We start from the raw sequence: 72,089 nt of genomic DNA, 5'->3' as shown, positions 1-72,089 counted from the left end.
CTAACTCGTCCGTGTCTCCATGCACTGTAACAAAGCTCAGTGTTAAAGAATATATATGATTGATAAGACAATATAACCATACAATGAACTCACTGTAAATTACATCTTTATCGTCAGTAGTCCCCCTGCTATCAGAACTGAGAAGTGTCATTTTTATTGTTATTAACAAGCCTTTTGGACACCGATTCTGCCACTGTGCTGACTAGTGATAGACAGTGGGGCAAAAAAGTCAGCCACCAAATGTGCAAGTTCTCCCACTTAAAAAGATGAGAGAGGCCTGTAATTTTCATCATAGGTATAGCTCAACGATGTGAGACCAAATGAGGAAAAAAAATCCAATTTTGCAAAATAAAAGTGATATTTCTAAATGTGGACAAAGTATATTGGCGCTTTGAACGTGGGTTATATTGAAGGTTGTTTTGGGCAGGAGCCTTGTAGCTCCCTTGAAATGTGCTTTGTTGTTTCATGTCTAATGTGGCAGTAATCATTTTGTTCAGAAATGTCTCGGTGTTTCCATGGCGTTTTTGCCACAAACGTCAGAAATTGTTCCTCATGAAAGCATAAAAACTTCATAGCGATATGAGTTTTTTTTAAAAATTCAGGTTGTTTCCATGAGTATTTATTGCGTTATTTAGATTTTACACATTTCCAAGGGTAATGGAAACGTAGCTAGTGTCTAGACAACTGAGGGGGAAACGGGAACACAAACAGTATAAATATTTGAGACGACTTGTTTGTATTTGTTTCCCCTATCGGAATTTTTTTTTTTTTTTTTTTATTTTTTTATTTATTCAGTTTATTTCCGACATGGTTACATTTTTTTTTTGTACATGCCGAAAAAGGAGACGAGAGAAGCAGTTTGCTTATCTGGGTCCCGTCCCCTGTTTACCATCGCAAATTTACATGGGTTTACATGTCTCTCTGGTCAAACATTCTTGAGTTGTTCTGAACAGTCCTTTTTTGTGTATTCTCATCTGTAGTCAGTGTTGTCTTTTTTTTTTTTTTTTTTTTTTTTTTTAATTCCTCCTCCTCTCTATCGTTGTTCGTGTTGGCCTTGTTCCCTGCCAGACGTTGTTAGCATTCCTCCAGTTCAAGAATAGTTCCTCTTTCGAAGGTTTTTCCCTTTTCATCCATAATGTCACCACTCGGGAATGTCTCTTTTGGACACACAAGTTTGCAGCTTGTTTTGTCTCTACATCAAGGTTAATCCAGCTGTTGTTAGTTCTATTGGCAGTGTTGTATTTTCCACTGTTAGATTTAACTTGTATAAACACATTATTATATCTTAGTTCATAAGCAAGGTAGTAATTTCATTGTACAGGAAAACGTGTTTCTAACTGCACATATGACAATAAACACTTTGAATTTAAATTGAATGTAATCCTTAATCACCCCACCGCCTAGCAATTGAAATGAATAAATGACAGACCTTTTTTACTCTTGGTTTCCACATTTAATTCAGTCTCTGTAAAATAATCACAGTGAGTTTTGTTTCCAGTGTTTATATATATCTGGGTCCATATCCATGACTACCATCAGTAATGTTGTTGTTTAGGTGGATCCTTCGTATTTTCCCAAGTCTTCCATCGTTTTGATGAGGATTGGTTTTCCGTTCTCTTCTCCCAGTGGTGTGATGTAAATCTTGCAGTTCCTTGTCCACGTCTTTAGAATCTTTCCTCCTTTTTTTATTTGGCGTGCCTTCCATGCGATGCTTGCATTTTTTTTTGTCAGGCTTTCATTAATAAAAACCTTAGTTTCCTTCAGCTTTCTTCCTTGCTTCAGTAGTTCTCCTTTGATTTTCATATTCGTGAAGGTTATTTTTACAGCTCTGTTATCATTTTTCTTTGGCAGGAGATGGCAGGAGTTGATGTTGTCAGGGTTCAGGACAATGTCCGACTCCAGGTAGTCAATGACCTGTTGTTCAATCGATTTTGTTTCTTCGTCACTCGCGTAACTCCTGGGTTTTATCTTTAGGCTGTGATGATGACATCTTTCTCTCTTTCCTTTTGTTCCAGCTGTTCAACCCTGGCGTTCAACAATTTTATCTCTTCAGCATTTCTTTCATTCTTTTCTTTCAGTACCTTTGCTTCGCTTTGTAGGTTTTCCAGTAAGTTTTCCAGCGTCTTTTCCAACGACTTTATCTCGGCAGATAGGTTTCGTAGACCCTCGCGCATCATCTCCTTGACCTCTTCCAAACCCGAATTGGGTTCTGAAGGGCCTCCCTGCGGTTTTTTCACCATTTTCCTTCAGTCTTGGGCCCAATTCTTCAGACTGTTCAGCTGTAGCCAGCTGTAGCCAAGGTCGTGTTATCGGAGCGAATGAAAACACGTCTGCTCTCTTCAAAGACCAGAGAATGATGTCATGTACAGCATGACAAAATATGTTGTCATGCTGTACAATTAAATACACAGTACCTTTTTCTTTTTTTTTTTGCTGGATTACACATCTGCAAATATTTCTTTGATTAAACCAAATTAAGTAGCATTAATATTATTTTTTATCAGGTAATATACTTCAATAAATGTCATGTATAAACCTAAAATAAACAAGCGTTTGTGGTGATCATACCTTTGTCTACGGTTTTAATTGTGTCAAATCCTTCCTTGATACCTGTGACATTTGAACCTGCTGTTAGAATTCAACTTTTTCTTTTGTTCTGCATGTAACCGAGTAAAGACTGGTTAGAAAATCAATCAAGTTGAACTGACAACACCACCTTGGGATTCTCACCCAAAGATTATTATTTTAACCAGATTTAATACCTGTCCAACATGCAGGTTTCCCCTTTAGAAAACACAGGTAAGAGCACAAATGAATACAGAGGCATGGCTTTTGTAGGAAATATAAAAACAAACAATTTTATTTTAGTGAAAATGTATATAACAAAAAATGTGTTTAATGTATTACCGATAAACAAAATATGTACATCTTTAAAAAAAAAAAAACACACACATTAAAATGACTTTTCAGAACAATTTTTTACCTTCAGGCATAAACTATAGACATAATATACATAGACGCCTCATGTCGTGCTGGAATGCATCAAACGTTGCCGCCATATTGGAAGGGTCTCCTCACTCTATGGTAGTACTAGAGAGCAGCTATGCCATGTGTTTTGTGCAGCTTTTGGTTGCAATAACCGGTGCAGTATTCATGACAGATCCCGTGGGATTACCTTTTACAAGTAAGATTGAAGACCATTTACCATTTTTGATTTTATGTAATCGTAACTAACGTTGAGATTTTCATTGTCTCTTGCTGTTTTTTTCTTCTTCACATTTTGAAGGTTTCCCAGTGATACTAGCCTGGAATCCATTCTAATCTCCTTGTATTATTCATACAGGCGATTAGTCTGGGAGCGCTCACCAGGCGTTTGAGTTCTGGTGGCTGAGCGGGGCGGGACAAACACGCGCAGAGTAACCAATCAAATGATGAGCGGATCTGATGACAATAGTGCAAAAAGCGAAACACATTTAGGGATTTAAAGCCTCTTCTTGTTGTGGTTTCAACAATTTATCCAGGTGTTTTAAGACAAAGCAGAGCGCAGTTTCGAACGTCTTCTCCATGTCGGCCGCCATGTTTGTTTTGATACTGCTTGGCGCAGGGGATTTCTCGTTTTTTTCCTGTTCGGCTTTGCTTGATCTACTCTGGATCGAGGAATTGAGCAGAAACGGCGGTATTACCAGAGCCACTTTCTTACAAAAAATAAGGAAGTGGGTGTGGCTTCGCCAGGCTACAGTGATACAGGCTTGAGGAGGCAATGGGAAGTTGTTTTAAGACGGGAGGGTTTTGTTGCTAGTGATCCATCAAAGCTCTTTAGTGAGCACTTCAAGCCTGACGATACTGACAGGATGGGTCGATTGTCAGGCTTAGAGATGGTGTGACCACATCTGTTTTCAACTTCCCATGTCATCTTCAAAGAGTAGGTGTATTTTAACTCTACATGCTAGCAGAAATATATATGATTCATATATAAAACAAAAGTTAATATTACACTTTGTTAAACATGTTTCCTTTTTTTTACCATTAGTTCTTTGTGCATGTTTAGGAATTAGTGATTTATTTTGTATTGTATTGTGATACTAAAACCTTTCCAAATGTTTTTAATTAAGTTGTTTTTAAATATTGTGGGTTTTTTTTATATTTTAGCCAGTAGTGACAAGGAACACACAGACTTCAAGGAAAGCAGGAGCGTGTGTGTGTGTGTGTGTGTGTGTGTGTGTGTGTGTGAGAGAGAGAGAGAGAGAGAGAGAAAGAAATTCAAATGGACAGTTACACTTGTTTCTTCATTAAAATATCAAATTAATTAATTTATACATTTATCAATATGCCATAGCCTACCAAATATCTTTGTTAAAGTCTTTTAGCATGATAGCACATATTTTTCAATGTTTGACAGCATCCTGCATCATAACTAAATCTCTGCCATTTGTAACAAACTAAACCGTGTGAAAATCGGGTAAAAATTCAAGGAGTTATGATGATTATTGTAATATACCTTCCACCGAAATAAATGCAGGGCGGGTGCATTGGAGACCCCTCAAAGGTGGCAGCCACGATAAGTCAGCTCCAAAAGGCAGCATCAGTCAATGAGGTGTCTACGTATATTTTGTCTATGGCATAAACTATAGAGAGCCGCCTTTTTGGACAGGATATGATGCACTTTTGCTGATCGGCATGGTGCATTGTGGGAAGTAGAGGCATAACAGGTCTGTTTACATTGTGGAAAGCGTAGTTTTTCTGTATAACACCACTCTTAGTGATAAAGTGCAACATCAACGTTACGAGAGGATTAAATATCATCTTTCTCACCACTACCTGTGTTCCTGCCTGCACCCACTTAGCATGCAGAATTAGCCTAAAGAGCTGTTGTTAGAAATGAGACACGGTTGTGCAATTAGGTTTTGGAAGTGCACAAATATGGCGAGCAACTGCAATGAAAGCTGTGTGACACGATATTTGTTCATGGACCTCAACTTTTTATGACTCACGATCGTTAAATACTAAATACTCATCCTTTGGGTCGTCCTGTCTGTTTACAACACTTTGCGTTATGACTCTAGTTGACATTTTACTCTGTAAAATGTCAACTAGTCTCTGGAGATCATTTCAACTGAAAAACCATTCTCCATAAATATAAAAAGTAAACCTTGACAAAAGCTTTCTACCACATGTGATGAGTTTTAATGTGAAGCTTTCAAAGTTAGACCAGGAATTAAATTTTGTGAGTGTCTGACTTTGTGAATGTGACTCCCACAGCTTTTTTGTTTTTTTGTTTTTTTTGCTAAGAGGTTTATTTTCAAAAGTCCATCTGCATGATCTACAGTATTCAACAGCTATGATGCTTATTCATTGGAGATAAATACATTTTTGTCTAAATAAGAGTTATTACAAAGATGGAGGGCTTGTCTCTTGCTTTTAATGTTCACATTTTCCATGACACGTTGAATGTTTAATTCTTTCACCCCTGTGATTATTTTGTCCCTCAAAGGCTTGTGTGTAATGTTATTGTTCAACTTTTTCCATTGCAGCATTTTTAAAATGAAATGTCAACAAATGTTTTCAAATTGGTTGATTCATTATCCCTCCCAGCAGTAACATCTGAATCTTTGGCATTTAACCACACACACACACACACACACACACACACACGCACACACACACACACACACACACACACACACACACACACACACACACACACACACACCATTGTGAAAGCTCTATTTAAAGTTTTCAAACTATTGAGAAACTGCAAATGAACTTTCAGGTCGTGACACAGCCTCTTTCCAAAGCGTTTCTTGAGCCATTATGTGCTGTTGGCTGGAAACGCAGCAGGCGACTTCCCACTGACGTCTTGGATCAGTGTTTTTCAAATGGAGGTAGGTGTATCGCTAGGGCAGGGGTCTGCAACCTTTACTCTCAAAGGAGTCATTTTGCCTAATTTCACCTGGATTAAAGTCCTTCCGGAGCCGCAAAAAATACCTTCTCAATGAAGACAATACAGTGTATAAAATTCTGTACAGTTAAAATCATATGAAATAATTTTATGAATTAATGGATTTGAAAGGCAAGAAAATATACCTTGAACTTGAGAACACGTGATCATGTTGGTCAACACATGCTAATTTCTTGCAACATATCAAGCGTGCACATTAAGCCGGTGTCATGTACTGAGTGCACGTCGTACTACTGAGATTACATATGTGCATATATGCGCACTACCGGAAAATACATTTTTTGCTTCAAAAAAAAAAAAAAAAAAAAAAAAAAAATATTTTTGTTTATTTTTGAATTGACACGTTTTTTATTTGTTTATTGGATTAGGGTTATAATCTCAGTATGGAGGTAAACTCAGTTCATTACACCAGCATGTTGACAGTTAAATAAATCTGTCCACACACAAATAAAATCTCTATTTTCTTCCAGAATAGCCTTTTTGTTAGTTTAGTTATCTTACCAGGGATTTAAAACTTAAGGTTAGCCACAGGTACAAGGAAAGTTGATGGTCTGTAGAGGGTGCAGGAGGTGAATTAAGAAGGTGGTGGAGTCATTGCACAATGTGATTTATTTTCATGTTTTGCCATCATTTTACTTTAAGTTAATGTAAATAAGCATCAATACCATCTGTAAGAAATAACAATTCATTATTTTTAATATTTTTTCAAAGCTATAGGGAGCCTATAATTATGATGGAAATTATATTGATTAGAACATGAACTGAAAATACTAGGGTCAGTCTTGGTCCCACATCAGGCGGGAGAAGACCGGAAATGATAAAAACTATAGAAATAAATCTATTCACTAAATATTGTTTAATTCCACTTTTTTTTTTTACAAAATTAAATTCTTTAAAATGTGTTATCACTCATTCATTCCATAATTATGTTCTGTTATAATACTGTAGTTTTTTCATAGTATTCTGAGCAAAATGTAATCGGACAAAAGGGGTACTTGGATTCAGAAATAAGAGAAAGGGGGAACCACTGTCTTGGACAACTCCCCTTATTGTGAACTAGTAAGCATCTTATCAATGAAACTATTAGCATTTCTACTAATGTTACGAATAAACAATGTCTTTTTTTGGAAAACTTTTTATCTAATCTTCTATTGGTTATTCCTCTGCATGATCTATAACACAATTATAACTCAAAATGAGATAGAACTTAATTTAGTGTGTAGTTTAGAAAAAGACAAAATGAAGTGAATTCAACAGTGAGCATTTTGAAAGAATGAACCTTCCTTGTAAACTCAGTTTAAGCATATTGACAAACCAAACAGTGTGTGCAGATAATAAAGCATATTTTGTAGCTTTGCATTGAAAATATAATTGGCATCAATCCTGACTAAACATATTTCAGTCAATATGCATGTTTTATTCAAAATTGGCTAAGTTCAACTCTTCGCATCTTTAGGAAATCTTTGAATTGATCTTAATACAGTATATATTCTTCCCCACTCAATGCAGCCTAATTTTCTGAAGAAATGAGAAAACATATGTCTAAAATAGACTTGAAGGTAAAATGAAAAAGACACATGACAAGTGCTTTCTCTGTGAAGTTTGTGTCCACGGGTGTTTTGCTAACGCTATCCACGGACAACTTACATTATAATGGCCTAAAGCACTGGACAGCGATCAATATTTGGCCAAGTGACTGTCAGTATGAGTGATTGTTTGCACCTCTGGATGTTCATTGGGGACAGGGGAGAAATGGTTTCTCTAAGAAACAAGTTGTTCTGATTATTGCCTCTACACAAAGAATATAGATAGGGTTCAAATAATCTAATAAGACTGAGGGAAACAAAGGAGCAATGCCATAAACAAACCAGGACCAAAATGACATTAAGAGAATAACTGTTTTCCATGTCTGGCAAAGAAATCACAATAAGAAATTAGTATAAACACTTCTTAAATATCAGAAATGTAACTTCAAACATTGCAGTCTAACTTTGTATCGTAAATGTAGCGTTAGAATGTGGAATATTTCATATACAGTAAGTCATGCGACGAAAGCAGAAGAAATAACCAAATCTACTTCCTCTGTGTCAGCATAAATTTAGCTGTTGTTAATCTGTGGTAGCATGTTTACGCCAATCCTTGATAAATCTGTCATGAGAGGTTTCCGCTTTGGCGCCATCTAAGCATTCTTTTCCTTTTCCAAAGTTCAAGTCACATGAACATTTATTTAAAAACCCAGTGGTTTGACTTTAGCAATAACTGAGGCGCATTGCGCTGGCGGTGTCAAAAAAAAAGGGTGACTTGGGGCGCTCTGGGGGGCTGGGTCGGTGCGCCTGGGGGCTGGCGGTGCGGCGTGCAGCGTCCCGTCGTTGCCCAGGGCGGCCGGGGGTGTGGTCGTTGCTCCCGATGCTGCTATTCCGGGTCCTTCTGGCCTGGGGCCCGGTCCCTGCTGGCTCTGGGCCCACTGACGGGTGCCCGCCGGCTGCCCGTTCGTCGCGGCTCTGGCCGTCTGCTGGGCGTGGGTCTTGGCCCCTCTGCTGGGGTCTCGGGCAAGGGGGCTCTCTGGGCCCTCCCCTCGGGGGTTTGGGTACGGAGGTGGGGGTGGTGGGGTGGATGTCGGTGGGGGCCTTGGGGTTGGGGGTTGGGGGCGGTGGTGGGGTGCACCGGTTCCTCTGCTCCTAAGTGCTTTCTCGGGTGTGTATGTGGGGGGCTGCGTCCTCAAGTCCGGGGCAGCGCTTGGGTTTGCAGTGGCGGTTTCTTGCACATACATCAGTTTACGATGCACTTGCCTTGGACTGTGGGATTAAACTTGTAGTGGGTTTAACTTTAGACACGTTGATCCCAAATACCTGTTTCAGGTATTACCACTCACTCCTTCCCTCTGCCCACAGCCACCACCATTATAGTTAAGCCTCACACCTACAACTTCACATCTCACTCTCACTTTACAGTAATCAACTCTTGCCCACCCTTCCATTTCTACCTTGAATCTCTCCTCCCTGCTCTCCTCCCCCTCCACCTCGACCCCACCCCCTCACCCAGGTGTAACACTGCCCTCTCTTTTTATATTCTTGTTGTATGATTGTGTATTAATCATTCATTCATTATGCTTATTTAGAAATGCTTATTTAACCACTACAGCTATCTGCCTGTCCTGATGAAGTCACACCTATTAAACTGCCATTGTTATAAATAATGTTAGAAAAAATGTGACCTTAATGTGACCGAAACATGACCATCCGGTAGTGATACTTCTGTTTTTTTCTTAGAAGACGTCTGTTTTCGAAAGAAGAACTAACACCTCGAGGTGTTGGTTAAATAGGATACATTAAGTATTAAACACACCAGATGGAAACCACCTTTAAGTAACTTCTTGTACTCCAGTTGGACCATGACATCTGAGTGAACTTTTGTACTTTTGTATTGCCATGACATCTGTATAACCTTTTGTACTTTCGTATGACAGCTGGGTGAGTTAGAGCACCTGCTACTGCTACGCCAGTAAGGCCTTGACATCAGTATGAACTTGTGTTCTCTTTTCCTATTCGCTAAGGTGATTAGGGCATGTATTATGACACGTTATCACGCCATGCTTTGGGCTATAAATATATCACTGATTACTGTATTCGTGGGCCTCCTTTAGACGGACATTCAGTTGTTCATGAGGCCCCCGTCTTTCTCTATCAGCTGATAGTTTAGGACTTTGATACTTTGAAACTTTTTGATTGACTTTTACTTTATTTTTGTAAACCTTTAATAAAAACCATTAAATATTAAGAAGCCTTCTTGATTAAATCAACCTGCAATGTATATACTACCCACATCTGAGATGACTCCTGGGTCGGGAGACACACTTCTAGACCTCTGGTAAGTGAGTCCGCTCTTGGCTCCCTCTTTATCAGGGGAGTCAGGGGGGGCTAACTCATGCTGTTGTAAAAAAGAGTTGTTTCCAGCCTTGACCTACACTCGGTGGGTCTTAATATCAATCCCACAAAATAGCGAGACGACTCTTGGACTTCCTATAAGAGGAGGTACATATAGTCCTTTTCTTTATTAAGATAACATTTAATAGAGGATAGGCAGCCAGCTTCGGTGACAAGGTAGAGGGGGAATTCTTGTGTGAAGTTACGACAGTTTTAGATCCCCTGCCGTTATAAAGTCCCGCGGGCTAACGACATGGCGCCCAACGTGGGGCACGACTAAGTTAACCTATTAGTCCGGGAAAAATAAAACGAGTACCGAGTCTAATTAGAAAACCTACGGAGTGTCCCTAAAAAAGGTGTAGAGAGAGAGTCTCATTTCCCTACCATACTGCTTGGTAGGAGGAGGGTGAATTGATTGGCTTTCACCCTATGAGGAATAAAGGATAACTCAGTACGAAAGTAGTGGAAAAATCTCCAGCTCTTCAGTAATTGTTACTCTGGCAGGCCTGATCACCCTGGACAGAGTGTGCAAAGAAAAAGAGTGAGAGATTAGAAGTGTGAGGTCTAACACTTTGAACACGAAATCAGAAAGGTATCCTTTATTCAAAGAATCAGGTTAAGGTAAGCCTATTCAAACACGCGTGGAATCAGAGGGGAAAAAGGCTATTGAAGCCCTCTTCTCAAGGAGATACCTCAGTCTCCGCTTACGGGGATACTGTGACACAAACGTAAGATAAAGCAATGGCGGAGGGAGTTACCTCCCCATTTTTTTCTCCTGTTCGAAGAGTTTCGACAGGAGGATTGTCAACAGGCTCCACCGGTACTAGGGTACTTAGCAGAGAGATTGAAACCGTGAGATTCAATGACGTGATTACAACAGTAAGAGCAAACCTAGGAGACACATTGGTGGCAGAAATATCAGGGCCAAAATGTACTATTCTAAACCCAAGAAATCCCCGTGGAGAAGATGGTGACGGAGTGGCGAGATGGGTGGCAACGCGATGGCCCATATCAGTCAATAAGGATATAAACAGGAGAGATATTAAAACAGGAAAATATCCAAGAAAAACGGCAAGCGAAGTAAGGATAGAGAAGAAAAAATTAGATTAAGAAAAAAAATAAATAAATAAATAAATAAATAAATAATATATAAAAAGTTCTTGGTAATAGCAGATAACGCAGGAGGAAATACAAGGATATTTCCCCTGATGCCTGAGACACAAGAAGAGGCAGAAAAATGCTCGCTGTCATATCTACAGGGAAACATGACAATAACAGAAGTAAAAAGTGATAATGCCACAATGTTCTCTGAGTCAAAGTTCCAGAAACTGTTGTATGATCTTCAAATAGAATACGTTCTTGCGATCACATACCAATCCAATACAAACGGTGTTGCGGAACGAGCTGTTAGATCAGCGAAAGAAGCAATAGCCGCGATAGGGAAAGACTGGTGGAGCCATGACAATTTATTTTACATCAACCAAATATTAAGCCAGCCTAAACATCAAAAACAGTTACCAGATTGACCCAGAATTATCCTGTGTTACAGGCAAAAGACAGGTGGATAAAAAACGGAAAAGAATTCCGGGTAATCGACCGACAGGAAGGTAACGTAATATACATTACGGATGGAGGAAAAATATCACCCCCAGCAAGTCCGAGTTAAAAGGCGGTTTAAGGAATAATGATGTAAAAGGGATTGATAGGCAGGACACAATTCCAACAGGGCCTCCGAAGTTATGACTTCAAAAACTGTGGTGGAAGAAGCGGTTCTCCCCACTTGGGAGGTTCCGTATCACCCTTCGGAGGTTGATGAGTTTTACCAGGTCTTACCGGACCGAGCCCAATTGACCATGGGATTGGTTATGCTCTGCTCCTTGGGATGAGATGATGATGGTACGTGTACTGTTCCCAGGACATTCTCCTGGCTCTCTTCCCATGGAGAGGGAGTATCAACCGGGGAAGTGTTGTCTGTGTATGGAAGGAGTGTTCTGTCTCAGATGGATGGGAAAAAGGCAGGATAGGAGGACAAGATATGACTATCGGCTGGTAGAGAAGGATGGCAGGAATAGAGTTGGCTGGGGCCTGCCGAGTTTCTAAAACTAAACGGAGGTCTGCTAAAGATAAAGTAGATCTCACAAACATAGGTGAAAAGCTAGGAGAAATGATGATGGCCTCACGGGAGTAGATGAAAAACCAAGGGAGACTTGGGTAGATACTCCTGTGAGTACTCCGGATAATAAGGAAAAGAAGGGACCTAGGAGGAGGCTTGTCTTCAAAAAAGAAAAGATATAAAAAAGCCAGAGGAAGACACTCTGATAGAGAATAGTGTCGTAGAAAAAAAAAAAAAAAAAAAATTTTTTTTATAGATAAATAAATAAAAATGGAAAAATGTAAATAATATAATGAAGCAATTGTGGTGCTATTCTCATTACAGAGAAAAAGGTTATCCCATCGGAAGAATGGAGAGGCTGCACCTAATATGGAATAAAAGGCATTATGATAGGGAGGCTAGGAAAATGTTAAGGGAAAGAGACCAGGCGGCTTAACTGCATTGAGGAAGAATGTGGAAGAAATTATTGCTAATAGATAACACAGCTTTAATGAAGAGTCTTGTGGATAAAGGGAAGGGGGTGTGTAGGAGAATAAGGTTGATAAAGATAGAAATGGTAAAGAGGGGCCTGAGTGAAACGTGACAAGGCCACAAGATAAAAATTCACCCGAATCACCTAATAAATATGTAAAAGCAACAACTTTTCCGGTGACTACATTAAATACTACAATTAGTAATATAACAAAATTAGGGAAGTAAGAAGCGTGTTAAGAGAATGGATATGATGGAACTGAGAGGATGCGAGATAGCATTTGAAGCTTATCAGGGGCCATGCTGTGAGGAAGAACTGATGAAGACTATGGAAAGGCTCTCAAGGGTAGCATATGAGAGTCTATGAGTCTGTGAGGCAGTAAAGGGTGACATGGAAATATGCACAAGGGAGGATTATGAGAAGATTTATGACGATACTGCTGCAGAAGGATTCGCTGTGAGAGGAAGCTGTATTGGAGAGAAAGAAGGGATACTTCAATAGAATGCAGGTATCAATCCTATATTCAGATATTAAGGAAAAAATGGGAAATAACTGAAGAGAAGTTTGGAGTGTATAAAACAAACAGAAATTAGACGAATACTCAGTGTGGAATGTCCCATCTCATGATGAGATCACAGAGGAAGAATATAACATTGTGAAATGTCCTTCCACAGTTAATAAAGAGGTTTTTTTTTTGCAATTTTAAATTTGAATTGTTGGAAAGAAGGGCCCTAGTTCATGATATTAAAACTATGCCATTGGTGACCCCGGGGTTTACGATACAAAAAGATAAGAAGATTTCAAAGAAAATTAGATGGAAACGTGGTATTAGAGATTATAAAGGACAAAAAATGTAGCGTAGACGCCGTAAAATGGTATGTCAACATTTTCCAGAAATGGAAAGACGTAACAGAAAATTGGACTAGAAATTTCACATACGGGAATGGGACGCAATGTAAATCGATAAGGTTACAGGAGACTATTTTGGAAAAAATAATGATGCAGGATTTTTTGAAAAAAAAAAAAAAAAAAAAATTAAATAGGAGCCTGTATCATACAGGGAATGGTAGTCTGCCACGGATTCAAAGGAGGAAATATTGGATTGCACAGAGAAGCGATGACAGAAATCCTTTAAGACACTGTGTTTTTAATACAACCAAATCCCGATGAAAAAAAAAAAAAATGGTTAAATGATGATGAACCAAACAGTGTGGTGGATAAAAGCAAAAAATGTATGTCTATCATACTGGGGGTTGATTTGACGCAGGCCACAAATGCATATAAATTAATACTGGAAGTAGTGTCAAGTAACACCAGCAGGGAAATAGCTGAAGAGCCGTTTAGAAGCGGCTTATGGGAAGAAGCGATGTGGAATTGTAGCGGACATTCCCCACAAAATCTCTCTAAACTAAGAGAAGAAGCAAAGATAAGGCCCTCTGCATTCTTTGAAGCATGGGAATGGAGTCAGTTAGCAGGTTTATTACTCGGTGAAGAAGAAGGATGGAATAGTTTTGATTCGGCTGAAATGGGAGTCTTAGTAATTCCACACCTGATAGCAATCCCTCGGGATGATGGGTCGGTGATACATAAATTTTTGGCTTATCCATTACCTCCCAAAGATCATGACGGTTTGGAATTTTTTTTTTTTTAATGAGAGGAACACCTTTTAATTGGAAAGGAAAGATAGATGTCAGGGAGGATTTGGGTAGTTTCTTTGATGAGGTCAGAGTGGGAAATATGACAGAGCTGGGGGAAAGCGAGAAAGGAGTTTTCGTCGGAGGAGAAGTAGATATTGTTAGAAGATATGCATATACGTTAGCAGATGCAGTTCTTCTATTCCTACCTGACAAAGAATACTTTTAGAAAGCTAACCAGGAAAAACAACAACCTGGAGAAAAACAGATATGGGGACATGTCAAAAATTCCAGCCGTAGCTCGGTTCCTGACACTGGGGTGGAGCATGAGCGATGATAAAGATGTGGATGAAAAACTTTGCATTGAGGACTGGGGGGGGAGTGATTCTTCCTCAGGAGATGAAGGAGTTGGAAGTGGATCCTCCACCACCAAGAGGCGTGGAGAGGATGGAGATGATATGGGTCCGGAGTGGAAAAGGGAGAAAGTGGCCTCGTCCGAGGCCCTGACTGTGTCACCTCCTCGTGCCGTCTCTCAATCCCCTGCGGGTGTGGAAATGAAGCAGGAGAGAGATGATAACACAGGAGAAATCTTCTTTGCCGAGAGGGTAGCCGGAATACCCCCCTGCCCCACAGTGGTGAAAATCGAGTCTGCCAAAGAGGAAGCTGACAACTTTCCTCCATTGGAGGAAGTGCTGGATGATGATATGGTGGAGGCATTGATGGAAAGTGCAGAGACATTCGTGGGTGGAAGGGGGGGGGAGGCACCCAATGAAGACATGGACACAGTGACACCTGCCCCGGCTGATGACAGTTTGGGAAGGCTGGAGAGAGCGTTCTCGCTTCTCAGCGAGGCTCTGGCAGACGTTAGAGGGGTCGTGATGTCGGTTGTAAAGGGGGGCCGTACCCCACCACAAGGGGCCTCGGTTGCCAGCAGGTGCTGAGAAGAAACTCCGAAAGGAGTTGACACCCTAGCCGGGGGCGGCTACTCTGGAAACCTCTGGCGGACGGCAACTCTGGCTGATGCCATCCACATATATTCATGATGATTAATAAGGAGGATGTTGTATGATTGTGTATTAATCATTCATTCATTATGCTTATTTAGAAATGCTTATTTAACCACTACAGCTATCTGCCTGTCCTGATGAAGTCACACCTATTAAACTGCCATTGTTATAAATAATGTTAGAAAAAATGTGACCTTAATGTGACCTAAACATGACCATCCGGTAGTGATACTTCTGTTTTTTTCTTAGAAGACGTCTGTTTTCGAAAGAAGAACTAACACCTCGAGGTGTTGGTTAAATAGGATACATTAAGTATTAAACACACCAGATGGAAACCACCTTTAAGTAACTTCTTGTACTCCAGTTGGACCATGACATCTGAGTGAACTTTTGTACTTTTGTATTGCCATGACATCTGTATAACCTTTTGTACTTTCGTATGACAGCTGGGTGAGTTAGAGCACCTGCTACTGCTACGCCAGTAAGGCCTTGACATCAGTATGAACTTGTGTTCTCTTTTCCTATTCGCTAAGGTGATTAGGGCATGTATTATGACACGTTATCACGCCATGCTTTGGGCTATAAATATATCACTGATTACTGTATTCGTGGGCCTCCTTTAGACGGACATTCAGTTGTTCATGAGGCCCCCGTCTTTCTCTATCAGCTGATAGTTTAGGACTTTGATACTTTGAAACTTTTTGATTGACTTTTACTTTATTTTTGTAAACCTTTAATAAAAACCATTAAATATTAAGAAGCCTTCTTGATTAAATCAACCTGCAATGTATATACTACCCACATCTGAGATGACTCCTGGGTCGGGAGACACACTTCTAGACCTCTGGTAAGTGAGTCCGCTCTTGGCTCCCTCTTTATCAGGGGAGTCAGGGGGGGCTAACTCATGCTGTTGTAAAAAAGAGTTGTTTCCAGCCTTGACCTACACTCGGTGGGTCTTAATATCAATCCCACAAAATAGCGAGACGACTCTTGGACTTCCTATAAGAGGAGGTACATATAGTCCTTTTCTTTATTAAGATAACATTTAATAGAGGATAGGCAGCCAGCTTCGGTGACAAGGTAGAGGGGGAATTCTTGTGTGAAGTTACGACAGTTTTAGATCCCCTGCCGTTATAAAGTCCCGCGGGCTAACGACAATTCTCCCTTTAATAAAGCATTTCTTACCCTTCCTTAGGGAGGGCTGGTGATGGTCACAATTATGCAATAAAATAATGCAATTTATTTAATTGCAATAACAAAAAATGCATTGCTGTGTAAAAAAGATTGCACTTCTTGTAGTGTTGACCTTTGACAGCAGGTGCAGACAAGTAAAAGAAAAGAGAAAAAAAAAAATAAAAAAATAAAAATAAATAAAATAAAAAAAACCCAATGGTTGTGATGGAGTCAAAAACAACCGTTCAAATGGCAATTTCAACCATTTCAATGCGTAGAAGAATGGACGAATAAACTTTTATTACAATTAGATTAGGGGAGTACAGAATAAAATGCACAGGGAACAAAACCATTCCTATACTTTGTCCGTGCATGTCTTTATCTTGAGTAAAGAAAGGACCAAATGAATTAAATCTTTATGCGAACATTAAAAAAGAGGAAAACATTGTTGTCAGAAAAATCTTGTTGAAAAAGATGTTATATACTGTATATATATATAGGAAAAATAGACAAAATGTCTGACAAGATTAAGAAAAGAAGGATTGTTCAATTTAAAAAACAAGCTTTTTCTGTTTTTTTCAGGAGACAAAAAAGAGAAGTTGAATAACTGAGGACTGCCAGGCAGTGCATATTAAATAGCCATTAGTTTAACTTAAACCTCTGAATATTTTTCATTTGAATAGTATAAATAAAAATAAATTAGAAGACCCTGAAAAACAAGGTTTAGGGTACTAGTTCTGATTGGAGGACTACTCTATCAAAAGGAACAGACAAGGACATCACCCTTCTCATGAATCTTACCCTCAATCTTGTTGTTTGAATTTGCAGCAGGAACCTTTATGGTTAGTTAAAAGGTTTTAAGAATAATAAAATAATTCATACTGCTAAACTGTATTTAATTTTCAATTAAAAGAACCAATTGAAAGCACAGGTTTCACCAAATTTTAAACATTTTTATTACCGCTGCCAATGAAGTGATATTATCACTGGCGTTTATTTATTTATTTGTTTGACTGTTAGTAGGATTACATCAATAGAACTTAGTGGATTTTGACAACATTTTAACCATAGACAGACCTTACTCCATGGAAGATTCCATTATATTTTGAAGGGGATCCAGATCAATAAACTGATTCTAGATCAGCTTGAAAAATGGAAAAATCTCTATATTTCATCATTTGTGAAATTTCAAAAATTAATACGTCTGCTCGTAGTTGACTAATCTTTATGAAATGTGACTACATTATGTCGAGTTGGTTCATCAATTATCCCACCGAGTTTGATCTGGATCGGATCTGGATTGTGCATTTCGCCACAATTGTTTTGTAAAAATGGGTGTGTCCACAAATTTGGACCTATTGTATGGTTGTTGATGGAGATAAAAAAAAATCTTCCAAGCCTGTAAAGTGTTAATGATAGCTCAATAAAAAGTTGTAAAGGAAACACCCAAATGAAAAAAAAAAAAACACTCAAATATCGCAAAAATGTTTTTACGCTCCCATAAGGAGGTATTTCAGACATTTTGATATTGAAATGTGTAACAAAAGTGATATGGAAACACTTTTTCCACAAATACACATCACAGGACGCGACGCACCTGGTCACATGACCACTGCTCTCTGAGTAAACATGACGCGGCACGTGTAGACAGAAGAGGAGACCGGGACATTTCTTAGCGTTATACAGTACTTAAAAAGAATACTGCCCCATTAGACATGAAACAACAAAGGAATGCAGAGTTGTTCTGAGCGCCGAAGTCTCGCTGGATAAGATTTCATGGGAGTTGCGAGGCTCCTTCCCAAAACCACGTTCAATGGAAACACATTCAAATCGCAATTACGCTTTGTCGACATTTAGAAATATCGCTTTTATTTTGCGAAAATCTGTAATAGAATCCCAGCTACTGATCCACATAAATGCAAATATCTGGCAAAGAGGGGGTTTGGAGCTTGGCTGAGGTTTGCACTCTGTGGTCCAGGGGACCAACACTGCTATGCTCTGTCTTCAGAACAACTCAAGAATGTTTGACCAGAGAGACATGTAAACCCATGTAAATTTGCGATGGTAAAACAGGGGACGGGACCCAGATAAGCAAACTGCTTCTCTCGTCTCCTTTTTCGGCATGTACAAAAAAATGTAAAAAAAAAATTAAAAAAAAAATGTAAAAAAAAAGTGAATGTAACCATGTCGGAAATAAACTGAATAAATAAATAAATAAATAAATAAATAAATAAATGAAATTTGATGAGCTGATAAAGAAGAACCAGTTAGAATTTGGAGATGATACGGAAGTACCTTCCGTATCATCTCCAAATTCTAACTTCTTCTAGATACAATATCCAGAAGAAGTATTTGAGCAAGGATATTTTAAAAAGATTTTTCCCTATTTGATCTTTCCTAATATGATTGAAACTCAAGCTGAACATAGAAGTGTTTCCATCTTCCTGCTTTGCTTGTTTGGAAAGATGAACGACAAGAAAATGCTGTCACTACATTTTATTGTAAGTCTTCAGGGTAAAATTTAACGACGCATAATATTTATGGATACACAAACTACTTTACATTCACACAGCCAAAACTGTACCCTTTAGGGGCCAGTTCTCAAACTGAGATCCGAGGACACCTCCCCCCCCCAGGGGTCCTGAAGCCGTAGTTGGGGGTCCATCATCTTGTATCATTACAAAAGTGTCTAACTACACATTGGAACCAATTAAACCAACACACTTTACATGTACATTAGATAATACTACACATGGCACAGTGTTGTATCACTGGGAAGAACCATTGATGTAAAATTGTGCAAAAAAAGTACTTTTTTTTTTTTCAAATAAATGTGCATCTGTTTTATTTATTGGTAATATATTGTTATAAACATCAAATAATTTCTACTTCAAAGATGACACGTTTAAAGTTTAAATCCACTGTAAAACCATTGTTTTCTGCTGAATTCATACATGATTAGGTATCAAGTAATGTAGTTTATTAATCTTCACATTATAGTATTTAAATGAAGTTTAGTTATAAAATGTCAGTGACTGCCCTCTATGGGTTGAACGCCAGCTATTGCAAATTAATTTTACCATTGGCTGAGATTATTTCAGTGATGTCACTAATCATCACTGTTGGCCCCGCCTCCTCCTATAAAAGATGGGACAAATTAGATAATAAATATTAATTTTCAGTGGATTCTATAGCTGTTTTATGACCTCTGGGCCACAGGAAGGGCCAGGTCATAAGAGATGCTAACAGAAAGCTAACACAAGAGGAAGGTTAACATTTATTTGGTTATTTATTTCACGCTCAGTAATTGTCATCAACTATAATTGAACTTTAGTAATTGAGAACATAATTGTAATTGACTTTCAGAGGATAAAAAAAAAAATTGTAATTTTATTGTAATTGGAAAAAATGCTGGTCACTGTAATCGTAATTGAGTAGTAATTAAACATGAGTAATTTAATACGTAATTGTAACTGAAAAATGTAACTGACCCCAACCCTGACTTACATGATAAGTTGAAATGTTCAAAGAATAGAGCATATAGTATCTATGACATTTAGGGCGACAAATGGCAGGAAATTGTGTTTATTTGATGTGAGGATGATGAATGTTTTCTCCCTTGATCTAAAAAGTAAAAATGACAAAGAAAACATGAATCGTTGTGTAAATGACCAAATCTTTCAGTTGGAGATATCTCGGCCTCACACAACGTCAAACATTTTAATCTCAAACTGTTGAAAGAACTCTCAATTTCTAAAAAATGTCCTTGTTTTCTGACTTGTTGCCCTTTGTTCCCTCTGCCATCAGACTGTTCAGCATCACTGCTTGACTCAATAACTGTCACCACTCTGATACCCAATATTCCTTCATTTGTCATTGGCACATTTGTTGTGTTTTTTATGCCGCTGTTTTGTTTTTTTAATTTTATGTTTATTGATTTTTATTTTTTTCTAATGTATGCCTGTCCCACAGTCAAATATTTGCACTATTATGCTATGTTAGTATTTATTTATTATGTCTGCTGTTCTATTGTGTAAAAGACACTCCTGGTTTAAGTGCAGTTTATTTCTTGCCTGTTGGAGTGAGTGTGAGTTTGTGTTTGCGCTGCGATGGACCAGGGTTCTGTCCGGGGTGTAACCCCACCTGGCAGTAACGAGAGCTGGACACTGGTGACCCAGTCAGAAAATTAATACATGAACTTGCAGATATCTTCAGCATAAGTAACAAAAGCTACATCTGTAGCCACTGTTGCTTTAGGTCAGAAGCATTATTCATGGTAAATAATTCAAAGCCAGTGCTGAATTTACAGCATCTTCTTTAATCTTTTAAAATAAAGTAAAATTGTGCCTTTGTTGTGGGACATACTGAGACCTTAGTTATAAGAAAAAATTGGCTCTGAGCAGGACAGATGGTTTGACATGTGTAGAAAATAATCCAATTTCTAATTAAACAAGCTGGCCTTCCTCTTCAACAACAATCTGAAATCAAAACACAAGTAAAAAGTCCTTTAATCGCCTGCTTAGGGACATTTATTGTATTTGGCAATTGAAAATTGTCAAATACATTGTTCTCATAGGAGTTCTTATCATTTTTCTTCCACAACTACTTTGTCCTAGGCTATTAATGCAGCACTATAGACACGTATGTCATCTCATAGGGGCAATGTCAAGGATGTGCAGTCAACCTTTTTTGTAGCCAAATAGTCAAGGTCAATGTCATGTCAAGTGAAATTTTCCATATCTACGAATATGTATCGTACAAGTTTGATGTTTACATTTATGAAAAGCTCATCTCAAGTACCAGTAAAAAAATTGGTAGTGGTCAAAGTTAATGATGTCACAAAAAATACTTTTTTCCCTATAACTTGGCCACTGGTACCATTAAACAACACTCAATTTGTGACCTTGACCTACACTCAAGGTCATATTTAAGGTCAAGAACTCAACAGAAAATGAACAAAGTGAGACCTCAACACTTTTGGGGCGACGAAGCTCAGCCAAAACAAAACAATACTTTTCCCCCTATAACTTGGCCACACATTGAGATACAGTGCTCAGATTGGTACCATTGAACAACATTTCCTTTCAATGTGTGACCTTGACTTCACTCAAGGTCGTATTTAAGGTCAAGGTCAGTCTTCTGTTTTTCCTGCATTATTACTTTCAATTTCTTTAGTAAAAACAACAAACTTCCAGATACAGGATGATATTTTTGCCAATTTCCAATAGCCTAATACGTAATTGCTTTGCAAATACAGGTGTTGCCTAGTTAGTTTCTTTTTCCTCCCAACTCACCACTGTTACAAATATTTATCAGGGAGTGAATTCAAAGTAATGAATGGTTGTGTGAAGTGTGACCCCAACGTTTGTAAAGTAGACCGCGAGCCCTAAACAAAGGAGATTAAAGCTGCTGGAGATGCACATTTTTTTATCAGATAAATAGGCCTCAGAAGTCAATACATCAATGATAATTTGCTCAAAAAAAGATGTATAAGGTGGAAGTTGCCCTCTACTCTAAATGCATTGTTTTGTTGGAAAAGTTTGTTGCATTGCATTGTAGGATGTGGAGTCTGGTAGACAGATGCATAAAAGGGCTTTTACTTCATTCTTACTTGGATTTCTTATGTTTGCCCCAACACATTTCTGTTGTTTTCACTGAAAGTTGCGGTAAAACAATGGTGGAAGTTTATTTTGGAGTTTACGCGGAAAGATTCAAATCTGGTTGAAATTCAAGTGAGTGGAATCATGTGTAAGATCACATGATCACATGAGTTGTGATTGGATTTCATCCCAGTTTAGTTTTTATTAGGAAATAAACAATATAAATCTAGTTTAATATAGTTTTTGTTCAGTTATTGTCGCTTAAAAAAATGTAGTTGGAACAAAATGAACACAGGTTCAATATTGGTTGATTAACTTTACTGAACATCTGAAAATATAACAAACACAAACAGATGTTATTGATGGAAACCTGCATACTGTGTTTGTCTGTGTGTGATTAGAAAAGGTGTAAAGGTCTTCTCTAGATAAATCTATATACCAGACTATAAGTCGCTACTTTTTTCTCACGCTTTGAACCCTGCGGCTTAAAGAATCATGTGGCTAAATTGTGGATTTTTCCCGGTTTTACAAGCTTCATGCCGCCACAAAATTGAGCTTCGTCACATTAGACCAGGTAGAACAATGAAACTGCAAACATTAAATTGTTTTTGCTCGCACTGAATCATTCTGATCACTCATTTTGTCATGATGCACACTGCCTCGTCATAGCAACGACGCAGAGAAATGTTGTCAGAGAGAGAGAAAGAAAGAGAGAGAGAGAGAGAGAGAGAGAGAGAGAGAGAGAGAGAGCGCCCGCCCACAGCAGCAGCAGTAGTGGATTCATTTAAAGTCAGCCAGTTTGTAATAGAAAGATAAACAGCATAAAGTTGTTAAATCACCGCGTTAGGTTTGTTCAGGATTGATCGGTGCTCTGGACTCTGAGATCAGAACATTCAGTCTGTTCTGATCTCTGCTCCATCTACAGTAAAAGTAACCCAGTTTGTAATAGTAGCATAACAGCATGAAGCTGCCAAATCACCACATGGATTTGTTCAGAGGCGATCGCGTCTGTATTCTGACTCAGAGTCCGACTTGCTGTGATCACCGCGATAGTTCACGGTAAAAGGAGCTGATGAAGCGTTATCAGTCTGGTTACAGTAAAAAGTGACCATAAAAAGCTGTAAATGGACTGATATGTAGACGTGGGGCAATGAGGAGGAGACTCATGTAAAACCAGATTTTTTGACATAAGTACAGACCCTTTCCAAAAAATTAGAATATCATGGAAAAGTTCCATAATCCCATTCAAAATGTTAAACTTTCATAGATTATAGATTCAAGGTCCACAATTTAAACAATTTCAAGTATTCATTTGTTTATTTTTTTTTTACATAATTTGGGATTCCAGCTCATAAAACCCACAAAAACAGGATTTCAAAAAATTTGAATACTGTGAAGAAATCACCATTTACGTCTCAGTTTTTGCAGAAAAAAAGAGGAGAAGAAGGACTGGATTGTTGACCAGTGGCCCATGGTCCTCTTTTCTGATGAAAGTAAAGTGTGCGTTTCATTCGGGAATCAGGGTCCAAGGGTTTGGAGGAAGACGGGTGAGGAACAGAACAGAACATTGCACCCAAAATCATGAGTGACTGTGGATATTTCACACTGGACCTCAAACAGCTTGGGTTCTGTTTTTGTGTTTTTGTTTTTGAAATGTCTGTTTGTTTTAGTGGTAAGCACCGATTTTATTAACAACATTAGATAAACAAATAAGACACACGCAAGAGATTCATCGGATCTATTTATATTATCTATATATCAAAGATAAAGATAATCCATGTAATTGTGCAGTAAAATGAATGAATGAATGCTCCATTCTCCTTGTCCCACGACTCACAGCTCTCACTGTGCATTCTTCAGAGCTACATCAGCTGTGGCTGCTACTGCACTCACTTCAGACTGCGCGCAAACGTCACTATGTGACCAAACTCGGGGGTTGGGGGTTGGGATCGGTGGCGTGGTGCGCTGGGTCCTTGGCTCGTTGGGGCCTTCTCGGGTGTGTATGGGGGGGCAATGGCTGCCTCTCGGCTTGGGATCTTGGGGGCGTTTGGGGGGCTGCTTGGCCGTGGGGTGGTCGCCAGGGGCCCCTAGATTTCCCGCTCTTTCTGCTGGCCCGACTGCTTCTTCGGGCCCGGGGGCGGCCCATGGGTTTTGCAGTAGCGGTTCTTGGAATCACATTTGTCATGGACGCACCGGCCTCGGGCTGTGGGATAACACTCATACTGGGCTCAACCATAGACACGTTGTTCCCAAATACCTGTTTTATGGAATTTCCACTCACTTCCTCCTCTGTTCACAGCCACCACCATTATTCCTAAGCCGCACACTGGTTACCAAACTGGCTTGATAACACAACAATAAGCACAATATACACAACCACAATTTCACATCGCATCACTTGTAAAAGAAAAAAAAAAAAAAAAAAAGTAAAATTCACAAGATCTGCTAACTCACTGATCAAATATCTACTATTATACTGTACAGATTCACAATATTTACTGTTTTTCCTCAATGACAAAAGGCATAACTTTCAAGGTTATTGCTAACAGTAGATTAATGATAATGTTAGCCCAATGCTAATGCTAGGTTAATGCCAATGCTAGGCTAATGCTATTGCTAAGTTAATGTTATTGCTAGGCTAATGCTAATATCAGGCTATTGCTAATGCTGGGCTAATGCTAATATTAGCCCAATGCTAATGCAAGGTTAATGTTAATGTTAGGTTAATGCTAATGCTACCTTAATGTTAATGCTAGATGTATGCTAATGAAAAGCTAATGCTATTGCTAGGTTAATGCTATTGCTAGGCTAATGCTATTGCTGGGCTAATGCTAATGCTAAAACATTTTAATTGCAATAACCCTAATCCGATCCCCAACATTGGCATACGCAACCATGGGCTACCAACCCGGCCACTTCTTTGTACCCTAAGACACCGCTCGCAGCTTTAATTTTTGCTGTATTTTATACCAGGTCTGGCTGATTCGATTGATTTATAACAGAAGTAGGCAACTTTTATCACAGCGTGGCCGCAAATTGTGTTTGTTTGATCGGAGGGTCACATGATCAACATTCATGTCAGCATTTAGTATAATGAGCAATCTGAGCATTAATACAGGAAAGAACAAAGAGTGTTTATATAAAGTTTGTGTTTTTCTATCATTCTGTGTATATAAACACAGCCACAAAAACAAAGTTAGCTCGCTAACATACTGTACCTCTGACGAAGTGGTCGCTATAGACACGGGCATCAGCAAACTCTGCTCCTCCCGACCGCAGACATCGGTACTCTATAAAATCTATTTTCCTTTTCTCGGTTAGAACGATTGGAGCAGCCGTAAACTACACATAATATGGGTATTTGGATTATTTCAGATGGTAGATTCTCAGGCTTCCTGCCCGCCGACTGAATTTAGCGCTCTGACTTTGTCGCGATGCAGCAATGTGAGTGACGTCACGTGAATCAACAGAGCAGGCCATAGACATATACAGATTCTATTGGCTGATCCTAACAACAGCTCTAGGGCACGTTCAATAGCACAAACGTTAAACAATTACACCACGGTATATTATAACTATGGAGCAGACGCCCGTCTGTGCAGGATTTATTTTACTCTGTAACGGAATCTGTTTCCAATGTAACAAAGTGCTGTTACTTGAAACTAAATTTACTTAAAAAGTAAATTTACAGTTTTTAGAAAGTACTCTAAAAAAGTAGGAGTACACAAAGAAGCTACTCAATTACAGTAACGAGAGTATATGTAATTTGTTACTTTCCACCCCTACACACACACACACACACACACACACACACACACACACACACGCAAAAGTACAAACGGATTCGGAGACAGAGTTTTTCATACGAACAAAAAGTGATGATGCTGCTGTCAAGGTTGGTGAACCTCGACTGACAGTTGCGCTGGCTTTTTGAAAGTGGTGACATCCTCCTCCTCATCCATCCTCATCCATCCTCATCCTGCCCACCACTCCTCCTGCTGGGAGCCAATCCTGGGATGCGTCATCAAAGTAGTTCCATTGGGGAGGACATCCCACTCTGTCACAGAAACACACCCCAGGCAGCAAACAAACAAACAGGAGCACAAACTAAACACTAAATAATAAGGCGAGGGCCGTAACAAAGGCAACCTCAAAGACGTGACAAGGAAAGCGGATATGGCCAAATACCTTCAACGGGTAAGGCATGTCCTAAGAAGCCAGCTCAATGGCAGGAACAAGTCCCGGGCAATAAACAACTACGCCCTGCCAGTAATCAGACACCCTGCAGGAATAATAAGCTGGCCAAAGGATGAGATACAGACCAGAGATGTTAATACACAAAAGACACAAGACATTGTGGTGGTGGACAAAGAGCAGAGGAACGTCGTTGTGGTTGACATAGCAATACCGAGTGACTGCAACATCAGGAAAAAGGAACATGAGAAACGAGAAAAATACCAGGGCCTCAGAGAAGAGCTGGAGAAGGCCTGGAGGGTGAAGGCATCAGTGGTGCCCATGGTCGTTGGGGCACTCGGGGCAGTGATCCCCAAACTGGACGAGTGGCCACAGCAGATCCCAGGAACAACAAAGATACTGTGCAGAACCCTCAAGCCTCTGGTAGAGGACCCGAGTTTGAAGGAAAAAGAGACCGCCTGCGGTGGGTGAGGAAGAGTTTTTTCCTCATACACATATATATAAATATGATAAAAAATTGTGATATATTGTTGATAATTTTCCTACCCTTCTTAAGAACCAACTTGTTTTCTCATTTTATTTCAGTTTAATAGCTTGGTATAAAGACAGCATCATTAACACATAGTGTGGCAAAAAAAAGTATTTAGTCAGCCACCAATTGTGCAAGTTCTCCCACTTGAAACGATTAGAGAGGCCTGTAATTTTCAGCATTGGTATACCTCAACTATAAGAGACAATTGGGGAAAAAAATCTGGAAAATCCTATTGTAGGATTTTTAATGAATTGAATGAATGATTTGAGTCCCTGGTGGCGTAGTGTGTTACTGATGGTGGCCATTGTTACTTTGGTCCCAGATCTCTGCTGGTCATTTTTGCTCACCGTTCTTGTGATCATTTTGACCCCACGGGATGAGACCTTGTGTGAGGCCCCAGATCGAGGGAGATTCTCAGTGGTCTTGTGTCTTCCATTTTCTTAGAATTGATTTCTTCACACCAAGCTGCTTACCTATTGCAGATTCAGTCTTCCCAGCCTGGTGCAGGTCTACAATTTTGTTTCTGGTGTCATTTGACAGCTCTTTGGTCGTGGCCATTGTAGAATATGGAGTGTGACTGTTTGAGGTTGTGGACAGGTGTCTTTTATACTAATAACGAGTAGGGCTGAGTATCGGTAGGTACCTTATGATAAAATATATCACGATATTTTATCACAGGTGTGTGAGAACACAGATTCCTGCGCGGACCTACTTTTCGTCGGCGGTTTGATCTCAGTGTGTTCGGGTTGTTTGATCTAGTGATGCGTTCGTGTACGACTCCAACATCTTGGACTCTAGCAATGAGTAGTTTATCTACCTCAGCAACTTAAACATGATGTAAAGGAGCGTAATAATAATCCCAAACTGGCAACAGCTCATAAATGAAAAATCACGTTACTGAAGTGTGCTTCATTCATTTGTTATATAAATGCATATAACATAAATGCATGTATGTTATATAACATAAATGAACATTAATTCATTTATGTAGTATAACATAAATTATTTAATATATACAGTATATAACATAAATGAAGGAAGTAATTAATTCATTAATAAAATATTTTATTAACTCGTTTATTTTTTATTTACAAAGACAGAGACAAGTACAGAAAAGAAGGAAAGAAAAAAACTGCTAAACAAAATATGGTTGAAAAGAAATTGAAAAGATGTCTTTGTCACACATCTAAAAGTCAAAAATTTAGTTGAAAGATAGGGGAAAAAACCTTTTTCTGGTCGTTGAAAAAACATCTTCATTAAGACGTTTTTTTAATAGTATAATTATGGTTAAAAAGTTGAAGGTATAAAGTTGTATTTTTCTGGTTGTTGAAAAAAAAATGTCTTTATTTACATGCTTTCTTATTGTCTAAATATGGTTAAAAAGTTAAAGAAGAAGCGTCTACTTCAAGCCATGAAAAATACATACTTTCTCCCTCTGCTATATGAACTTGGCTGTAAGTTATATCATATATTTATTATATAGTCATACTACGACAGTCAACATGCATGAAGTTAAAAAAAACTACAAGCTGAAGAAAAAAAATTACAAAATCACACGGCATATTTATTTTCAAACACCATAAATCAGACTAGCGAAAGGAACAACACATGCTCATTGTATTACTCCTCTTTTTAGATTGTATTATATGTAGTGTAGTAAAGATAGGGTATGCTTTCATATATTTTATGAGCATTTACAGGAATTTATGTGCATGCATGGGTTATTCTAATGCACTGATTGTAAGTCATGAATAAAATACAGGTGTAAAGAATACTGATATACTGTATTCTACTACAGTAGAAGTACTGTCATTTGATTGAAATTGTACTCAAGTACAAGTAAGTCCTACATAAAATACTCAAGTACAAGTAAACAGTAGTTAAAATAAATAATAGTCAAATTAAAAGTTAGTAGTTAGTTTCACACCCCATGTTTATTTTTTGGTAATAAGTCTTACCATGGTTCCCTTGCATACAGTAAACATGTATAAACTTAAAAGGGAAGAGACAAAATCTTGCACAATTGGAAGTTAATTTATTTTCCACAAAGGCATCTGTATAAAATAAAAGGCTTGTCAAAATGTACAATTGTTTAACGTATGGTCCGAGCTGACACTTTTACGCAGGACAGCCTGAATTTGACTGAGGATGTTTATCCACCATTCTAACTATCCTGCATTGCATTCTTTCCTCAATGTCCTCTTCCATGGAGATTAGCCACAGTCCCATGGGTTATAAACTTCTTGATATTACACAAACTGGACAAAGGATCTTGATGAACTATGGAGATCATCTTGTAACCTTGAGATTAATCTTTTTTTTTTTAAGTCCTCAGACAGTTGTCAGCTCATCTTTTACTTATCCATGCTTGGTGTAATACTCTAGCTGCGTTTCTATTACCCTTGGAAATGTGCAAAATGTAAATAGTGCAATAAAAACTAGTCATGCAAAACACCTGAATTTAAAAAAAAAAAACACTCAAATGCCATGGAAACACAGAACAGGTGACCAGTTTTCTCAGAGAAAACACGACGCGATACGTGTAAGCGAAAGAGGAGTCCTGGACATTTCTTAGCATTATACTTAAAACTTATTTCTGTCACATTAGACATGAAACTTGAAATAAAATTCAGTTTTAAAAGAGTGCCAACAATTTTGTCCGGCCCATTTCTTTAATTGTGTAGAATTATGTGAATTTAGGCTTATTTCTTCTGCTATTTTTTTGTTTTACAATTTACATAAAGGAATTAAACAAAAAAAAAAAAAAAAAAAATTGTAATTGCAACTATTTCTGGGAGAAATGGTACAATTTCTGAAACAATTCCAGGGGTGCCAATACTGTCGTATATGACTGTATGAAGATACAACTGTCTGAATTAATTAAAATTAAAAATTCTAATCAAAGTAATTCAAGGACATTTTTTTAAATAAATAAAAAAAGATCCCAGCTGGTTTTTCATGTTTTTCTAAAACAATGCAAACGGTGTCGCACTTAGACTTTAAATGAACAGAAACGTTGTAAAGAACTGCAAACAAAGTCAATGCCTGCAAAACATCTTTTATTCCAATAAATTCTCTTCTTTGTCCACTAAAATATACAAACCAGAAATTATCTTTTTAAAAGTCAAACCAAATAAAAAAACCTCTGGTGCAAAAATACTCTGCTTTGCTGCTGACTACACATAAGTTTCCAAATGAGAAATAATGGTTTTATCTTGTTTTTATATCCAAACAAATTGTTGCAGCAGGTTAGGCTTCAACACGCCAGAATACGATCCACACTTCTTCTTCTTCTTCTACGCTGTTCCTGCTGCTGCTGTGGGGGCCGTCACAGCAGCAGCGGTGGTAGTGGCGGTGTTTGTCGCTGTGCTCAGGCCTTTCCCTCTGTGCCTCTGACCTCCTCTTCTACGCCCGCTGCCTCCAGACTTCAGCTGCAGAAACAACCAAGTGTTACTGGTAGTTACATCAGCGGGAGAAGGAAGAAGGGAAATAAATTAGTCACTGAATGGCTGGGAGGAAGTGGATGAAGGATGGAAAAAGGAGAAAAAATATATTATTTAACCCAAACAAATGATGCAAATGTCCAGGTTGATGAGGGACAAACAATGCACACATTTTTCTAAACCAAAAATGTTACAAAATGCTCATTTGGATGTGAACTCATTTTATTTTTCAAAGGAAGGGGCAGGCCAGCGTGAACGGTGATGCTGCGCAGGCCAACCCCCAATTTACACTGGATGCGTAACTGCTGCGTAACAGCTATGGAGCTGATATGTTTCCATTAAAGTGAATGGCTGTGTTCTAAATGTCATACTAACATACTAAATCTGACGTTAAAATGAGGATGAAAAGATTTGAAAATGCGAGAAATACCCGGATGTATACTATATGGAGACATTTTTTAAGTATGCACAGTGGGTACACTAGTCATACTCAACCACCCCATGATGCATTGTGAGTGGAACGTAAAATTGTCCTGGGACCAGCTTCATGTTAAAAATCAACCATCCCCTTTTTCAAAACAAAAGCATCTCTTCTTGTCTTCCATTAGTTTTTGTAAATAGGGCTCTTGTTTTGAAGTTAACTGGAAGTTTTGTGAGTAGCACAATGGAGGTTTTTCCAAAAAGTTGGAATTAAATGTGTTTCCATGACTTTTATGAAACAAATGAGCACATGATGATATTCCACTTGGTCACTTTCTCACTTAAAATGTTTTCAGAACTTTCAAAGGTGGAGAATCAACAGAGATATTTATCCTCAGTGTGATTCAGGTTTTTGTTGTAGGTTCCAAATGCATCATAGGAAACTTCAGTGGGAATGCTCATCATCCTTATCATACTTATAGTACTGTATATAGTAGAAAGTATATACTCATTTAGTTTGTAGTGTGTCATTGTGTCAATTTTCCATCACATGCGTATGAGGTGCGTCACAGCTGTGTAACGACTGTCAGTCCGGATACCTTCACCACAGACACACAGACCTATTTTTGCCGGACGCCAGAGTAACAATGCATAAAATCAGCAAAGATAAACTTGTGTGACACAGAATAAAACATACGGTTTATTTTCAAAAGGAAATACCCGTATTTCACATGTAATTAAAGCTGCAAGCAGCGATGAACGAGCCCTCGCAACCACACACACGTGGGGAAGTGGCGCGCGCTGAGGTGTGTGTCAGGACATGGCAGAAATGTTAAAGTGTTGAGACGTAGCTGACCATTTACAAGGATTATATCACAAACTTTCCTGCAATGTTCTGTGCAAATATAACGTCTATGATTTCCTTTTACCAACAGGTGGCGCTATGACTATGAATGACAGTTTGGTTAAACCATAACTCATATTTTTGGCAAACAAATGAAAGCTGCTATAATTAATTAGCATCTACTTAGCTCTACAAACCCTTAATAACTTCCATAAGCGTAGCACATCATCTAAGTGAACAGGCTGCTAAAAGGAATATTTCAATCTATAAAGATTCAACTTTATTGTTAAGTTGTTTTATAACACAACCAAATAAACATGTAATGTATAAAATAAGAATATGAACGTATGAATTACTTTAACAGTGCAGTGTTGGATGCAAGACGTATCTCTATAAAAGCTAAAAATCTCTGTCCGTCTGAGATGATGAGGATGTGGATTTGGTTAAGTTCTTTCTTTCTTACTATGGAATATATTTTGTTAAGCACTTTGAGAAGACTTTGTTGTAATTTGCGCTATATAAATAAAATTTAATTTAATTTATTTGAATTGAATGATGTCATCACTGTAGAGAGTGATGATATCAGAATTTTGCAGAAGTTTCACAGTGATGATGTCATCAGTGCCTGATGTGCGTTCAAATTTTTTGAATGTGTTTAGACCCTAAGGTGCATTACAATAGGGTCGTACGCACTGTTGTGCTTATCTATGGTTGAATCAGAATAAGTTAAAGAACAACAGGACAGGACTGAGTGGATTTCCTTCTGCTCCACTCTAAGGACACAATCAACTTTTTGTAAAGCTTTGTGGTTCTCTTTGTATTCACTACAACTCACTATATTGCACGATTACGCGTGAATAAGTGACACCACATACAGAGGCGATGGGGATTGACGGACAGCAAAGTACGCTGCAGTTATGCAAGCGGAGACGTTACGCATCCAGTGGAAATCTGGTGTAAAGCTAAAGCTCATGTACTTTAATGAGCAACAGGTTTCTGCTGTTATGAACAGCGCCTCTTTCTTTTATCTGAGTTTTAGAAATGATTATTTTACGTACTCGAATTTTCATTTCCAAAATTCCTCAACTCTGTTTTAGTTTTCCCATGTCCAGTTTGTTTTCATTTCATGGTCTTTCCCTGTTTAGATTACTTTACTGGCAATTAAACATCCTGAAAATGTTTTGCATACAAGCTAACTAGGGTTAATGGAGTCATCAAATAATGTTATTCATTTTATATTATATTCTTCAGCTGATTTACAGAAGCCACAAGGGTTCCTCTGAGATCAGTCAGATTAAGTTGCAAGAAATCTGACAAGTCCATTTGCTGCACCCAGCTAATTGTTTCATAGGAAACTGCCATGGAAATGAGTGATATGGTCCCAAAACATGGATGTGAGTTGTTTCTGTCTCATTTTGTGCTTAGGCAACTAAATATATTAAAGTTTGATTTGATGTGAATCATACTCGTTAGTTGTAAAAGTAACGAATTTGGTTCCCATCTCTAAGATTAAAGAGTGAAAGCAGTGGGAACAAAAAACCTTTTAGCAGCAGCTTTCCTCTGTGTTGCTTCAAATGCCACAGTGTGAACTTCAGCCGTCAAGTGGAGTGAGAAATGACTGCAGGTGGGCCTTCAGTCGGTCGCTTTATGACCGGCTTTGGTTTAATGATCTTTGACAAAAACGTCTTCCACACATGATTGTGAGAATGTCACGCTCTCTTAGAAAGGAGGAGCATGCAGGATGAGTGTGGAACGGGGGAGACAACAGCACACCATCACTACCTTGTTCTGTGTGTGGCCATCGTTACACAGAACCTCCTCCTCTGCTACTGTCTGCTGCAGCGTCCACACACACACAGAGCAGGAAAAGAGCCAGTTAATACTGAGGGTAAAGACGTGATGATGATGAAGGGGAGGAAATGGAGAAACCGGAGTTCTTCAAAATGTGGTTGAAGGATGAAGGCAAAGAGACATAAAATCTAAACGGGCTTTGATGCCTGATTCCCATCATCACCTTCACTGTTTCACTTACTTGCAGTTGTGCTGTGGTGGGACTCAACGGCGGCGCTGAGCATCCTGCCTCCTCATTGGCTGCTGTGCCATCATTCAAGGCTTTCCTATTGGCCAGCGCCTTAGAATGGTAGCCTCGAGCTGCCTGAGTGCTCACCGACTGTAGAAGCTACAACACACACACACACACACACACACACACACACACACACACACACACACACACACACACACACACACACACACACACACACACACACACACACACACACACACACACACACACACACACACACACACACACACACAACTTTCAGATATGAAGTTGGCAATAAGAAAACACAGAAAGAGAATGATTACAAAAGCAGCAAAAGTGGAAAAACTGAACGAGGTTTTTATGTTTCTAAACATAAGACCAAAAAAACCCTAGAGGAAGTGCATTTCATTCATGAGCTGAACCTCAGAGTCTGAGTAATAATACTGAGAATTACTGAGTAATTCTGACACCGAGTGGTTATACGCACTCCGAGGGGTAATTCGGACTCTGAGGAGTTATACTGACTCTGAGGGGTTATTCTGACTCCAACAGGTTCAGTTTATTCATCCTCACTGCATGACTAAGAGCAGGGGACACTGTGGTGCCAATATAAACTGTATTAATCGTGACTAACAGCATAACGGGGGGGGCGAGTTATCAGACAAAAATCTATTCTATAATAACATCAATGATAATAATAAAGTAAAAGATGTTAAACATTTTTACTCATAATATTATTTTAAAAATAATCCCATGAATGGTCATTTCATTCAACAGCGTAAGCCGTTACCTTAGTGATGGTGCCAACAGCTTTGGTGCGTCCTTCCCTAAACACCAGCTTCTGATCACAGTGGAGATATTCAGGGGTCTTGATGAAGCGAAAGTGGACTGAAGCCTTGTCTCCTGTCCTCAAACAGTCTTTGTTCATAGTCAGGATGGTGGCGGTCTGCCTGATGCTGCCACAGTGGACTGATGAAAGAAGAAGAATATGACCATATGCGTTGATGGATAGGTAATTTGGTGTGTGTGTGTGTGTACGTATGTAAATGTTGACTATTACCCATGGCCTGGTATCTGGGTGATATCGTAGTTGGATGATGCAGCACCAGAATCTCAGCCTCAAACTCCCATGTGGCCTGTGGCATCAGCTTTGGGGAGACCATCACCATTCCTTTCCTTATGGACGATCTTTTGATCTGTGACAATAATAACCTTTATTTATATTGACCATGGGAAGATCAAAGACAAACAATTGGGACATGATAATCCACGTACCCTTCATTCTTTGGTTATTTAGTTTTAAAAACAAATCAAAAAAACAAATGAACAATTTGGTTAAAAAAAGGAGCAACGCATAAATCACAATACTGATAAACTGGTGAATTGAAATGTTATTAATACATGAATAAAAATTACTTTACTGTCCTTAAAAAAGGTGTAATTGTTTTTTCAAAAGTGTCAAATCATAAAGGGTCTAACATTTATCGTTCCTCACACCAGATACGGATACTATTTGGACCGTAACATCGCTCGGGAAAGTTGGCATGATTGTCACAGATTTGGACTCGCAGCATCAATAACTCTAACGAAACGTTATCGACACAAAAATTACACCTCTTTGCCATTGGGGTGAGGTGGGCAACGTGCTATAAGATCATTTTCATCAAACGCAGAATAAAAAGTCTGAGTAAAAGTAAAAGAGTGAAAGTCTGTCCCCGTCTGTGGGTCCCCTCTGTGTGGTGAGATTAAAACATGAAGCTCTCGTCCATAGTTTTCTCGTAAATATCCAAATATCACACAAACAGAAAATTCAATTTTAAAACAGAAAAACGCTGCTTATCTGGTTTTTGATTTTTCTGTATTTCTGTTTTGGTTTTAAGTCAGTAAAACAAAATAACCACACAGTTTATTTGTTATTTTGATTTGGTTTTAAAAGAGAATAACCAAATAAAGTGTACACAGATTCATGATGTATGAAAGACATGTTAATGTCCTCAAACCTTTTTCAAAGCAAAGGACGCCGTTTGTCCACCGCGGACCTCTTTGACGGACATCCTCTTGCGGTGGATAGACTTGACGGTGATCTGGATGAAGGTTCCGAGCGGATCTGGGCCTAAGAGCAGCGTGTCATTGAGTCGTATCAATCCACGTAACGTAGTGCCTGAAACTACTGTCCCCACACCCTGTCAGGAAAAGGTGACACAGAAGTCAGCTTTGAGCTTTTGTCGCCTTCAACAAAAATAAACCTGCCAGCGAAAATAAACAAATCTCATCTTTCTAACAAAGACTTAGTCAGACTGTCCTCATCAGCCTGCTCAAGGTGCTCCTGTATTAGCTACTTGTTTATGCTGAAACCTGTGTTGACAAAATGTATAATAATAATAATGCTCCTCCTTTCACACCCAGCTGTAAAACAGTGACAGGGTTTTAACGAGAGCACATATTGTCTTCTACTGCTGACATTGGTACGAGTATTATGTCCCCAGCATACATAATGAGAACAAGGTTTGTTCTTTCCCTCATGTCAATGTATTTGGCAATTGAAAATTGCCAAATACATTGTTATTATAGGAGTTCTTCTTATTTTTCTTCCGCAACTTGCTTTGTTCTTGGTCTCCTCCTAGGCTATTAATGCAGCAATAATGACACGTATGTCAACTCATAGGGGCAATGTCAAGGATGTGCTGTCAACCTTTTTTGGAGCCAAAATGTCAAGGTCAAGGTCGTGTCAAGTGTCAAAATCCTAAATTTTCCATATCTCTACTAATATTTATCGAAGAACTTCGATGCTTACATTAATGAAAAGCTCATTTCAAGTGGAGTATTTTATTTCATTGGACCGAAGCTGTACGACCTAACAGTAAAAAGATGTTGTCAAAGTTCATGATGTCGCACACACATACCCTATAACTTGGCCACTGGTACCATTGAACAACATTTCCTTTCATGGTGTGACCTTGACATTTGCTTAACTCATATTCAAGGTCAAGAACTCTTCAGAAAAGTGAACAGTGATACCTCAACGCTCTCAGGACAACGAAGCTTAGTCAAAACAAAAACAAAAAAATACTTTTTTCCCCTATAACTTGGCCACAAATTGAGATAAAGTGCTCAGATTGGTACCATTGAACAACATTTCCTTTCAACGTGTGACCTTGACTTTCGCTCAAGGTCATATTTAAGGTCAAGGTCAGTCTTCTGTTTTTCCAGCATTATTACTTTCAATTTAATTAATAAAAAAAACAAACTCGTCAACAAATCCAACTCCAGGTTTTCATTTTTGCCAATTTTTTCAATTTTCAATTGCCAAATATGTATTCGCCTTGCAAATACAGGTCTTGCTCAGTTGTCATTTGTTTTGTTGTGTGAAGGATTGTTAGTGTGAAATAGGTGAAGATATCATGATCAGGTACAGATCTGCATACTGTGCGTCTCTTTGTCCATTTGTAGGACCCTTTTTTTTCCATGAACACAGAAAATTGACAGAAAAAAATTTAATTAACTTCCTGAAACAAAATGACTAAATTGTTATTACTATTATTTTTTTATTATTTGAATTACTTTGTTTTAACAATATCAAGCGGAAATTACAATGTGCCGTAAAGATACTCTCATGCAATTTTTCACTGTTAACGGGTGGTCGGAGACAAAATTGTGCAATGACGAAATTCATCTTCTGAAATGGAAATAGCTTTATGACAAACTAAACCCTCACCCACATGTTTTGTGAAAATATCTCCCATTAATACGCGTGTATTCGATGCAAATACGGCGAAGAAATATGAAAACAACAGCTAAATCAACACACTGTATTTTAAGTGTTTGGCATGATTTCAGGAAGTTATTAGCCTGTAATGACATCACGTTTTTTAAGAATAAGTAGACAATAACTTATTTATGACCTGCTTAGTAGTAGAGCATATATATATATATATATATATATATATATATATATATATATATATAATTTATATATAATTATTTAGCTTCGTAGTACAGGCCCTTTTCTCTTCTTTTTTTGTGTGTTTTTTGAGTCATGTTGTGTATTTTCGTTGTCGTTTTGTGTATTATTCTCTCATTTTGAGTATGATTGTTGTTTTGAGCCATTTAGTATGTTTTTGTTTTTTGATTTGTGTGTTTCTGGAGTCATGTAGTTTTGTGTGATTTTGTATATCTTTCTCTTAATTTGTGTATGAGTGCGTTTTTGAGTCATGTAGTGTATTTTTGTTGTCCTTTTGTGCATTTTTCTGTCGTTTTGTACATTTTTCTCTCATTTGTGAATTTTTGTTGTCATTTTGTATATTTTTCTATTATTTTGTGTATGATGGTTCTTTTGAGACATTTAGAATGTTTTTGTTGTCGATTATTGCGTTTTTGGAGTCATGTATTTTAGTTGTTTTGTATATTTTTCTTTCATCTTGTGCATTTTTATTGTTAATGTGTATTTTTGCTTTTGTTTTGTGTATTTTTTTTTTGTGTGTGATTTGAACTCATGTTTTGCTTTCACTTTGAGGGCCACACAAAATTAGAGAGCAGCATGTCTGATTTAAAGCAAGCACTAGCTTTTAATCTGCAAATCTTGCAAGTTAATGGCGTCAAACCAGAGACGTGAGCCACTACAGTCATCCATGAAAGGTTGGTCGCACCCATACCATCTGTACTCCTGGGAGAAGTTAGGAAAAGATGAAAACATGCCACATTCCTTACCGGAACTGAATAGGTATCGTCTATCTGGAACTCTGCGGGCTCGTCGTTGTTGTAAGTAGTCCTGGAGGAGAGCAGGTTCAGGAACATCTTCAGCAGCTCCATGTTCTCCCCAGTAACATTGGAGATCTGGAAAATGGGACACATCCTACAAGAAGGGATTTGGACAAAAGACAGTCAAAGAATCATCTTTGCACTCTCAAACAGGGATATAAATGTGGGATTACTTTTCCGAAGCTCTTTAAGTGGGTGAAGGAAAGAACAGTAACAACCATTCATCAGAAAGCCACAGTTCCTGTTCAAGCATGGAACTCTTTTTCATCCAAGTTCATCTCTTGGACCAGAGACAATGGGCAATCACTTAACTTTATCTGATGTATTTACCTGCCTGCTTTATGTTTTGTGCCAGTGGAATCCTGTCAGTATTTACTTTTCTGGATATGTCTGTACCCCCCTTCCCAATAATTCAATAAAAGTTTTGATCACAAAAAGAAAGCTACAGATTCATATGTTAGTTAATCATAACATCCAAAGGATATAAATTGTTAGGACAGGGGTGCCCAATGCGTCGATCACAATCTGCCGGTCGATGGCACTTGTAGGCTGCATGACTTTGTAGATGAAAGAAAATGGCACAGTCACGTATACCAGAAATTAAACGTAAAAAGTCAGCTTCCGACCTCAATTTGAGGGGGCGCTAGTACACTAAAATGTTTGATTACAACCTCTAGTAATAAGTAGAAGATTTTATTTTGAGTCTTTAATGAAGTGAGCAGCTGTGTTTGGAGCTTCTGTGGATTTGAACTGTGAGATGATCTGAGAAGCTGCTTGGGAAAAAAAAAAAACAGCTGTATAGGTTCTGTCATGATGAAATGGAAATGCTACATATTTAATATGTATATTTTACAAACTTAATTCTCAAAATAATTTTCTTGATTTCATTTACATTTCAATCTAACTCAGTGTTTAAGTGTTACTGTTTCAATATTATTATTGTATTTTAATGTATTTGGTAGAGATGTAACGATTCACTCAACTCCCGATACGATTCGATTCACGATATTGGGTTCACGATACGACTCTCTCACGATTTATTTTACAAAATGGGACTGTAGACAAATTTTTTTTTTTGGGAAAAAAACTAGAAAATACTGTATTATTTTCCTTTTATATTTCATTGTCAAAAGAATTCTTTGATAAACTATTCAAAACAATGCAATTTAACTAAAAATAAATCTTGAATGAAATAAATAAAGGAATAATACAAATGAAAATGAAGCCTATTAATTTAAATTCTGGTTCTATAATAAACAATGCAAAACTGCATAATAGTTCTTTTTCTTTTAAAAGTGCAACTGAAAATGTATTTTGTGCCTTAACAATTGGACTTTAAAAAAAAAAAAAACAGTGATTACACTGATTTACGTCATATTTGTTTGGACCAGCAGTGGGCGCTGGTAACATAGTGGTCGGTTGGCATGCAGATATCTTTGCAGTGAAGAAGAAAAGCTATGCTAGCAGACAGAGCTAATAGAAAACCGTGACTTTTACAAATATTCAAGTAATATTACAGATATTCCTTCGGTGCTAAAGGGGTAATGAATCATTTATTAACATATTTAAGCGTAGAAGGCAGCCAGAAAGAAAGTATTAGCAGACTCCACCCGCCGCCTACACTTGTGGATAGCGCCCTCTGCTGGTTAAAAAAAGTACTGCGATTCAATTTTCAGAAAATCGATATCAACCGTGATACCTATGAATCGATTTTTAACTGCCTTACGATTAATCGTTACATCCCTAGTATTTGGTAATTGAAAATTGCCAAAAACATTGTTCTTGTAAGAGTTATTCATTTTCTTCCACAACTCCTTGTCCTGGGTCTCCTCCTAGGCTATTAATGCAGCACTAATGATACGAATGTCATCTCATAGGGGCAATGTCAAGAATGTGCAGTCGACCTTTTTGGAGGCAAAATGTTAAGGTCAAGGTCGCGTGAAGTGTCAAAAACAAAAAAATTCCATATATCTATGAATATTTATCGTACAAGTTTGATGCTTACATTTATGAAAAGCTCATCTCAAGTTGAGTATTTTATTTCGTTAGACCAAAGCTATACGACCTACTTGTAAAAAAAATAGGTAGGAGTCAACGTTCATGACGTCGTAAAAAAAAAAGAAAAAAATACTTTTTTACCTATAACTTGGCTACTGGTACCATTGAACAACATTACCTTCGCTCAAGGTCATATCTAAGGTCAAGAACTCCTCATAAAAGTAAACAAAGTGAGACCTCAATGCTCTTAGCACAAAGCTCAACCAAAACAAAAACAAAAATCCTTTTTCCCTACAACTTGGCCACAAATTGAGATACAGCGCTCAGACTGGTACAATTGAACAACATTTCCTTCAATGTGTGGCCTTGACCTTTGCTCAGTCTTCTGTTTTTCCTGCATTAATACTTTCAATTTCATTAGTAAAAACAACAAACTTGTCAACAAATCCAGATACAGGATGTAATTTTTGCCAATTTTTTCAATTTTCAATTGCCAAATACGTATTCGCCTTGCGAGTACAGGTCTTGCCAAGTTTAATAATTGTAATAGTTTAATGATTAAAATCAAATTATTTAAAATGATAACCCCCCAACACAATAAATCATAAAGAGCTGTCCATGTCAGAAGTAGCTCACGAGCTGTAAAAGTGTAGCCATCTCTGGGTTAAACCATGAATTAGAGTTTAAGGGGAGGGGGTTCACACCAGTGATTCCAGGAGTGTTTCAACTGCTCTACTAACATTAGTTTGGCCTGTGAACATGGAAGTGAATTCTCGATTTGTTTTGGCTGGACTCAGAGAGTTTCCAATCAAATTCCCGAGTGATGCAGTCTCTAGCTGGGTTTCCATTACAGATTTTTGCAAAATAAAAAAGATATTTCTAAATGTCAACAAAGTATAATTGTGCTTTGAATGTGTCTCCATTGAACGTTGTTTTGGGCAGGAGCCTCATAACTCCCGTGAAATCTCATCCAGTGAGACTTTGCTGCAGAAAGACAGACAGGCAACACTCTGTGTTCCTTTGTTGTTTCACCTCTAATGTGGCAGTAATAACTTTTAGGTATAATGCTAAGAAATGTTCTGGTCTCCTCATCTGTTTTCACGTACCACGTCATGTTTACTCAGAGACAAGTGGTCATATGACCAGGTATATCACGTCATTTGACCAGGCACATCACGTTCTGTGATGTGTATTTGCGGGAAAAGTGTTTCCATAGCACTTTTGCGACACATTGCAATATCGAAACATCTGAAATCGGACCTCCTCATGAAAGCGTCAAAACTTTTTAGCAATATTTGAGTGTTTTTTTTTCTCGAAATTTAGGTTTTCAATTGCACTATTTAGATTTTGCACATTTCCAAGGGTAATGGAAACGCAGCGATGGATGTGCTTGCAAAGTTATGAAAAACGATAAAGATTTAAAATACCACAACTTTCCCCGCATTTTTTTTGAAGAAGCTGCCGCAACATCTGGCGTTTTAGGCCGCAACAATCGCACTGACAGGGACTGACTATCAAAGTATGAAATTTACTGCTTTCTGATTAAATCTCAATGTGGCGATCCACTGAACATCTAAATATAAACACTGTACCTCTGTCTTCTTCTGTGGTCTTACCGCTCAGAGCTAAAGTTGGAGGCAGTGACGATGACATCATCCTTGTTCTGAACCAGCACTGGGATCTTCCTGCAGCCTGGTGACTTTAATAACCTCTGCAAGAGTTTCAGTGTTTCTGCAGACCAAACACACGGACGCACACACACATGCACGCACACACAGACGCACACACATTGATGATAACCATAAGTTTCAAAGTAGGAAGTTAAATTCTAATTGAGATACGTCTTTATTGGATTTCTCTACATCTCTGAAGCCACTTTAATCACATTTTCTGAAAAAAAAAAAAACACTCAGTTTTTCCAATTACTCCCACTTGTTAAGTTTATGTTCACCGTTTTCTCTCTCAGTTCCACAATAAAAACACAATCAGTCTTTGAGTTTATGTTATTTCTTATTTTACTTTCCTTGAGAGAACTGTTTGTAAGCACTACGTTTCTCCTTTAAAACCATTTCAATGAAGCAATTGAGGAGAAGACGTTTTTATGTCCACAAAAAGGAAGAGGGTGAAACAACAAACTGGGGCCTAATTAATGTGATGATTGTAGAGGGAAAGTAGATTAGAGTGAGTTTACGGCTCCTCGCTGTGTGTGAACATATGGGAAGTTCAGCGTTAACTTGCGAGCAGTGCAGATGGTGGCTTTTCACGCCCGCGTGTCTGTCTGCGATGTAATTAAGCAATGCAAATGCCGAAGCAGATGTTTTCCTCACCTTGCAGAATGTTGGCGGGACACATGTCTATCTTGGTCACCACGACAAACACTGGTACGTTCAATGCCAGCGCCAGACCTAAATGTTCTTTGGTCATACCGATGATGCCGGCGTTACTTCCCACCTGTGGAGCAGGAAGAGTTGGAAAAATAACTAAAATCTGTCTTTTAATCTTTTATAGCTGAAATATTTATTTATTCATTTTTATTTATTTATTTATCTAGTTTATTTTATTAATATTTTAATTTAAGTTAATGTTTTTTTCTTTCCACATGTGAACCCAGCAGGGTTGGTGTCAATTATAATTGTAATCACATAATTGATAATTAATTACAGTTATGTTATTATAATTGTAATCATAATTGAAAAAAAAATGTTGCTGTTGTAATCATAATTTAATTGAAATTGAGTTCAGATAATTTACTTTTTAATTGTAACTGGCATGGAAATTCTTTTAAAAAAACTGTCATTTACAATGTAATTAAACATAAAACTGTGGAACCGTCTTATGGTTCTAACAATTATTAAAATATGTTTCATATCAAGTTTACCTGTCACTTCTCTTGAGGATAATTTTACTATATAAAAAAAATAAATATTTTTATGGATTAGGGAGCCAAACAAGGAAACCAATAAATTAAACAGATAATAGATAATATTTTTTTGTGTATTTTACAGCTGATTCAAGACACGGGTCAAAACTGACACATTATCATAAGAGATGCTAACATTAAGCTAACACAAGAGGAAGGTTATTTATTAAAAGCTCAGTAATTGTAATGAACTGTAATTCAACTTTAGCAATTGAGAATGTAATTGTAATTGACTTTCAGGGGGAAAATAATAATTGTAAATTTAATTGTAATTGGAAAAATGCTTGTCAAAGTAATTGTAAATGAGTTGAAATTGAAGACGTAATTATAATTTAAAAACCCTGGAACCCAGTTAGTTCCGTCTCTCACCATGAGCATGCAGAAGTCGGGCAGGTGTCCAGTCATACCAAACACGGTGGTCTTCAGGTATTTCTCGTGGCCAGCGAGGTCGATGAAAGTGATGACCTTGGAGGACTTTTCACATATCGTCGTCCAGTCCAGACCACCTCCATGGCTGTCGGGTTTGTTCACCACCTGAACAAAGACTAAACTATGCTTGAATTCTATTCAACTGAAAACAAACGTCGTATATGCACTAATATTGTATGACAGATTTTTCTATCACAGCAGGGCTGCAAAAATGTAATTCTCTCATACAAGGTTCATATTAATGTCAGCATCTATCTATAACGCACTGTGTGTGTGTGTGTGCGTGTGTGCGTGTGTGTGTGTGTGTGTGTGTGCGTGCGTGCGTGGAGCGAATATCTCCCCGACGAGGTGCCTGTTCGACCCGAAACTTTGTCAACAGGTTCCAAATACCCTAAGTGTGTGCACCTGTTATTTTGGAGTAATTTGGTCATTTCACAATGTTTATTTTAATTTTATTTTGGCTTGACGGTACATTCATGTTCACCCAGAAGTGAAACCTATTCAGCTTTTGACCTCAGTGTGTGAGGGGGCGCCAGCGCAAAAAAAATACATTACAGAAAAATACACCAAACAAAAAAAAAACAACAAACACATTTATCATGTACACGTCCAATAGAATTAAACTAGGAAAATTGCACCCATATTTTGCACCCGCAAATATACCCCTTATGCTCCCACATGAATGCATACTTCCGATGGGCACTGTACTAGTTTAGAAAAATAACAAACTTTAGCATTTTGTGTTTTTTGGAATCATTTTGTATACATTTCTCTGATTTTGTGTATGTTAGTTGTTTTTGGGAGTATTTGTGTAATTCTGTTGTCATTTTGTATATAATTATATTGTTTTGCCTTTTTGAAGTCCTATTGTGTTTCTGCAGTTATTTTTGTGTAATTCTGTTATCATTTTGTATGTTATAATATTTTATACATTCTGTATTTTTGTGTATTTATGTAGTTGTTTTGTATATTGTTGTATTATTTTGTACATTCTGTATTTTTGTGTTTAATTTAGCATACTTATTCTGTTGTTTTGTGTATTTTTATGTCATCATGTGAGTTTTGGGGTAATATTTTCATATTTGTATTGTTGTTTTGTGGGGTTTTTTTAGTCAATTTATGTATTTTTCATATTTCTGTGGGTTTTTGGAGACATTTTTTGTTATCTTTGCTCTTCATTTTGTGTTTTTCAAGTTAATTTGCGTACGTATTGTGATTTTTCTGTCATTTTGTGGGGTTTTTTGGAATTGTGTATATTTTTCTCTGGTTTGTGTGTATGTTCATTGTTTTTTGGAATATTTGTGTAATTTTGTTGTCATTTTATATATGTGTGTGTGTGTGTGTGTATATATACACAGTATATTGTTTTGCCTTTTTGAGGTCATTGTGTTTTCATGGTTATTTTTGTGTACTTCTGTTGTCATTTTGTATATTTTGTGGAGTATGTCATAATGTCAGTTTTGGGGTAATTATTCCATATTTTTATTGTTGTTTTTGTATATTTTTCTATCATTTTTTATATTGGTGTCATTATATGGGTTTTTGGAGTAATTTTATGTATTTTTGCTGTTGATTTGTGTATTTTTTTCCATATTTCTGTGGGTTTTAGAGTTATTTTGTGTGTTGACTTGGGAAGACGCACTAATTTAGACTGAGGGTCGCATGTGGCCAATAGGCCGTCAGTTGCCCATGTCTGCTATAAGATACTTGCAAACTTTTAAAGGACTATAACCTAAAACTGAGGTATATCTCTTGAGCTTTACATAAACTAGTCCCAGTCACTTGTTGTGAGAAACTGACCTCTCCATCCTGATCAAAACCAAGGATATCGTTGCCCACGCTGCTGGTTCGTCCACTCTCCATCTCATGCTTGTGTCTGAAGAGCTTCTGGCGAGCAAAGCCTCTGCCGTTGTCCAGTTCCCCGTGAGTCAACACCCCCAGCAGGGTGCTCTTCCCAGCATCCACGTTTCCGACAACAGCCACTCTGCAGCCAAGAACACAGCGGTGGCAAACGCAGAATATGTGTAAACAATAAACAAGTCTGTTGTAACGAGGAGCTTCTTCAAATGCCAAGTTTATACAATAAATGGGTAATAAATTTAACTATGACACCTGAGAAAGAAACTTGCACTTTTCTCTAAATGTCGTCATCTTTAGGTTCAAAACAACATTGAGCTATAATAAATCACAGTGTGTCAGCAGCACAAGCCCTGCTACTGTCCAATGTGCTTTAGATTCATTATGACCATTTCCTCTCTGTGAGGATTTATTTTGCATGTGGCACCGTGGAGCATTTATAAAAGCCCATTTCTAAACAAAAACCAAGGAATAGTAAAATAATACAATTCTTAAGTCATAATTATGAGATACTAAGTCAATTATGAGATAGTGAGTCGTAATTGTGAGATAGTGAGTCTTGATTATGAGACAGTCATACTTATGACATACTGAGTCATAATAATGAGATTGTAAGTCATGATTATGAGAAAAGTCATAATTATGAGATAGTAAGTCATCATCATGAGATACAGTCATAATCATTTGATACTGAGTCATAATTATGATAGTCATAATAATGAGTTACCGAGTCATACTTAAGCGATACAGAGTCATACTTAAGAGATTGTAAGTCATAATTATGAGACACTAAGTCATACATATGGGATAACAAGTCATAATTATGAGATACTGAGTCATAATTATGAGATACAAAGTCACAATTATTAGTGATGCACTGGAATAATTGATGTAGTATCTCATTATTATGACTTAGTTTATCATTATTACGACTTAGTATCACTTAACAATTTCTCATTATTAATATTATTTCACTTAGGTTTAGTGTTGTGGTGGTCAAGACCGGTCTTGGTCTCGAGACCAAATTTTAAAGGTCTTGGTCTTGTCTCGGACTCTGAAGCATTTTGACTCGGTCTTGTCTCGGACTCGGGATTTTCCGTCAAGACCGTTCGAGACCAGCACTAATTCCTGCTATTTTTAAACTTTTTTATAATGTGATAATAACACGGAGAAGAACGGGATAAAACAATCCTTTATTCATCATTTAATCCACCCCGTATAATGACCACAACCTTCCTTAATGTGACTGAGTGACGTGTGTGACACACTCATACGTGTGTGACACACTCATACGTGTGTGGCTACGGTGTCAGTTTGGACCGCGGAGCGTAAGGGAGAAATGAACTAATCACCGGAAAAAATCCCAGTAAAACTCCAGAAAACAATCACCAGTAATAAATATTATCTCCCTGGTAAAGACAGTAGCTCTAACAACTGGTAAAATGATAAACTGATGATATTACAGCCTGTGAAGGCTGGATAGGGGACGCACTTACTCTGCTTCTGGGTCCTAGTGCCAGCCGAGCGGTGAAGCCTGTTCCGTTTACCGTGTTTACTGAGGTTCGTGTGTGTTTAATAAGTCTGTGTGTGTTTAATATGTCCGTGTGTGTCCGTGTGAAAGTCTGCATGTTTATGCCTCTGTCCATCTACTCTTTTCATTAAATCCATGTCTTTTAAGGCTTTATTACATGTCAGCTGTAGTCCGGGCCGCCGCCATCTTGGATTATGTCGTCACCAGCGCGTCATCGCCGCAGAGTTGCACAAGCCAGAATGAGTCAAATAACTATAAACAGGTCTTATATTAGTCTATTATCTTTTTAAAGTGGTGTTTTTTTTGTGTCTTTAGACTCCAATTACATTTATGTATATAATATGTTCCCCACAATATAAACAGGTTCACAATATAATTATTTTTTATAGTTTCTGTTTCCACTGTATCCAGAATAATAATAATAATTCTCAACAAGAACAATTGATTGATTTGTCACATGACTTTTCCAGGGTTTGAGTTTGTTTTATTTAGTTTCACATCTACCTGTAGCTCTATGTTTTTTACACTGCTGACAACTTGTTTGTAGTTTTATTTCAGAAAGTTTCACTTTTACAGTTACAGTTGGAAACCTTTGTTAATTGAATATCCTAGTTATATTACAGCAACCAAATTAAACTATATCAACTAAGTGAATTAATAAAAATAACCTGTGTAAAGGCTTTTTCAAACAAAAAAATTATCTTATGAAATCTGTGACCTGTTGACCTGCACAACTCAAAGAATCAGAATCAAGAATCATTATTTCTTGGCAGAAATGCTTTTAAACACTTGCTGTACATTCAGCTGACATAAAAATCTTGTTTTCAAATATGTAGAATAATTGTGAATTTATCAGTAGCAGTAATAGTTTTAATATTTTAGTTAATTTTTTGCAGGCACCTTTTTTGTCCGTCAAATGTATTTAAAATAAACTAAAATTAAAGAGAGAATGTTATTTAACTGTCGAACCTTGTCATAATTTTATTTATTTACAGATTTTTTTAAATTGAAAAAAAAATTGTTTATGGTCTTGGTCTTGGTCTCGGCTTGTCTCGGTCTTGGTCTTGACTCCCCCGAAAGTCTTGGTCTTGTCTTGGTCTCGGTGCATTCTGGTCTCGGGCAAGTCTTGGTCTCGGATAGTGTGGTCTTGAACACAACACTACTTAGGTTTCTTTTTGTTTTATATACGGTATATAAGCATGAGGCACTCTTAATTTCGTCGTCATAAATGTTTTTATAGGTTTTGTCGACAATAGCTTCTGTATGTTGTTTTACATTAAATTTGTCCAGTAGTAAAAAGATAAAAGTTATTCAAGGTCATTTGCACTTTCTAATTTATTTTACATTTTATCGCTCTGTAGAGTGTATAAATATGGGTGTATTAATATAATAAACATTTGATATAGTGCATGTATTTTTACATTAGTAATTCATATTCTGCATAATTTTACATTATTGTTGGTAATAAATTAATTTAAGCACCAAAAAACTTTAAGGAGCCACTTGGGAGCCGAAAGAGCCAGAATTCCCATCACTATATTACAGTTCAATAAGCCAGTATGGCCACATAGACTTACCTCATTAAAAAGAACACTATTCTATCAGCTGCCATGCTGTTAAAAATAATAGGAATAATGGCTTTAGTTGTGAGAAGAAGCTGGGTGCAGCAAACATCACTCTAATCTTGGGTTAGCCCCATGACAAATATGTTTTAATCGACTAAAAGTAGAGTGAGATAAAATACGAACAATAGTAGGAGGACAAAAACTGAGTAAAACTAATAAAATGTTTAATGATTAAAAGCAAACTATTTTAAGATCTGGTGTGAGACATATATTGACCCTCGTGGTTAGTTAGAATACAGAGATATGTCAAACAGAAACAACGTTGAGTGAAATGAATTTTGGTGTAGTCGTAGTAACCACAGCAGAAGGCCTGGTGGCTGTTGTTTGGGAGTGACGCCACATGCTGTTTTCTATTTACACAGCTTCTCACTAAAAATAAACTCAACGACAGAGGGTGACAGTGACAGAGGGACCAACACTGGCTGCACATTTTAAAATGAGAGCGTGAGTTTGTTGATATTGAACTGCTTCCAGGTTATTCACCACTTACGTTGCCAGGAATGTCACAGTGAGAGGACGACGTAACTCAGCAACCGCACGGGATGTGGAAAATATACCTTGTTTTCAAGCATTTAAGAACAATTTAGAGAAGCAGCACATCAGCCAAGTTAATAAACTATTTTTTAAAAGATGTAAAATATATAATTTTACACTAGGTGGAGTCACGGATAAATTGAGCATCTCCAACACAAAGGGTACCCACACTTTTTTAGGGCCCTATAAAATTCCGTGTTTTCTGCATACATTTTTTTTAAATTACGTGTTTTTAAAAAAAATATGAATCATTTGTTTCAGAAAATAATTAGTTTTTAACTCAAAATAAAAAAGAAAACCATAATCAAACAAAAATGTAGCTAAAAAAAAATGTAATTTAAAATAATGCGTAGGATACAATTAAAAGGTAGATATAAGTTGTACTGATATGAATTATTCTGACTGCTCCTTTTTTTAATTATTTATAATATGTCATATGAAGATGTATGAGACCAGCATTAATGTCACCCAATTTTCCCTCAGGGATCAATGGTTTACTGAATCTGATTAGGTTTATTGATTAAGTTTTGATCAACTTAATTTAAATTAACCTGATGACATCATTCCAGACGTAATGATTAAACAAAAACAAATGCACGCAAAAAAAAACAAAAACCAAAAGGACACAAGGATGTATCAGTTATTTCACCACTAGGGGCCAGAATATTTTACAGTATCAGTAATTACCATTAATCTACGAAAGGTGGAACTGAACTTAAAAACTACTCATTACACTAAATATTATCCATGACTTATTAAAAAGTGGATTAACAGCAGTGCTTTGAGAGTGAAATACACCAGTAATGAAGACCTTTCAGAGACTTCTTCATACCTGACTTCCAGAAAGTCCTGCTCTCCCACACGGCGCCGGATCAGGTAGTCCCGCATCTTCCCGCCCGTGTCGACTCTCTCTCTGAGGAAGATGAGGTCGGCCTCGATCTGTTCACACAGTGACCGCACTGTGGCCACGGACGCCTCCATGTCCTTCTCATCCAGACCGTAGTCGCCCCCGTCTGCACAATAAAATAAAGGAATAATTCAATGGAACACTTATCATTTCAAATACACCTGCTAAGTAGCGGTATTTAGGATTGTGATTGGGTTAGTGCAGAGATGGACAACTTTTATCACAGTCTGATTTGAGGGTTAAATGATCAACATTCATGTCAGCATTAAGAATAATGACCAATATGACCATTAATACAGGAAAGAATAAAGGGTTTCTGTGAGTTTTTGTTGTCATTTTTGTCATTATTTTCTCATTTTGTGTGTGCTCCTTGTTGTTTTGTGTTCTTGGGACTCATTTTGTGATTTTTTTCTAGCATCATTTTGTAAATTTTTGGGGTCATTTTACACTTTTCTTCATTTTTCTCTCATTTTGAGAGTGTGTTGTTTTTTGGTGGGTTTTTCTAAGTCATTTTTTTTGCACATATTTTGTTGTGATACTGTATTTTTGGAGTCATTTTTGATTATTTCTTTTGTCAAAATGTGTGTTTTTCTCATTTATTTTTCTTTTTGCTGTTGTTTTGTGCACCTGTCTGTCATTTTGTTTTGGAGTTAATGTGCATATTTTTTTCATTTTGTTTGTTTTATGGAGTCACTTTGTATGTTTTTCTCTGATTTAGTAAATGTTTTTTTGTCATTTTGTATACAGCATATATACATTTTGTTTACAGTTGTATATTTTTATCAAATGTGTGATTTTTTTCATGTCATTTTGTGATTTCTTTGTTATTTTGTATGTTTTTGGTGCCATTTTGCACTTTTTAAATAAATTTTGTCATTTTGTACATTTTTCTCTCATTTTGTGAGTGTGATGATTTTTGGTGTCATTTTTTGTTGTTTAGTGTCATATTGAGCAATTGTAATTTTTGTGTATTTTTGTTGTCAAAATGTAGAGTTTGTTTGTATGTTTGCTGTTGTTTTGTGTACCTATCTGTCATTTTAGGTGTTTTGGAGTCATTTCTTGTTTTTACCTTAGGGGGAAGCAAGAAATTCGACAAAGGACGTCATGTCTGACTTAGTGTCATTGGATGTGACACATGCTAGCAGCAAATATGCCACACTAGACCCCCCAAATATAAATATATATATAATCATACAGTATATACTGTATACAAACACACAGCAAGAGAAACACAGTTCAGATGCTCATCATTTTGTTGTTTGTCCTGTGTGCTAAAGAAGCGAAATATTAAAACATTGCGACAAACATTATTGAGAGAGCGGAGGAGCTGCTAATTAGTGCAAATAGACCATAACCGGTGTGTGACTGGCTCACATTGGTGTTACCATGGAGACAAAGCAGGAGAAGCTTCCAGAGACACCACGGATTAAAAACCCTGCACCTCCAGATAACCATATCTGGTTTATTTATCCAACAAAGACAAACTTACTTATGGTCAGTTATTTGAATATTTTAAGAGTTTACACTTTGGCAAGGATGTCTCCAACAATCCTGGTTATTGGGAACTTTGGTCAACACATTTTTAATAAATAAAAGTCAAAAAATGTAAAGAAAGAAAGAAAAAAGAAGCTATAAATCAAACAATAAAACACTGACAGCAGTCGTTTATCCGTGTTAGACCCGAAATGTAACAAGACCGAAATTGTTATAAATAAAAAACTTAATAAAACCTGAAATGTAATAGTTAATAAGTTAACACAACGCGCTAATGTTTGGTGACACTGAAAACAACATTATTATGGCTCCATAGAACAAAATAAATGGCCAGTTTAAGTTTACTGAAGTACAGGTTTATTTATTGAAAATTGTGAATTTTTGTTGATTTTATTTTTGAATGAATATTTCCCGAGTTTGTACATGAGCTGCCAGGGTTAAACACTTGTACTCCTTTAAATGGTATTTTATTTTATATGTATTTTATAAAGTTTTGTGTATTTTATATCATAAAATGTGTATGAATTTTGTTTTGTTTCACAGTAAAAGAAAATGTGGCTCTCTTGCTTAATCTGTTGTTATTTAAAATTTCCTTAAAACACTTTAACAGGCCGGGCCATCAGAACCGAACTGTGAACTATGAGCATAAAACCGTGGGCAGACTATATTGTTTTTAAGACTTTTAATGTCGTATTCTAAGTCATTTTGTGTATATTTTGTTGAGATATTGTATTTTTACAGTCATTTTTGTACATTTCTGTTGTCTGTGTTTTTGAGAATGTTTGTGTATTTTTTTTGTCATTTTTTTTGTTGTATTTTTGCTGTTATTTTGTGTACCTGTCAGTCATTTTGTGTGTTTTGGAGTTGATTTGCATATTTTTGTTGTAACTTTTTGTCATTTTGTGTGTTTTTCTCTGTTTTTGTAAATGTTCATTGTTTTTCAGAATCATTGTGAGTAATTCTGTTGTTGTTTTGTATATAGAGTGTATATATATTTTGTAAAAAAAAAAAAAAGGATATTTTGTGTTTATGGACTTATTTTGTGATTTATTATCATTGTATATTTATCTCTCATTTTGTAAGTGAGTTGTTTTTTGGTGGGTTTTTCCAAGTTTGTTTTTGTGCATATTTTGTCAGCATATTGTATTTTTGGAGTCATTTTTGTGTATTTATAATGTGCTTTTAAAGCAGCGCTGCACATTTACATATTATATACCTGTGCTCACTGATAACTGCATGCTATTTAAGAGTATTTCCACTAATATATAGTGATTTGTGAATTGTTTCCAAACTAAATATTAGTTTACCATATGGAACATAGATTAGATCAGTGTGTGCTGCAACGATAAATGAAGAGAACACAGGAGTGATGGCTTTTTCTGCCACGTGTCCTTTCACTGATAATTCACAAAGGTATAAATCAATATCTGTGACTGTGGGGTAATATGTAAATACTGGTGTACCAGTTATCAGCATCCTACAACATCTGCTGTCAAAGAACTTTTTTACCATTTTTTTGCCATTGTGAGCGACCGTGGCTCAGGTGGTAGAGGGTCGTCTTCTGATTGAGAGGTTGGGGGTTCGATCCCAGTACCTGACTATGTGTCGAAGTGTCCTTGGGCAAGACACTGAACCCTAAGTTGCTCCCAGTGGTCGACTCGCTCCTTGCATGGCAGTCCTGTCCCACTGGTGTGTGAATGTGAGAGTGATTGGGTGAATGAGCTGATATGTAAAGCGTTTTGAGACTGCTTCAGTGTGGTGATATAAATCAAGTCCATTCACCATTTTATTTTATTTTTTTGCAACTAAACAAGTTGCAGAATTTATTTTTTTTCTTTTCTTCAAAGTGTCGGTTGAATGAGTCAAACTAAAAAAAGGAGGTTGTTAGGTAAAGCATTTTTTTTGTCTTTACATGAGATAATCTGTTTTTTTGTTGAAGAAGTCAAGTTACATTCATGACTCATCGGTTTATAAAGTGTACGTCTCTCATTTTGTGTCATGTTTATTTATTGTTGTGCGTTTCCAATGCTCTCCTTTTCAACCCCCCCAGCACAGTAGACCAGTGAAAGACTGCAGCAATGTCATCTTGGATGTCTTATTATGTCTTTTTCATTATTTTTGCATGTACGTTTTTGTTGTACAGAAAATGGTGTTTACAAGTCACTTTTGTTATATTGCCATTAAATGAACAAGGAATAAAAAAAAATATCCAGTGCATGAGTGACTAAATGAATGTATTTAGGTAGGAAGACTGAATAACTAATAGTTTTTATATACTGTAATCCCAACAGAAGCTGCTTTATATGTAAAGATCTTTAGTGCCACCTACAGGATTTATTCAACACATACAAAAACATGCGCTTTGTTAAAACTCTCCATGAGTAACTGAATCATAATAAGCTGTTCCCTTTTTTGGATAATTCTGTATAAATCTTTCAAACTTGTGTGATTTATTTAACATTTATTGACGTGGGTGCTGAGGTGATGAAACCCAAACCCAGAAGAACAGCAGCTGAGAGCAGAGGAAGACATCCCAGGTCATCTTAAATTACAGGTGGATATTCTGAGGTCGTTCAAAAATACTTCTTGTATCTCAATACGGAAGCTGACTAGGGCCAATTTTGAGAGAGCAAATAGTTTTGGGCAAATCAAGAATCATGTGTAATCAGGAAGTTCAATCTAAAATCATTTTAAAAGATAATCAATTGATTGTATTGATACAATTAAATAATACATTGGATTTAAGCACAGCAGACTTCATATGGATGTGTTTTAAAAGCACTTTTACTGATAAAGATGTTACGACCGACTCTATTGGCAGAGAAGCCGTCAAGTGATAAATTGATCAATAATCCACCTTTGTGTCCAGTGTGTGGAAACACTTTGGCTTTAACACAAACGGAAATATTCTAAATGAGTCGCTCACTGTGTCCACCAACTATCACTACTGCAGCAGCAGCACATGTAGCGTTAGCTCGTTAGCATTAACTCTGCAGAAGCCTGTGGCTTCACTATCATGTTAAAGCAAAAGGTATCAGCTTCAACCACTGCTCATTTAACCTGAACACATGTTGGTTACACTTTTTTTTACATTAATATTGTATTATTTTTATGTATAAAAAAAACAAGAAGAAGAGTCAGGTAAACCTAATATGTATTTTTATTGAAAATGTATAAAATCAACATCCTGTTAATTTAAACTGAAGTGTTGATTGGACTTTATTTGCCATTAAATGTTGTTTACTTGTTTGTTTGTGTCCATGATTAATTTATAGATGATTCTAGTAGTGTACCAATCCAATATTAATATCGAATATTGGTCCGATATTAGCCTGAAAACAAATATCGGATTCAAAATTGTTTTTTTTTTCAATTCATTTTTTATTTATTTTATTCAATTGTAGAATACTGTAGATATTATGTTGAAGGTTAAAAATTATGTAACCAACTGGTTAATAATAAATGGGTCAGTTTTTCTCATACCTACTGTTGCTGACTATTGTTCTCTGTTTGAGTGACATCACTGGATCAAACCTTTTCTAACATTCCACACTACAAAATAAGTAATAATTATTTTTATGAAAGAAAAGAGAAAAAAAACTAAAACAAAAAGTATGTATGATTCATGCTGATACTGGTATCGGCCGATATGCAAGGCTGAAATATCAGTATCATATCGGAAAAGTTGTATTGGGACATCCGTAGACGATTCCCTTACAATCAACAACAGGAATCTTTGAAAGCTCACCTGCACTATCTAGTAGGGATGGGTGATATAGACCAAAAAAACAAAATATGCCAATAATTTCTGGTATTTATCACGCTAACGATGAAAATTACGATGAATAAAAACAATAAATAAATTAAAAAACTTCCCAACTTAAAGTATAAACAGGTCCATTACAAACACAAATAAATGTAAATAAATAAACACTAGACACATTAAAAAAGGCTACAGTAGCGGCTGACTCAAAGAGCTTATCATGACCTGATATCAGTGTTAATGTATAATTCATTTATTTCCTCTGTTAAAATGTTATTTTCTAAAAAAAAAAAAAAAAAAAAAAAAAAGCACACGAAAAGCAAAAATAACTCCAATAGTGTTTTTACTGCTGCTGAATTGTTTATTTAAATCTGATTATGAGTTACATGAAGTTAAGGTTAATAAATATCTCTTTGATTTCTTATAATTAAACCAGATCAAGCTGATGATTTAATCATTCAGTATATTTAGGTGTAATAATCACAATAGTTACTACAATAGTCTAATGGGACCAGCTTTGTCTGTGAACACGTGAAATATGATTAAAAAATATTGTGTTTCACAACTTGCGAATGAATTAGTTCAATGCTAACATTTATTTCACATGACGTGTGACATGTTTAGCTTTTATCCTTCTATAAAAGTGTTAAATCCTAAATGTTCCTTATATGGAGTGGTTAGCGTGCATGTGTCGGTTAGTTAGCTTAGCTTAATTAGAACAGCACTCTGCTCCAGAGAATAATAAGTTGTTGACAAAATGCTTGTGGGCAATTTGGACCCGTGGAACAAGGATTTTAGGGGAATTCTTGGGTACATTGCGAGAGAATCGGCCCGTGGCCCTCACTATATTCTAAAATGGGAATTTATCGTTTCTATCGTGGGATGACATTCTTACCGGTGAGATGTTTTTTGTCGATATATTAGGGCTGGGCGATATGCCTGAAATATATAACACAATATAAGTGTTTCATATCAGTCGATATCGATAATTATTGATTCTTTTTTTTTTACCTATTTAAATTAAGGACCAGAAGAAAAAATGCCAAATTAGAATACTTTTATTTTAAATGTAATCTTTAACATTGAAAAAGTGGTCAACAATTAAACAAATGCTAAATCAAACAAAATTTGCAACACATTTTGTAAATAATCAGTGCACAACTGAGGTAGAAATAACATCTCTGATATGAAACGAACAGCAGGTACTATGTATTAAGAAAATAATATGGGAGCAATTTTGTCATTTATTTCCTCATTTATCATTAAATTATTTTCAAAAAAGAGAAAAAAGCACATTAAAAAGGAAAAATAACTCCAATAGTGTTTTTACTGTTTAATATAAACCACTGCTGCTGAATCTTGTTGTAAGTGAACACGTGAAATATAATTAAATAAAATTAATTTACACAACGTGTGACATGTTAGCTTTTATTTTTCCATACAAGTGTTAAATCTGACTATAAGTAAATCTGTGGCCATTTGTGGTTTGACGAAACTAAGCCGTGTATTTTTCACTTGGTCTCTCTAGTGCTTAGCATTAGCTCTTAGCCCAGTCTGATGTGTCGGTGGGTTAGCTTAGCTTAGCATGCTTTAGTAGAATTCCCAGCATGCATCTCTCTCTCTGTCAACATGTTTGCGGGAACTTAGGGTGGATCTGGCAGGAGACCTTAGACTAGTTTACTTTGTTGGACGTGTGGTCTTTAACCAAGCACTGCTACATCCGCGGTGAAACATGAAATCACTAATGTACACCGCTACTTTGGAGCAGTTCAAGCCGTTCATCTGCCCACATCCCCCAGAATACCTTGCGGTTCTGGGTCATGGGTTGTTTCCAGGTTTTTTCTAAATGAGTTCAGTAAAATGATCAAACATTCTATCGCACATTGTTTATAGAAAGTGTTTATCTGTACGGTTGCCATACGGACAACCCCCGGTGCTATTGGTATGGTTACCAAAGTACACGTACGTAAGGTCTTAGGGTTAGGATTAGGTTTAGGGTTAGGTTATAACCCAATATCGCAACAATTGGGTTAGAGTTAGGGTTAGGTTTAGTCGTAGTCACGCGACCTAACCTGACCAATGACTGACCTATCACGTGACCTAACCTGACCAAATAGGGGCGCTGCGTATGGATAGAATGTCGGTATACTGATGCGGCAAACATACAATAGTCACTGCCTATTTTATATTGATATCGATTACATCTCTATCACGATATATATCGTTATCGTTTTATCGTCCAGGCTTACAATATATTGTCAATGAAATACAGGAAATACAATGTTTTGACAATATATAATGTTAATATCTATGGCATTTTGTCTCTTCATGTATAAATATGTGCATACCGCCAATGTTTTGCCCAGAGCTTGTAGCAATTTTTTCATATATACTTCAGATGTTCTTGCCTACTTTACCAGCCATTGCAGAGATTTGCATCTGCCCTTCTGTAGAACTTCGGTCAGACAAAAAACACTCAAATATAGAGAACCTTCACTCATTTATCTCTTGCTCTGAAGACTATATCCACTTTTGACTCTTTTAAAAGACAGCTAATAAGAATGTTAATACACAAGTAATCTTTAAATATGTGTGTGTATATTTAAAACATTGACCTACCTGCTTATACCTGTTTTTGTTTAAATTGACTTTGGGGAGGTGGTCTTATAAGACCTCTGATGGTCTTCTCACTCTCTCCAGCAAAATTATGTTCTTTTAACCACTGTATACTTTTTGTTTCGTTATTTGTGCAAATAAAATCTAAAAACGACAACATATCGCCCATTTTTGCTGTCCAGTAACATATGAATCATTTCAGATCGACTTGTTCTAAATTAACCAACACTGTCCTTGAATCAAATCGAAAACAACAAATCGTGATTCAAATCAAATAGTTGCTTAAATGAATCGTTAAACCCCAACACCTTAAATAATTGTGCATTCATAATGAGTAACTTTTCCTCCTTACCTGAGCCCATTCCTACAACATAGATGGTTTCTCCACAGCCCTCGTCAATCCGCTCCCTCAGGTGTCGTAGTAAACAGTCGTACTGTTCTCCTGTCGGACTCACGAGCACCAGCTGACAGGACAGGAAACACATCAACTATTAGATTACAGTTACACTGAGTAATAGGTCTTTATTTTTTCCCTCAGTTAGTTTTTAAACCAACATGAATCAATCGTTTCATTATGATCACTGAGAGGTGAAGTCAATACACTGACTGCATCATCCATTCATTAATGAGTGGGAAAATGTTCTCCTCAAAGTGTCAGAAAAAGGAATAATTAAAAAAAACATAATGTTTTATCATTTATTCCTTACAAAGAAACATATGTTTCTTTGTAAAGCAGATACAACAGAAGGGGTGAAGGTTAAAAAGGGGATAAAAGAACAGTGTGATATTCAGTTTATAAAGGGATTTGGCTTTTAAAAATGTTTCGTTCTTACATTCCTAATTTTTCAGTAATTTCAGTTAATTTTTTTTAGAGTGCACCCATGGTAGTTTTTTTTCTTTTCATTTCATTAGGCATGGCATAGTTAAAAATAAAAGAACAAAACTCTAATTTGTCATGTTTTGTCGTATTTTTATACATTTTGATGATAATTACTTTTTATTGGTTATGTTACTTCGGGTAAAAATCCCGCGGCGATGGTGTTACTAATTTTAGCGATAGTGTTCTAGGGTAAGATGTTAATAAATTGGGTCAGTTAATAACCACGAAGTGAAACTCACCACTTTATTATTATTTGTTAATCTGTAAACAACTTAATGAGTTTCAGACACAATTAAACTTTTTAAAGCTCACCTAAAGCATCAAATAATATGCAAACCAAAATTCCCCTGTTTAATGTTAAGTGGTGTAAAACTAACTGATAAAAAGAGTAGGGATGTTCTGATACAACATTTTCACTTCCGATATGATGCCAATATTGCAGCCTTGAACATTGGCCAATTCCAATATTGATCCGATGCGATATCAGTACAAATCATACATACTTTTATTACTTATTTTGTAGTGTAAAATGTTAGAAAAGGCTTGATCAAGTGATGTCACTCAAACAGAGAACAATAGACAGCAATAGCAGGTATGAAAAAAACTCACCCATTTATTATTAACCAATTGGTTACATACATTATAACCTTCAACATAACATCTACAGTATTCTATAACTGAATAAATATAATATATATTGATATACTTATTTTCTGGCTGATATCAGAGCAATATCAGATATAAATATTGAATCGGGGCACCCCTAAAAAAGAGTAATAATAAACATATAAGAAAATAAATCATTTTTCACAGCATTTATACATGTACCATACACATTACCAAAAACGCTGACAAGAGTGATAAAAGCACTTTTTGTTTTAATGAAGCTGAAACGTTTATGCATTTGTTCTACCACTGTCCATATACATTATTATTCTGGAATGTGGTAAAGGATTTTGTATACAACACAACCAAAAACACGATAGTAATAATGCCAAAAGATGTTACTTATATCTTTGAAAACATAAATAAATCATTATCTTTCATCATTAGTCTCATCATATTAATGGCAAAAAAAAAAAATCTTAAATGAGTTTATTATATTGATGCTCTAAAGTTTTTGAAAAACAAAAAGGTGAAAGAACTGTGCTTTTGTATGAAGAATTGTTTCCTGTAAGTGTCATACTGTGAAGTCTTCCCTGACTTTGTTCCCTTTATGTTTTACTGATTTGCAAATTATTGCAATTTGTCAATTTGCAGCGTCAAGTTTTTAAAGGGTTAATCTCGTGTTGCAAAGAAGGTGCATGTTGTATTACTTTAGGTCGAGTTTACAGGGATCACAAAAATATTAGACAAATGTTAATGAAATGTATGGATATGCCTTTGCATTTAGTCAGCACTGCGCCCTCTGCAGACTGTGGTGTGAGGATGATGATGATGATGGTGGACAGTGTGTGATGATGATGATGTGTGCACAGCTGGAGCATCATACGTGTCACCCTATGGTTCCCTACACACTCAGCGCCATTCTTCCACATCTTTAAACACATTTATACTTAGACTAAACATGACTTATAGCACTTCTAACGGGGGCCTACCTTACTGCTCAGGTCTAAAACGTCCCCGGACTCTCCGTTCGGACCCTCGCCGTCCTCCAAGCCCTCTTCGGCGGATTGCTCCTCTTCACAGCCTCGGTCCGGTGCAAACATACAAGCGGGAACAATAGAGTCCTGCTGCAGGGAAGTCGCTGGCTCTGTTAACGACGCCATTTCTATGCACATAAAAATATACATGAGTAAATAAATCAGCTCAGCTGACTTTTATCCAATGTTTGGTTTCACATACAAAGTTTAGCTGCAGAAATAAACAACTGCTGCGAAACACACATGAGCGTCGAAATTTCTATTTTGAAAAGTAACACAGCATGCTTGATTTTTTACTTTATTTGCAACTCAAACCAAATAAAGTGTTTAAAAGTTAAAGAAGTAACTCATATTCATACCAGGAGTTACTTGCTAAGCAAAGCAAGAAGTTGCTAATCTGAGTTCTTCTTCTTCTTCTTTTTCTCCTACCTCTTCTTCTTCTTCTCAGCGTCTGGTTCAGGTCCTTAGCAGTAAACAGTGAGTCTAGCGCTACTGCCCCCTCAGGTCACAGGAGGAATTGCACAGAAATCACAACTTCAAACGCAAACCCAAGTAATCAAAAATCTATTAATTAGGTTGATTAGAATAAAACATGTCTTACAAACCAACAATTGAGATTTCAAAGCATCATTAGGATTATACTGTTATATTTGATGATATTGTCTTAGTCGTTTAGCAAAGATAAATTTTCCAAATGTGATTAAACTTCACTCCACCTAACCCTTAAAAAGTATTTTATTCAAGTGTACTACCAGCAGTGTTGGGTAAGTTACTCTAAGCTTGTAATATATGTACATTACTAGTTAATGAAAATGTAATATATTTAAACTCTTCACAGGTTATTAAATGTGTGCTAAAAACTCCCATGGTAATCCCAACTCATATCCATGTTTATAGTACAAGCCAAATAGACCTGCACCCTGTGAAATCCACGATGTGGAACAGTCTTTCTCACCGTAGAAGGTTGGATCCTGCCCCCACCTTCCTGCCCCTAAATAAAACACTCACCTGCCTGCAAAGGTTTGTCACTCCAACTCCAACCCACTGAAGGCTGCCAAGATGGTGAGTGTGATCCTGCCTTCTTTAGGTCTCATGTCTTAAATGAAAATTAAATCACATTACGGTAATTGTTCCAACCAAAGTCTGTAATTAAACACTGATGACTTTTCAGGCTGTCTAACCTGGGACAATGTGTTCAAATATACTGATTATGTTCTAGTTTATAAAATCTTACATAATAAAGCACCACCACTACTTCAAAAGTTTGTCAAAAATAATCTAGGTTAGCTCAACCAGAGCAGGTCTCAGAGGTGACTGCATTGTACCTTATTGGAAAAGTTCCTTTGGTCAAGCAGTGTTCTCATGTGGTGCCAGATCTGGAACCAGACACCAAGGACAATAGGTGAGGGAATGGTTCTTGGAAAACCACATTTGTGGACATAATGTTTGTTTTTCAAATGAGCTCAGTTTTTTGTAGGCTTTTTGTGCATTATATTTGGGGAGACTGTGGCTCAGTGGGACATCAAATAACCAAAGAGTTGCTGGTTTGAATCCCACTCTATCCAAGTCATTGTCATTGTGTCTTTGGGCAAGGCACTCTACCCACATTGAATTGAATGCATTGTGCATGAATGAACAGTATGTGGTGGTCAGAGGGGCCATAGGTGTGAAAGCGCAGCACGCTTCTGTCAGTGTGCCCCAGGTCAGCTGTGGCTACAACGTAGCTTACCACCTGCAGGTATGAATGATGGTTTCTGTAATGCGCTTAGAGTCTCCTTGAAAAAAGCACTATATAAATCAAATTATCATTATTATTATTGTTTATACCCACACTTCTACATGTGTGTCTCTGTTTTATGAGCATTGTGCAATATTAGAGCCAACATAGCACTTAATCAGGAAAGTAGGTAGTGTGCAATGTAATATACTCATATTCCAATATAATAATCTGGCAATGTACAATATAATGAGGACCTGAGCCACCAGGCAGCAAGCACCATACACCTTATAGGACTTTACACTTTAGCATTAAGGCACTTTAATTAGCACTGTAGCACTTTACAATCAACCATGAGTAATAGTCATAATTGTCTTGGTCTATCTTTTGTCTCTTCACAATGTGTCACGTAGATTGTTCACGGCTGTCTTTTTAATATGCTCCGTGTGTTTTATTCCATTACTGATGATTGTTTTATGTTAATACCAACAAGCTAATGAGACAGCGGGTGGAAATTAGCTCCCTGGCTACAATCTCGTGAATTTGACATGAAAATGTGTGTTTTTTTTAATACATATTGTCCCATTCAAAAAATAATTAAAAATAAATATCAAATCTAAATAAATCTGAAATACAGTCTTTGGCTTTCTGAACGACTGAATGTTTCCTTCAGGTAAAATAGTAACGTTTCACTCCAATTTGGGTGAATTTGTGCAGAAATACACACAGAGGGGCGAGGTTGTTCCTCGTGCATATACGTTTGAGGGATTTTTTTTTATACAGTATATACTGTAGTTTATTTTGCCTATATATGTTTGACAAGCATAAATAAGCACAACCCTTTCAATGAATTAACACAAACCATTTAGATGTCACATTATTGATTAGAATAAACCAAAGTGTTTCTACCAAAAAGTGTACGACAAAGAAGTGTCTAAATGAGATAATCTGATGGACCTTGGCTGGAAAGTCAATGATAAACCAGGTGTAATCAATAGCCTGGGGGAGTATTTTACATAGCTGGATACTTTATGGGTATATAGGCAACAACGTTGGAGTAGTTATCATGTGAAAGACACTAAATAGATAAGGATGATGGTTGTGAATGGAATTTATTGCTTTATTGATCACGGAAAGCAGTTAATCAGTAAAAAAAAAAAAAGCTATGAGCTTCCAATTTCATCAGTTTTAGCACATGGTGACTTAATGTATTCTAATGTAATGTGTGTTATTATGGCACATTAAATCACATTGTTTAAAAGTTAAACTCGTATAGTGTCTGCAGGCCTACTGTAAAAAGAACAAACCATTATGTGTGGGTGTCTCTTTATGGTTTTATGACTAACTGTATAAAGACCACATGTCAAGGAACAAATAGAGGCCATTCCTGTTAGATCACCTTTACAACCCAATCTGCCCTGGTTGATCATCAACATTTAGAATATGAACAGTATTGGACATCATATTCCTCTTAAGAACTCAGTTTAACACAAAAGGCTTAGTACAGGGTCCTATAGTTTCTGTTAAATTAAATTCAAGTCTTTTTAAGACTGAATTTAAGACCAAATTCACAGTAAACAGAATTGGGAGAAGAAGAAAAAAAACGCTACTTAAATTACATAAGGTTATAGGGTCATTTTTTTCTAGTGTCTAGTGCAGACGTGCAACTGGCTGCCCCCAAAGTAAACCCACAAAAATACACAAAACGACAGCAAAATACACGAAGTGACAGTAAAATACATTAAAAAAAAAACCCAGACTAAAATAATGAAAATCACTCCAAAAACACAACATGACTAGAGAAATAGCCAGAAATCTATAAAACAACAACAAAAATACAAAAATAAAAACCATTAAGAAAAAACTTTGTTGGACAAGCAATTTCTGTTAAACTTATATTTTTCCATGTTGTTTATACATTAAAAGAAACAAATGTTACCATTTATTTACTTACAGTATGTGTTAAAATTTAGAAAGTGTCTATTCGTACGGTTGCCATACGGTCAAACCCCGGTGCTATTGGTACGGTTACCGAAGTACAAGTACGTAGCGTCTTAGGGTTAGGATTAGGTTTAGGGATAGGTTATAACCCAATATCACAACCATTTTTAGGGTTAGGGTTAGGTTTAGTCTTAGTCACGGGACCTAAACTGGCCAAATACGGGCGCTGCGTGCCGACAGAATGTCGATATGTTGATACGGCAACCTTACGGATACCCACTGCCTAAAGTATAAGACTTTTGAAACATTGATTTAAGACATTTTAATGACAATTAAGGCCTTTTTTTTGATGAATTGAATGCCTTTTAAGACATTTTAAGGATCCGCGGGAACCTTATAGTAACAGACTTATAGACATAGATATAAATATAGAGGAGTTCTTTTGCAAAAGCATATCTGTAAATTTTCAGTAATCTGAGTCAAATCAAAGTTGAGTGTCTTATAAAACGGGATATAATCTCCTTGGTCAAAGCCACTCAACTTGGACTTAAAAATAATAAAATACTTTTTTTTCCTTTTTTTTTCTAACCCTAACCCTAAAAAAAAAAAAAAAAGAATTAAATATAAATAGAAGCAGAGGTGAAAGTAACAGATTACAAGTACTCACGTTACTGTCAGTGATTTACTGTTATGGGTAGAAATATACTCCAAAAAGTACATTTCTAAATCAGTAATTTTACTTGTAATTAATTACATTTTAAAAGAAGTAAAGTAATTAGTTACATTTCTACACCCAACGTCACTGAGTAAATTATATATTTCTGTGTTTTAAAATGATCAACAAACATTGTGAAACTACAAAAAAACTTACTTGTACGTGAGTACAATTTCAATCAAGTAACAGTATTTCTACTTGAGTAGGATATATCAGTACTATTTACACCTCTCTAGACATACATATATATATATATATATATATATATATATATATATATAATCTCTTTAACATCTCTCTCAGAAATATATTTAATGGCAACCACCAACATGTGTTATTCAACTGTCTATTTTCAGTGTATTGGCTTTTAAAAACTAAAAATATTGTGCTTTTATTTTGAAGGGGACGTGTTTAGAAAGGTACAGGCTGCACATACCCACTTCTACCAACAGGAGGCTCAAGCACACTATTTTTGTGGTCAAAATGATTTGAAAATAAATGGTCCAGTCTCCTACAGACAAACCTACTGAGCATTTCTAATCCGTCCACGTCCAAACAGATCCCATTAATAAGAGGTTTCCTCCATTAGCTATATATTTATTTATGAACAGTGAAAGAGACCTGGAAAAAAAACTGTTAACCCTCGGGGGACCTTTGGGGATCAAACGTCTACCTTCTGCTTATTCAGTTTTTTAAACTCTCTCTGTTTCATTCAGTTTAAAGACTAATTGTATGAACCTTAGCCAGGAGTTTTCTTTTAATATCATCTTCATAATTCCATGATTGCTTTTATTGCAAGATGTACAGAACAGGAGATATAAAATGTACCAATACTCTGAGTTTGGGACCAAGTTGGTCCCATTGAATCCCATTATAATCACATGTTATCCTGACATATAAGTGGTTTTCCCATGAATAGCTAATAAATATAAGCCTCTACCTTCAGACATACATAATTTGTGTTTTTCTCATTGAAAAAAAAAGGTTTTTCATGACTTAAAGGGCAAAAACTTTAGGTCTAAAGTTGTTGAAAAGGTCTGATGTGAAAAAAGTGGTCACAGCTCTAAAAGTAATAATGCCTCAAAATCAATGTTCCTATCAATTTTTGACCTAGTTAAGGCTGTAATAAACTCGTACACAATATTTGAACCTTATCATTGAAAAAAATGCATATTTAGTTTTTTTTTTGTGTGTTTTCTTATTGATAAAAAATGGTTTTTATGTCAGAAAGGGCATGAAAACTTAAAAAAATGCTCAAAGAGTGTAATTTTTTTTCAAAGATGCAACTAGGGTTAAAGTTGTAGTTCCATAATCAGGACTAATGTTGGTTATTCCATGATTGTTTCTAGAAAATCCAGAACATGACGCTTAAGGAGGGGCAGGAGTTGAAAGTCCGCATCAAACCTGACGATAACTGCATCTCGTAAGACCTCCTTCTGTTGCTCATCACATTAGAGAACATTCTTCTCATCATAACTACTGTACACACTTTGGTTTCAGCTTCTCCATCAACATCGGCCATGACCCTGACAACATTGCCATGCATTTTAACCCCCGCTTTGACTACGGAGGAGACTCCAACATCATTGTCTGGAACTCTTTGTCAGGAGGATGCTGGGGGGACGAGCAAAGGGACGCAGTGTTCCCGTTCGCTTGTGGGGAGGAGTGCAAGGTTTGTGCTTAGATCGTGGCTAATAACGTACATGTTGTGTCATTACGGTTCTTGCCAGGGGGGCAAAAGAAAAAATAAAATTAAATATATAGACCATCTCAAGATTTGCCCCAAATACTATAATGTGTGTAACATATACAATAATGCAAAAATGATTAGTGACATAATTGATCATTTCAATTACAAAAATTTGCATCGCAACAGAAGAAGAACCAACCTAAAACCTCAAAAGTTTGGGACCATTTCACTGAAAACTTATACTACTATTTTGAAAAGAACAAATGAATTCATGTATAATTTGTACATTCACTGTCTTTTATGGCACTTTAAATATTCATCTTATGTACATTATATTAAGAATTGTTTTTTTTCAATGCATTTGGGAAAACTGTAATAGAAAATGTTTGACCAGTGGTGGGGGCGGGGGCAATGCTTAGAGTGGAAACACTAACCCTAATGGGTTATTTTGGTTCTGATTATATCTTGTTAAAACCATGACAAAAACTCACAAACAGATAAATAAATGTTTTAGTCATGCCCAACGACTCGCAAAAAAACTCATTGTGGTTTACAAACTAGTCAAGTACAAAATGGGACATTTCTAAGAAAAAATACTGGTCATTTTGTGTAAATCTTGTTTTGTACATGTAGTATTTGTTTGATTGGTACGTTTCTTATTTGTAAAACAAAATGCATTTGTTTGTTTTGTATTAGCAAACCAGTTTGTTTGTGAACGTGATGTGAGTAAATCATATTTTGTGTGTTTCTGGGTTTTGTCACCATATGATTGTGGTTCACACACCTTTGTTAAATATAATCACTTTGGTTAAAAATGAACCCAAGTAAGCAGTGACTCTCAGAGGTCAACGTACAATCGTCAATGGGTTTATGGGCTCATAAAGATTGCATTGAGAAGCAGACAGACTATTAAATGTAGGACATCAAAGACATGAGCAACTGGAGGCCTTCGGTCAGATTTTGTGTGGCCCCCAAAAACACACAATATTACAGAAAAATAAACAAAATGACAACAAAAATAGACAAAATTACACCATAAACACACAAGATGACTAAAAACCAAACAAAAATAACAGAAATACAGTATATACTTAACGACATCAAAAATACAAAGAAATGACAAATCACACACAAAACAATGTCAAAAACATACAATATACACTCAAAAAAAATGTCACTAATTTAAGCAGTAACAGTCATCAATTCCTGCATTCCTTCCTTCCTGCTTTTTCTGCAGCAACATTGTTGTTTTAAGTCTGAATTAATAATTCCTCATGCTGACGTAAGATGCTCTGGACGTTGTCTCCGTATTTGTGATTGGTCAGATGCTGCAAACTCAAACCATTTTTATGTGAGAGTGCACGTAGCCAGGTTGGAATCATCAGGCTTAAGTGAACATGTTGATATCCAGCTTCGTTGTACAGCTGCTCGGTGACAGCAAATGTTTGGTTAAGTGAAGCTAATGGAGAGATATACCAGATATACTTATCTAGCTTTGTAGTACAGGCCAAAAATAACCATAAAACATAAATTACTTGAAAGGTAAAACAACAACAATGATAGAAAAAAAAAAACTACTAATTACACACTAAATGAGGACAAAAATAAACAATTTCACTAAAAAAACACAGATAACATTAACAAAAATATACATATTGAGAAAATATATACAATGGAAACTAAAACAAACTAATCCTCTGTTGTTTCTTGTATTAATGCACATTTTGTAGAGTGTACCGTATACCGTTGGCCATATCTGGTATATGTATCTCAATGTCTTTGTTATAAAGGTACATATTTTTGTGTGTGAACATAATTTATTTTATTTTGTGTCTCTAGTTTTACATCAACTTCAACTATGAGCAGTTTTACATCAAACTCCCCGATGGCAGCATGCTCAACTTCCCCAACCGCTTGGGAGACGTCAAGTACCAGTACTTTGATGTCAGAGGTGACGCAAGGATCATCGGACTCAAGATCAAGTAGAGGATGACCTCCCTCAAACACCCCAGAACCCGATTATCATCAATCCCCCAGCTTATTGCTCAAACATCCCCCTCACACTTTACTGTTACTGACATAAAAACCAGATTGAATGACCAACATGTCTGGTGTTGTGGTGAAAATCAATGGCCTAAATATGGAGCCCTTACCTTCACGTCTGCTTGAAATACCATTAGTGACTGGGGTTGTTGATAAAAGTTTGAATAAAGTGTCACCTCTGATTTTTGTGTGTTTTTTGGTAATTGTAAAAAGATACGCTGTCTACAGCTCGTCTGTTTTCATATTAAAGAGTAAGGTTTTTTGCTAAAGTGCGTTTAGACTTGAAATTAAAAAAAATCTTGATTATGGGCGTGGCTGTTGGTGCACTCAAGACACGCCCAGTCTATACTATAAAATCACCAAAGAACAATCTATGCTATATGCTAACTAGCTACTGAACACTCACTATAGTTCTCTATTCACAATTCTCTCAATCCAACCTACTCGCCACAGATTTAAAAGTCCACAGGTGATGGTTTTTTATTGGAGTGGGCGGAGCCAACAGTGATGGTTGAGTATATAAGAAGCTACCAAAACGTCACAAACCAACAAAATATGATTGTAATAGACGGGTTTTAACCGATAGAGGACAGTCACTCATATTTTTACAACAAAATATGCCAAATCTAAATACTTGGAATAAATTGTCAAGAGTTAGACAATAATCAATCAATAACACTACTTCATTATACCACAAACATTATGTGTGTTTTGTTTTGGTTCTTTTGCTTTCTCCTGACCTGCCACTAGGAGGGAAAATAAATGCTATGCTAACTAGCTACTCATTACTCAATACACTGTACCTCTCTATTCACTCTTCTCTCAACCCAACTTACTCACCACAGATCATAGAGTCCACAGGTGCTAGTTTATATATATATATATATATATATATATATATATATATATATATATATATAAAGGGTGGGGCTAACAGTGCTTGTTTGCGACGCAAGATGGTCCCAAAACATCACATGATCTTGTTCTCAGCCAATAGGAAAAATCAATAATATTAGCCGGGTTTTAACCCTTAGAGGGCAGTCACGCTGACATTTTACAACTAAATATGCCAAATTGAAATACTTTGACTAAAATGTTCCAGGACCAGGATTAATTAACAGCACTACTTCATACCCAAATACATTTGTATTCAGCAGAAAAAAGGGGTTTTGGGGTTTAGTTACTCTTTAAAGAAAGGGTTCAAATATTCAATTTAAATGACAATATGTTTCAGTTTAAACTTGAAATATTACAGAATAAAACGGAAAAAAAAGATAATTTTTGCACAAAACCAGTAATGTCGCTAGAAAGGGAAATATCCTCTTTTTTTCTGTCTATTAGCTGCATTTTCATCTAAAAGTGACTTTAAGTACACAATGTACATTCCACCAAATGATGCGTTTGTGGGTCATTATTTTGAAAATTGTTTTTTTTTTAAAATTCCCTTTTCAAAATAAAGTCCATTCATGCCTGTCAGAAAGAAATGAAATGTTTGATAAACATCTTTAACCTCATATCCAGTTTCCACTGAATCATTTCCGCCACCTTTGCCAATGCTTAACATGTGATGTTTCAAAGGTTATGTTAATTCTTAATGTGATAAAAGAAAACTAAAAGCTACCACATGAGCAGAGACATCAGAAAAAATAGAAGGTGAACTGTCAGAGGAGAGACAATGCACCAACAGAGGTGAGATGAACCAACACCTCAAGAGACAATTTTCAAGAGGGCTCGAAAAATCTATGCCCCGAGGTTGAGGAATGTAGCGTGATGCAACCACATTCCTTAGAGGGAGATGAAAAATCCCTTTAGAAAGACACAGAGCAAATTTTAAGTTATTCCCACAAACATCCGTGGTTGCAAACAGTTACCCAATACTACTCATATATGAAGCTAAATATCAGAAGTTCATGTCTCTCAAGCATCAGGCTGCATATGTTATTATTTTTATGCCACATTGAAAAGTTTACAACATTATTCACAAAGGATGTGATTTTAAGTGCTATGACAGTTACACATACAGTGCAACAAACATTTTAGTCTCTCAGAACTCACCTCAACACTAAACAAGGGACAATATTTCATTGTTTCAAAACTCAAGACAACCTAAAGACTTTTATGTCCTACTCAACCTAAAGATATCTGAATACATATCAGATTAGAAAAAATGTAATCAAAATAAATTCTGAAATGTGGACTTGTGTTTATTTTTGAGCAATTCAAAGTAAAAAAAAACAACAAAAAACCCAGTAAACAATCCTTTGAAGATGAGGTTTTGTGGCTCACTTGTAATACATCAAAGAGCCACAAGGGGACTGCAGCTCAATTTTTTAAGAACAATTACAAGATTACAATTTCATTTATCAGACGCTGTTAAGGGACCCACAGTGATGGCCCAGGTTGGATTCGAACCATTGACCCTCCAATTACAAGTTTGCTTTCTTAACCATTACGCATGTTAAATCAATGTTTTTATGTTATGATATAATTTTTCTTTGAAGAAGATGAATAAAACAAGCACATGAAACATTTCTTTTATTAACTTGTACACTTACATTTTATTATCCACACAACAGCATTTAACCAAACTTATTACCATCTGGGTTGAATTGAACAATTTCAAAGTATTCTAAGGGTTTAAACCACGAGTTGTGAGACTTAGGAGATAATGTAGTTTAATGTATTTTAATCAATCCCTGAAGGGGATTGATTTAAGATGGACTCACTAATGTACTTAGATTAGTTTTTCTTTCCCAAAAGTATTCTTGTTCCATACATAAAAGTGTAAAAGTCATGTGTCAACTTCATCTACCATTTTCTTGAGTCATTATTTATCTGCCAGTTGCTGCTACAGTTTCTATCACACAGGAAGTTGCACCCATTGCCATAAGGCAAGACTCCAGTTCAGTCCTATTTCTGACCTGGATGAAACAATGACACTACTCAACAATATCATCACAGAAATCAAAGATTGGCATTTATCAAACAATCAGTGTTGAGAAAAAATAATCAACAATACTTAGCATTATTGGAAATCATTTTCATAAAAAAAAAAAAAAAACTCCCAATGTGTTGTTTTCACGTGTTCGTCCATTACAGTTCTTGTAGAGGTGTAGTTAGGACAGATCCAGGGTCAACCCTGCTTGACACTCCTGATTGACCTTTTTGGGCAAGATAATCTTTGTAGTTTCGAGTCAGTAGAGTGTACAGGAAGGGGTTGATGCAACTGTTCCCATACGTTAGGCATGTCACAAAGAAATTCACATAATTATGTGCAGCTGGAGACAAAGCTTTAAGAGAATCTGGAGAGAAGAGTTTTGCCAGTTGCCATCCCCAGAAAGGTAAAAAGCAAGCCCAATAAGCAACTACAATGCTAAAAATCATTGACACGACTTTCTGTTTCAATCCTCTCCTTCGAGAAGAGCGGCTGCTACCTCCCAAACTAGCTTGAGCCGCCCAGTAGCGCCTAGCTAGCCCTGCATACAACCCAACAATTACCAAGCCGGGAATTAAGACACTAGTGAAAAACAAAACAGTGATGTACGCCTTGAAAGCTTCATGGGTCCAAGTTGGGAAGCAGATTCTCTTAACCAAACCCGTCATCAAGGGTTTGCCCTCCCTTAGGCGGATCATCACCATCATGGGAAGAGTTAGTATGAAAGCTAAT

The 72,089-nt window shown here is 36.7% G+C and overlaps 3 protein-coding genes across 5 annotated transcripts in view; 1 reads left to right on the top strand and 2 right to left on the bottom strand.

Annotated features, from left to right (window-relative positions):
* Positions 1 to 29,651: 29,651 nt before the first annotated feature.
* Positions 29,652 to 60,786, bottom strand: gtpbp1l (GTP binding protein 1, like). 3 transcript variants are annotated; one of them, XM_028452898.1, is made up of 14 exons: positions 60,676 to 60,786; positions 60,272 to 60,444; positions 58,146 to 58,257; positions 49,846 to 50,026; positions 45,267 to 45,450; positions 43,407 to 43,571; positions 42,445 to 42,568; positions 41,734 to 41,848; positions 38,069 to 38,213; positions 35,362 to 35,544; positions 34,422 to 34,557; positions 34,152 to 34,330; positions 33,347 to 33,493; positions 29,652 to 30,038 (listed from the first exon to the last, which is right to left on the bottom strand). In XM_028452898.1, the coding sequence occupies exons 2-14, from the start codon at positions 60,440 to 60,442 to the stop codon at positions 29,904 to 29,906; spliced, it is 1,977 nt and encodes a 658-aa protein (XP_028308699.1). In that variant the 5' UTR covers positions 60,443 to 60,444; positions 60,676 to 60,786; the 3' UTR covers positions 29,652 to 29,903. The 3 variants fall into 3 exon arrangements, with proteins under 3 accessions (XP_028308699.1, XP_028308708.1, XP_028308718.1); XM_028452907.1 differs by having other exon boundaries at positions 60,746 to 60,779; XM_028452917.1 differs by lacking the exon at positions 29,652 to 30,038 and adding an exon at positions 32,851 to 33,150.
* A 508-nt stretch (positions 60,787 to 61,294) lies between these two features.
* Positions 61,295 to 68,604, top strand: lgals2b (lectin, galactoside-binding, soluble, 2b). Its single transcript, XM_028449586.1, has 4 exons — positions 61,295 to 61,378; positions 66,039 to 66,112; positions 66,190 to 66,361; positions 68,219 to 68,604. The coding sequence occupies exons 1-4, from the start codon at positions 61,376 to 61,378 to the stop codon at positions 68,363 to 68,365; spliced, it is 396 nt and encodes a 131-aa protein (XP_028305387.1). The 5' UTR covers positions 61,295 to 61,375; the 3' UTR covers positions 68,366 to 68,604.
* A 2,911-nt stretch (positions 68,605 to 71,515) lies between these two features.
* The window catches only part of uts2r4 (urotensin-2 receptor 4), a 1,074-nt gene continuing 500 nt past the window's right edge, over positions 71,516 to 72,089 (bottom strand). The window contains exon 1 of the mRNA XM_028445925.1: positions 71,516 to 72,089. This exon is cut by the window's right edge and continues 500 nt beyond it. Coding sequence (XP_028301726.1) covers positions 71,516 to 72,089 — 574 coding nt within the window.

The sequence above is a fragment of the Gouania willdenowi genome, chromosome 1 (assembly GCF_900634775.1).
Source record: "Gouania willdenowi chromosome 1, fGouWil2.1, whole genome shotgun sequence".
Lineage (NCBI taxonomy): Eukaryota > Metazoa > Chordata > Actinopteri > Blenniiformes > Gobiesocidae > Gouania > Gouania willdenowi.
The sequence above is the reverse complement of the archived record's forward strand: the minus strand, read 5'-3'. Positions and strand labels throughout refer to the sequence as shown.

Coding starts and splice junctions, on each gene's coding strand:
- gtpbp1l (XM_028452898.1), bottom strand. CDS start 60,442: ATGGCGTCGTTAACAGAGCCAGCGACTTCCCTGCAGCAGGACTCTATT. Junction 45,451..49,845: donor CAGGACTTTCTGGAAGTCAG/GTATGAAGAAGT, acceptor TCTTGGCTGCAG/AGTGGCTGTTGTCGGAAACG. Junction 33,494..34,151: donor CTGTTGGCACCATCACTAAG/GTAACGGCTTAC, acceptor TGTGTGTTGTAG/CTTCTACAGTCGGTGAGCAC.
- lgals2b (XM_028449586.1), top strand. Junction 66,113..66,189: donor CCTGACGATAACTGCATCTC/GTAAGACCTCCT, acceptor CTTTGGTTTCAG/CTTCTCCATCAACATCGGCC. Junction 66,362..68,218: donor CTTGTGGGGAGGAGTGCAAG/GTTTGTGCTTAG, acceptor TTGTGTCTCTAG/TTTTACATCAACTTCAACTA.